The sequence below is a fragment of the Euphorbia lathyris genome, chromosome 1, assembly GCF_963576675.1.
Source record: "Euphorbia lathyris chromosome 1, ddEupLath1.1, whole genome shotgun sequence".
In the NCBI taxonomy this organism is placed as follows: Eukaryota; Viridiplantae; Streptophyta; class Magnoliopsida; order Malpighiales; family Euphorbiaceae; genus Euphorbia; species Euphorbia lathyris.
In genome coordinates, this window is record NC_088910.1 from 45,867,386 (window position 1) to 45,939,474 (window position 72,089).

A 72,089-nucleotide genomic window follows, 5' to 3' on the forward strand; every position below is an offset into this window, starting at 1 on the left:
CTGTCTGCAGGTCATCCTTGGGTTTAGGTAAGTCATATTTCTCCTCTGCTGCCCTGATGTAATTTGTATAGAATAAGGAGACTGTAGAGTCTCTTATTGGCATCTCTCTCAATTTCTACTTCATTTTGCTATTCATGAATTCCGGTATGTGTTTTTCCTTATTTCTCTTGCACTTATGCTATGACCTCTCTCTTGACATGCTGGCAGCATAAGATCTTGACATGCTAGAAGTTTGACTTCTTCAATTGAAAATCTGCATAACTTCACTGTGTTCTTTTTTGTTCTCTTCTATGCTCCCAGATCTCACAGAAGTTATATGAGCCATATATCAGTCAAGTTCCTCTCTTTAATGGGTCCTCTTGGGGATTCATTTGTGGAGAAGTGATTACAGAACAGGGCCAAGTAGTTGATGGTCCTTTTTTGACTTTTTCAATGGAAAGGTATTTCCTCATCCAATTCAATCACATGTTCTGTTCAATAAACTTCCATTTTTTAACTATTGACACAAGTTACTGTCCAGTTTGGTGTTCTTTGAGTTCGGTATAGATTATACATTAACTGACATTGAAATGTTTGTTACTAAGTTTGTTACATGTGATAAGGTAATTATGGTTCCTGTAAAGCTCTCTGGCTAAAGTTCTACAAGTCGAATCAGTATTCGTCTTGCTTACTTCCTTTGAAGTGTTATTGTTTGTTTGTGGGCTGTGGATAGTTGCAATTTCGTTTTTTTTGTCTCAAAACCATGTTATCTCGTATATATGTTCCATATGGTTATATATGATATAAATGCTATAAAAATGGTTTTGGTGTCAATAGTCAAGTTGTCTTTGTAAATCATGTATTCGTGTTAGAAATTGCCACCCCTACGGGTTACATTTTTTCCCCCGTCTTACTCCTGTCATTTCATTTTAGAGCTGAAGAGCATTTACCAAATACTCTAAGGCAATCACTGATATACAAGGTATGATCAAGTACACTCCTAAACGAGAAACAGATATCTACTCTACCTTTCAACCTTTATCGAGAACTCAACTTACTTTTCGATATATAATTTCGCACAGGCTCTTGGATTCTCTATGCCTTCCTTTGCACACGTTTCCTTAATTCTTGCTCCAGATGGGAGTAATTATCAAAACGACATGGTGCAACTTCAGTTGGTAATTCTCTGTTCTGTTGCTTATCTTTAGTATAGGTAATTTCTAAGTATAATTACTCGACTATTAGCAAACAATGTTGTTTCACTATTCAGTAATTATCCTTTAACAGTTCAGGGAGATGGGGTATTTGCCTCAGGGAACGGTGAACTATGTGGCACTTCTAGGTTGTGGCGATGGAAGTGACCCAAACCTTTTTGAGTGATTAACAGTTGAAAAGTTTTCTATCGATTGTTGAATTGTATTCTTATAATTAATAACCAGAATATTATTATATAATGTAAATATTTTTTTTATCATGATAAAATCTTTAATGAGGGGTTTTTGAATCATTATAAAAGATTTAATGAGAAGATTTTTAATCATTATATAAAATATTAATGAGAATATTTCTAATTATTATAAATAATTTAATGATAAGAGTTTTTATTATTATAAAAAACTCTAATGAAGACGATTAATCTCATTATATATGGTGATAATGAGAAGGTATTTTATTCTCATAATTACTTTTAGTAAGGGACCCTGTAATGAAGGGAGCCATGAGAGTAATAATTCTCATTAAAAACTCTTTCATGAGAATATTTGGACTTTTAATGATAATTTTTCTTCTCATTAAAAGCCTCTTTTTTTGTAGTGGAAAGAGATCCCTCATTCCTTGCTTGATTGGCATTTTCTCGTGGTCCAGGCGAACGTCTATGACGGGATCTCGATCGTTCTCGTGGCCCAGAATTGTTTGGCACCATATTGGCTTGTATAGCATTAGTGGCTTCTCCCTGAGGTTGTTGTTTTGTGAACACCCTTTTAGCTTGATCCATTACATCATTTCCATTAAAGATGTTTCGTGCTCATTCAGCTGATTCATTGCCTAACTCTCATCGGACCGATTCCACCATTTGGTCGAAAAATGACTCTGGAGACCACTCGTGCGAAGGTTGAACCGCGCCTTCAAGATGTGGCATAGTTTGCTCAGGAGGAATGACATTGTTGTCATCATTAGGCGGGGTACCTCCTATGTTTGCTGTAGTAGATATATTTCCAGTTGGAATATTGAGATTATTTGAAGACATGTTTGAATGTTCGTTGTGTAATCCTATTACTATTAGGATTCCACGCTCACCGCACCAACTGATATTATGTAGATTTATCAACACCGTATAACATCCCTGTGAGGCGCCGTTGTGTTCGGCCGGGGGCACTCCAATGCTAAAATCAGTAATGTTCTTGAAAGAATAAACTATAATCACAAGTAGGGTTTTTGGAAAGTGTGTAAGTGTACCTTTTGACATCGTACTATTGAGGTATTTATATAGGTTTGAGTGATAACCGTAATAACCCGCCTTTGATGCCTTTAATGCAAAGTAATACCTTTTTAATGTGTTTTAATTCTAACTATAACCTCTGAGCTTTTAAAGTCTTTAAGGTATCATTAATGTTTGTTTAATGATAGTGAGCTTCGCCGTATACCTGCTTAGGTTTCCATCCTGGCAGGTCGCCATGCGGGGCGGATCCCATATTTCTCTTCTTGGCGGATCTCGAGATGGACCTATGGTATGCCACCGTATTTCCAGCTATACGCCATATATGCCAAGGAGGTAGATCTTATCCTGTCCTTTCTCCTTGTCCTTCCCTTGGGAGAATATTCTCAGCCTGATCCTTCATGTTTTATGGCGGATGTTATCAAGAAGTAATCAAAGAAATGATGTGAGGCTAATGGACATTGAATGCGATGAAAGCTTTTTAGAAAGAGGACTTAGAGAGAGAAAGGAAAAAGGAAAGAGAGAGAAGTTGTAGAAAATGAGTGAATGAATGAATGAGACAATGACATTTTAGTAATTGTATAAGGGATAAGGGTATATTAGTAATTATATAAAGAGCGAATCCCACTTTTTTAATGGGTAGGATGAAAAATACTGATGTGGTGCATTGACGTCAGATTGACCGGTCACAATTACCAGCTGTACACTTTAGTGGATGTCACTAAAAAGGTTGTACAGTTTTGTATGCAAAATTGAAGGTTATACACCAGAGTGTGAAAATTGATAAATGTTGTACACCACATATGTATTTTACCCATATAAAAATGGAAAATGTTAAGCTATGCTTTTAATGATCTATTGTATAGCAAAAGTAATCACCTATATAACAACGAAGTTTGGTTACTTAAAAAGAGACTAATGAGGCTTAGTTCTCTAAAACTCTTACAGAAGTAGGAAATGTTCATGACAATCATGAACATAACCATGAGAACTAAAACCATGTTATATTGGTATTTGTGTGAGGTATATTATCGTTTACATAATGATGAGAGTCCGGTAGAGCGGTAATAATATGACGATAAGTGTGTGCTAGGGTTATGGATATGATCTTTCTAAACGCTCTAACTTTACTAGACGCTACTACGTAGGGGCAAGTGTACCCCATCGTATCAAGTAATAATCTGGTTAAGACCGGGTATCGAATCCACAGGATTTATAACTACAAGTATTAAATTACTCGGTTTTATACGTTATCTAAGCGGTGAATACTTTAGATTGGGTTTTGGTGACAACTATAAACTACTCCTAAACTACGGGTGAGACAATTTTCATGTGTTTTAAGCCCTCTTAGAATGATACGAGTGATGATAAGTTATAACCTATGATAAACGACACGAAATATACACGATTAATAGTTTTACTCTTGCAAAGATGACTATTAATAGACCGAACAACTCCGTGAGGTTCTAGAGTCGTGATTTCCCCTTAAGGCGACTCTAATTCTTAGGATCAGAAACTAGGGTCCGTAAGTTCCATGGCTCGTCAATTCCTACGGTTTTCGGTTTGTCAACTCCGGTGAGGCAACACCTATGTGATTCCTAATAGATTTCGGAGCTCGTGAACGACCTACACAATAATCAATTATAAGTATCAAAGCAAGCAATAAACATTAACACTTATAGTGAAAACGGAATCGTAAATCATGTATTATAAATATGGAATGCGGAAATACGGGATACAACCAAGCCTAGTACATAGAAAGAGTACAAACTAATTAACAAGTAGAAAGGGAAGAAGAATCGACCCTTAAGACTAGCTAACCGGACTCAAAGTCGTCTCTTAGGACTTGGAGATGAAACTCTTGAGCTTGATGAATGCGGATGGTACGGAACTTCGGCGGAGTAACGGGAGGATTAAACAAGCTCTCAAGGTGTGAGGAACTCTAATACATGGAAAATTGAATACTAAAATGAGTGCTAATCACTCTTACTTATGCATCAAGCTCGAGGGTAGAATCGTAAATACACAAGTTGCATTATTTCTGCATTTTTCCCAGGACACGCCCCGTGTGGACAGGTAGGCGCCCCGCGTGGACAGGCATGCGCCCCGCGTGTTTGCCCATTCCGTTGACAATTTCCTACATGAGGATCAGATTCAGGCCTGATGTCATGAACACGCCCCGCGTGGACAGACAAACGCCTCGCGTGTTTGCCCATTCCATTGATAATTGACTGTGTGTGGATCAGAATCAGATTGCTTGTCATAACCACACCCCGCGTAGGTTGGAGTACGCCCCGCGTGATTGAGCCTCTGGGGTTTAATCGCTTGAATCATGTCTTCGGCGCCCCGCGTGGCTTGGAACACGCCCCGCGTACTTGAGCTTCTGAAACTTAGATTGAAGAATTGCTCCTGTATGCCCCGCGCATTAATAGAGACGCCCCGTGTGTGTCGGTGGGTTTTTACTCCTTTGCTTGTACCTGCGAAATACAATTCTCGACAGCCGAGTTAGCTTGACGCTTATTTTTCCGAAATTAATTGAAAACAAAGGAAATTGATCAAAAGCATAAAATTTATTTTTATTTTGTTATTTTATTAAAAACACATTATTTTTGTAATTAAACTCACTTATTTAGTTCATAATTAAACCGTAATTCACGCTAAAAGATAGGGACAAAATGCCCCTATCAACCTCCTCGGACTTTAAAGTTTTACTTGTCCTCAAGTAAAAGAAATCGAAAGACAAGGGATTGAGACAATTAAGAAACAAACTTCCGGTTGGTTTTACCAAGTGCGTGATTTCGAAGCTAAAGTTTTACGAAAAAGTTTTCGGCAAGTACTTACGCAAGCGAATGAGTGACCAAAACTTATTTGGAATCTCCATGATCAAACTTAATAGGCAATATTAACGGGGATCGATTATCTTTTGAGAACCCGATTGTACCTCACCAAAGGATTTCACTCTTACGCTCAAACTTTGGTGGGTCGGTGTTTTTGCGCTCTTCTTTGTACTTACTCGAAGTCACTTTGAGTTTGCATTTTCATCCGGGTCTTTCCTCCTATGTTATAGTTTAGGCAATATTAAAAATGAACCCGGAGGGGGGTTGTAATGTGGGTGGCTTTTTTAGTGGTTAATCTTTAGAAACTCGAGTCCAAATACCATTTTGATGATCGCATCGCTTTTTCATTTTGGCCTTAGCAAGCTTGTAAAACTTGAAATTGCTCGGGTAGAGCTTGAGAATACCTTTTTGCTCTTTAATATATATATATATATATATATATATATATATTATTTTGAGAGCGGCACAAAAACGATTTTGAAGACTTATTGTGCTTACTCGTTACGGTCTTGGTTTGTTTTCGATATGCGGTTGATTTATTGGTATTTGAACAAGAGGAAAAAGGGTTAAATGTTAAAAGGGTTTTAGCAAAGAAGTCGGTTAATAGGCTCGAGGGGGCTTCCTAAAGGTTTATGAAAACGAGAAAAATAATTACGAAAGGAATTAGCCTAAGTGGGTTCGTTTTATCATCTATTACCCTTCTTACCAAAATAAGTGTACTTAACCCGGTATTAGATGCAAACTCTATGAGTTGAGTGAAGTCAAAGCTCTCGAAAAATTGTGAAATAAATAGAGTTCTTGTACGAACTCTTTTAGGCTAAAAAATACCTCACAAGAATTTCGGGTTAAATTGTGTACTTTCAAGTTCTCGTAAAATTTTCAAAAATCCCATTTTTATTGCCTTTTTAAATTTCATTATAGAGATAACTTGTGGGTTAAGACTCAATGCTTTTTATTTAATACGAACCTTGGCTTTGCATAAATTCCATAACTTCGAAATCAAGACTTAAATTTCTTAATTAAACCGATCCTTTATGTTTCGATGTATTCACCTTTGACGACAAATAACGAAACTTTTAGTTATTGTCCGTAGAAGGTAGTGTGTTGGGTAATTTATGAGCCAATAAATGAGTTTAATTGTTTTTGTTTATTTTGTTTTTATTTTTGTTTTTGTTAGTGCAAAACAAACTATAAGTGCGGGGTTGCACGACCCTCCGCGTGATTAAAATGACGTGTATTCCAAAGACGTCGCAAAAGATATGGGAACAAAAACAAAATGAAAAATAAAGATGGAATCGACGAAAAACAAGGACCTTAGAGATCTCTTCTTACGCGAGGCGTACCCAAGGGGGCGCTCCGCATAAGAGAGGTATTTTGTGTGAGTTTTGGGCAAAGACTCGGATACGCGGGCGTATATAGGTCTACACTCCACGTAAACCGAGTGGAAAGTCGATATTTAATGGAAAAGGTGGTTCACGCGGGGCGTAGATAGGGGTACGCTCTGCGTAAACCTTATTAATGCATGCAGGAACAGAAACAATAAACACGTAAACAACGAGTTAAGGCAAAATAATTTGAACAAAACACAACTAGAGACGGGAGGACAAAGAAAATTATATTAAGATAAACGAAACAAAATAAAATACAAGAAAACAAGAAAAACATAAAAACGGAAATGTGAAAACACGAGGACATAAAATAAAAACACAAAAATCGAAAACAAAAACAGAAATAGAAAGAAACTATTGTGGTGGCGGAGGAGGATGGCTATGGATGTTGAAGTGGGTGAAGAAGGTGTTGCTGAAGAGGGAAAGCTGCCATGGGGAGTTGCAGTCCGCAACTCCCCTAGGATATGCGGGGCGTGCCCTATGGCACGCTCCGTGTGCTTTAATTATGCCATTTATTGGCGAAGGCTCCTACAAGTCTAGGAACACGCGGGGCGTAATAGGGGGTACACCCCGCGTACCGTGCTTTGTAGCACCAGGAAAAGTTCAGAAGCTCATCTACGCGAGGCGCATCGGTGTGTACGCTCCGCGTAGATGTTTGGATTAAAAATGGAATTTGTTTTTTTTTTTGTATTTGTGGGTTTTATGATTTTTTTACGTTTTGGTGTGTATTTAAAAATGTACGAAATGAGACAACCACAAGAAAACGAAAACAATTGGAAAGAAGATGAAAATACACACGAAGAAAAATAAAATAATTTGAAAAACGTATATGATACATGTAGACAAAATGTTTGGAAAATGCAAACTGGGGCTACGTTTATAGTCGGAGTAGCTCGACTTTCTCGGCGGGTGTGTCTATTGTAAGATATCTGAACTGGAGCCCGATGGATCTGAGCTGTGACTGTTAAGAAGAGTTATTATTTTCTTGGATTCTCTATTCTTAGCCCGCGGGTTTTGCTCGGTATTGGTTGGGAGAGTTCCTAGCTGTCTCTCCTGTTGTTGTCGGTTTAAATGAGTCACTTGGTGACTTAAATCCCTGCAAAACACTTCATTGTCGGCAAGACGGGTTAGAATGTCCTTTAACAAGGAAGTTACAGATTGGCCTTGCACGTTGTTGGGAGGTTGGGCATTCCGACCGCCGGGGGCGTTTTGGGATTTCCCCAGCCCGTTCTCCCTATATTCTTGGTAGAACTCGGGTAGGGGCCTCAATACGTTATTGTTATTACCGTATGACAAATTATGATGCTAGTTACGAGGTCTCCACCCATTATCGTTATTATTGTGATGGTTAGGATATGAGTTTGAGTTAGAGTTGTACCTTTGGTTACCTCCTACGTAACTTACTTTCTCGGTATGACCGACAAAAGGGGTGCCGGTGTTGCAATTTCTTCCGTCGTGATCACCACCACAATGGTTGCACATCAGGACATGTGCATCTTTATTAAGGCTCAATTGTGCTATTAAAGCGTCTAGTTTCTTGTTCATCTCAAGCATGGGACCCTTTGAAGCCTCCTTTTCCATGGCGAACGCTTGATGTCTCGGGGGTCCGGCTAGCCGATCTTCTTGCCATTGAACGCTTTTTCTCGCGAGCTCATTGATGAGCTCATATGCTTCGCTTGCTGATTTTCTGAACAGGTCCCCACCTGCTGCGGAATCCACGGTAGCACGATTAGTAGGCGTTAAACCATGATAAAAAATACTTACAAGATCGTGCTTGGGGATGTCGTGGTGTGGGAAACTTCGAAGCAATTTTCGGAACCTCGCCCAAGCCGCATGAAGGGCTTGGTACTTGATGCGTGCGGCGCCTAGGTAGAGCTTATGAAATATATATTATGATAAGTTCGTTACGACTATGGATGTGATCTTCCTAAATGCTCTATCTCTACTAGACGCTACTACTTAGGGGCAAGTGTACCCCGTCATATCAAGTAATAATCCGGTTAAGACCGGGTATCGAATCCACGGGATTTATAACTACAAGTATTAAACGACTTGGTTTTATACATTATCTAAGCGGTGAATACTTTGAGTTGATTCGGGGAGCAACTACAAACTACTCCTAACTACGGGTGAGACAAATTTATATAACAAAAACTCTACGAAATGATACGGATGGTGATAAGTTATAAATATGATAAACAATGACTCCCAATATATATACGGTTAATGATTTACTTTTGCAATGACGACTACGTGTAGTGTGACCGACCCGTGAAGTACTTAGACTACGTGGTTCCTAGTCAAGGCGTGTCTAATGCTTGGGATTAGAAATTAGGGCTCGTAAGTTCCGTGGCTTGTCAATTCCTACGGTTTCCGAAGCGTCACTTCCGGTGAGGCAACACCTATATGAATCCCTAAAGATAGCCCGAATGGCGTCGGAAATCGCATTCGCCTACACAATAATCAATTACGAATATCAAAACAAGTAACAAACATCAACACATATATAGAAAAGAGATTATGAATCATAAATTATAAATATGGAAAGTGTAAATATGGAATACAACCAAGCCTAGTACATAGGAAGAGTACAAGCTAATTAGCAAGTGAAAAGGGAAGAATCCACCCTCGGAACTAGCTAACCGGACTCAAGGCCGTCTCTTAGGACTTGGAGGTGGAACTCTCGAGCTTGGTGAACGGAGATGGAACGGAACTTTGACGGAATGCCGAAATCAACGAACAAGCTCTCAAGGTGATAGAGTTTTGCTATGTAAAGTCTAAAAATAAATCTAAAACTATGTAGCAAGAGCTCAAATACAAGAAATTCTAGATTGTATCCTCTTGATTGTTTATTGTGAGTGCTAGTCACTCATATTTATACACATCAAGCTAGGGGTATAATTGTAAATTCACAAGATACAAGCATGGAGATACATTATTTCTGTAGAATTCCCATGATACGCCCCGCGTATGGTGGAGTATGCCTCGCGTATTGACCCATTCCATCAGAAATCTCCTGCATGTGGACCAAATTCAGATTTTGTTGTCTCAACCACGCCCCGCGTAGATTGGGGTACGCCCCGCGTGGTTGAGCTCCTGAGATTTAATGGCTCGAAATGTGTCTTTTACGCCTTGCGTGGCCTAGCGGACGCCTCGCGTATATGAGTCCCTGGAACTTTAGATTGAAGAACTTCCCATATACGCCCCGCGTGTAGGTTGGGACGCCCCGCGTGTAAGCAGTTGACTTGGAAGACCATGCAGTCTGACATTTATGATTGAGCTTATCATTGCTTATATGCCCCGCGTGTAAGGTAAGACGCCCCGCGTGACAGTGAGTAAATCCCACGTGGTGCCTGCGGATTGAGCAATCATTTCTGACTTGGTGTTCCACGCCCCGCGTGAAGGGTGATACACCCCGCGTATGTCGGTGGATCTTTGCTCCTTACTCGTACCTGAAATACAATTCTCGAGAGCCGAGTTAGCTTGACGTTTTATTTTCTAAATTAATCAAAAATAAGGAAAATTAACCGAAAGTACGGAATTTATTTTTATTTCGTTATTTTATTAAAACATTCTATTTTTACAATTAAACTTATTTATTTAATCCAAAATTAAACCGTAAATCACGCTAAAAGATAGGGACGAAACGCCCCTATCAAACCTCCTCGGACTTTAAAGTTTTACTTGTCCTCAAGTAAAAGAAATCGAAAGACAAGGGATTGAGATTATTAAGAAACAAACCGTCGGTTGGTTTTACCAAGTGCGTGCCAAAGCTAAAGTTTTATGCAAAGTTTTCGGCAAGTATCTACGCAAACAAATGAGTGACCAAAACTTGTTTGAAACCTCAATGATCAAATTTAATAGGCAATATTAACGGGGGTCGATTATCTTTTGAGAACCCGATAGTACCTCACCAAGGGATTTCACTCTTACGCTCGAATTTTGGTGGGTCGGTGTTTTTGGACTCTCCTTTGCACTTACTCGAAGTCACTTTGAGTTTGCATTTTTATCCGGGTTTTTCCTCCTATGTTATGGTCTAGGCAATATTAAAAATGAACCCAGAGGGGGTTGTAATGTGGGTGGCTTTTTAGTGGTTAATTTTTAGAAACTCGAGTTCAAACACCATTTTGATGATCGCACCGCGTTTTTATTTTGGCCTTGGCGAGTTCGTAAAATATAACTCGAAATTGCTCGGGTGGAGCTTGAGAATGCCTTTTGCTTTTTATTGTGTTTTTCTTTTTCTTTTTGTTTTGAGAGCGACACAAAAACGATTTCGAAAGCTTATGGTGCTTACTTATCAAGGCCTTGGCTTGTTTCGGGTAATTCATGTGCGATTTGATTTTGTTGGTATTTGAGCACGAGAAAAAAGGGTTAGATGTTGAAAAGGTATTTAACAACAAGAAGTCGGTTAATAGGCTCGAGGGGGTTTCCTAGAGGTTAATGAAAACGAAAAAAATAAGTTAAGAAAATAATTAGCCTAAGTGGGTTCGTTTTATCATCTATTGCCATTTTTACCAAAATAAGTGTACTTAACCCGGTATTAGGTGCAAACTCTATGAATCGAGTGAAGTCAAAGCTCTCGAAAAATTGTGAGAGAAATAGAGTTCTCGTACGAACTCTTTTAGGCTCAAAAATATCTCACAAAATTTCGGGTTAAATTGTGTACGTTCAAGTTCTCGTCAAATTTTCAACTATCCCGTTTTTATTGCCCTTTTAGATTTCATTATGGAGATGACCTGTGGGTTAGGACTCAATGCTTTTGTTTAGTACGAATCTAGGCTTTGCATAAATTCTACAACTTCAGAATTAAGACTAAAATTTCTTACTTGAACCGATCCTTTGTGTTAACGTCTTTTCATTTAAGAACAAATAACAGAATTTTTAATTGATTTCCGAGGGGGGTAGTGTGTCGAAAAATTTAAGAATCAATAAATTAGTTTAATTATTTTGTTGTTTATTTGATTTTTGATTTTTGTTTTTGTTAGTGCAAAACAAACGGTGAGTGCGGGGTTGCACGGCCCTTCACGTTATTAAAATGACGTCTATTCCAAGCACGTCGCAAAAGAGAAGAAAAAACAAAAACAAAAATAAAGATGGAATCGAAAAAAGGACCCTTGAAGGTCAGGTCCTACACGTGGCGTGCCCAGGCGGGCGCCCCGCGTAGGAGGTGCGTTTTAAGTTTATTTTAGCCAGAGACTCAGATACGCGGGGCGCGCTAAGAAGGGCGCCCCACGTGTTCCGAGCTCTGGGCCAGTTATACGGGTAAAACGGTGGGGCACGCGGGGCGTAGAATGGGGTACGCCCCGCGTGTTCGTTAGTAACTCAAATAAATATATAAAAGAAACAACACGAAAATGGAAAATAAACGAAACAACACAAGGAGAAAGCATACGAAAGGGAAATATATATTAAAGGAAAGTACAAGATAAACATAAAAACACGAACGAAAAAACATAAACACGAAAAGAAAAAACATAAAACAAAGGAAAACATAAAACAAAGAAAGGGAAACTAGGGCGGAGGCGGAGGAGGATTGCCGTGGATGTTGAAATAGGAGGAGAAGGTGTTGGTGAGGGCATCGAAGCGAGCATCGAGATGGGCCCGATCCTCACGCCGTTGGGCCTCAATGGAGTTGAAGCGGGTGATGAAGGTGGAATGGTTTATGAGGCGATTAGCCTCAAGGGTGTCAAAACGGGTGTTGAGGTTGGCGAATTGAGAATCAAAGTGGGCACGATCGGCACGTTGGTGGCCCTCCAAGGCATCCAACCGAGCATATATGGAGTTGAAGTCGTGGTTGGTTGGTGGGCTGAAGTTCAGGCCCATGTCCGAGTCCGATTCCTCGTCCTTTTGGGGTTGGGCTGCCCCCGAACTTTCACCCAGGCCGGAGGTGGGGCGCTTGAGTGATTTGAAGGCGTTTTTGTCCAAGGGCCGCGGCTCCAAGCTGGGAAGGCGGTCAAGGGCAGCTTCGCCAAGAGCGGAGGTGGCGAAGATGGTGATGAGATGGCCCAACCCGAGTTTGCCACGTTTTCGGGTGGGCATGTGGTGGAGTTGGACGGCCACGAGGTAGGAGAGGTCGTAAGTGAGTCCGTTTGCACAATAATAGAGGGCCAAAAGCTCATGGTTATTGACCTTGGTGGACTCGAACTTCCCCGAGAAGTAGAAGGAGATGAAGCAGTGGAGAAGTTGGAGGGTTGGATCACGGATACAGGCCGGGCGGAGGTTGGAGATGTCATAATCGTCGGACTCGGTGATGGAGGTCCAAAAATCATGAGGGGAGACACCCTCGGGCCAATGAGCTATACCGTCCTCCACTTGACGGGTGAAATGGTTGCGGAGCCATTGTGTGTCGATGGAGAAAGGGTGGTTGTGAAGGCGGAAGTTGAAGAGGGCGGCTCCGGGAACCCCATTAGATTCAAGGGTGGTGTAGAACTCCACAACCAACGAAGGATAAATGTGTTGGCGTGCACGATAGTGATCGAGGCAATTAAGAGTGCGGAGGCAGTCTTCGAAAGCACCTCCGAGGTTGTAGCGATCGAGAGTGCTACGGTTGATGTATGGGAGTTCCATGATGTGGGCAGCAGAGAGTGTTTGGTAGGATTGGGCTTCTTCTTCGGTGAGAAGATGGAAAAGAGCCCGATATTGGCGGGTGAGTGGCGGTGTTTCTTCTCGTTCGGGGGGTGGTGGTGATTGGTGTTGTTGGGAACGAGAGGAGCGGGCCCGAGTGGACCGCGGGGGGCACATGTCAGCTACATGCTTTCGTCTTGTCATGGTGGGTAGGGAAGGAGGAAGGAAGAGTTGTGAATGAGTGTGGGGGGTTTAGAGTGAGTGTGACGGAAGAATTTGGGGAAAAAGGATAAGAATTTATAGGAGAGGGGTGGAATTCCAAAGGATTCTCGGAATTCCAGGAGGGGTACACGGGGCGTGATGGGGCCACGCCACGCGTATCCCACCTCCTGAGTTTATTTAACGCGAAAAATGCCACCGAACGCGGGGCGTGCCTTGGGACATGCCTCGCGTAACGCGTCTCCTGGCCAAAAATAGGTGGAAGAAAGGCGAGAACGCGGGGCGTACATGGGGGTACGCCCCGCGTGGAAAAAACAATTTTTGGTTTTAAGGATTTTTTGAATTTTTATGGGTTTTGATTGCTTATTTAATGTTTTTATTATTTTTTAAAGAGTAATTAAGAGGTGGTCAAATCAAAATTGATGATGGAGGGAGGTTGAAGGAGTTTTGAATTTGAAAAGATGGGATGTGATTGGAGGGTAGAAGAGCTGGAGTGGGGAGATGGGAAAGACTTTTGGGGAAGAGGGAAGAGTGATGGGAGAGGTGGAAGAGGAAAAGCTGCCATGGGGAGTTGCAATTCGCAACTCCCCTATGATACACGGGACGTGCCTTATGGGGTGCCCCGCGTGTCCCAATACGTGGCGTTTATTTGGGAGAGAGCTACCTGCCGAAGGTTACACGGGGTGTGATAGGAGGGACGCCCCGCGTAACTCGTCTTTTATTTCGGAAATGGGATAGACACGCAACTGCGCGGGGCGTACTGGTGTGTACGCTCCACGTGGCTTATTTTTGGATTAAAAATGAGATTTGTTTTTCTTTTGATTTATGAGACGGGAGAGAATAAAAATAACTAAAAATAAAAATAAAAAAAATAACATAGTAGCTCGACTTTCTCATGCGGCGGCTTACTGCAGGCTGTCCGAGTTGGAACTCGATGGGTCCGAACTTCTACCATTAAGAAGAGTTATTGCTTGTCCGGACTCTCTATTTTTGCCCCGCGGGTTTTGCTCGATGTTTGCCGGGAGAGTTCCTAATGGCCTCTCCTGTTGCTGACGATTCAAGTGGGCTACCTGGCAGCTAAGGTCCCTGCAAAACACCTCACTATCGGCAAGACGGGTTAAAATATCCTTTAACAAGGATGTTACCGACTAGCCATGCACGTTGTTGGGAGGCTGAGTGTTCCGACCACCGGGCATGGTTTGTGATTGCCCTAGCCCGTTTTCCCGATATTTTTGATGAAAGTCGGGTGGGGGCCTCAATACATTATTATTATTGTCGTACGACAAGTTAGGGTGTTGGTACCGAGGCCTCCATCCGCTGTCATTATTATTGTGGTGGTGTGAGTAGGAGTTCGGGTTAGGGTTGTACCTTTGATTGCCTCCTATGTAACTTACATTTTCGGTGTCACCGGCGAAAGGGCTACCGGCTTGGCAATTAAGTCCGTCATGATCTCCACCACAATGATTGCACATCAGGACCTGTGCAACTTTGTTGAGGCACAACTGGGCTATCAAAGCGTCAAGTTTTTTATTCATTTCCGACATGGAACTTTTCGGAACCTCTTTCTCCACGGCGAATGTTTGATGTCGCGAGGGTCCGGCAAGCCGATCTTCTTGCCACTGTACGCTTTTCCTTGCGAGCTCGTGAATGAGCTCATATGCTTCACTGGCCGACTTCCTAAACAGGTCCCCACCTGCTGCGGAATCCACGGTGGCACGATTAGTAGGTGTTAATCCGTGATAAAAAGTACTTACCAAATCGTGCTTGGGGATATCGTGGTGCGGGAAGCTTCGAAGTAACTTTCGGAATCTCGCCCAAGCCGCATGAAGGGCTTCGTGCTCGAGCTGCCGAAAGGTAGTGATGTCGTTCCTCAACTTAACCGTTTTGGAAGGCGGGAAGTAGTAAGAAAGGAACTCCTTCTCAAGCTCCTCCCATGACGTAATCGATCCCGCCTCCAACGAGTGCAACCACTCTAACGCTTGTCCTGTCAAAGAGAAAGGAAACAACTTTAGTCGGACGGCCTCAACCGGAACACCGTTTTGCCGAGAGGTTTCGGCACACATAAAAAATTTATCGAGATGTTCGTTAGGGTTTTTATGGGGTTCCCCTCCGAATTGACCAAGTTGTTGGATGAGTTGGATCATGCTAGTCTTTATTTCATATGTGTTGGCCGGGATGGTGGCGGGCAACGATTCCGTTGCGGTTTTGAGGGCGATGCGGAGCAAGAATCTCCATCATCGAGCGCATGTCATTGCCTCCACCATTGCGGTTGTTATTCACGGGTTGCACCGGCAGCCTTTGGTTGACCTCGGGTTGGTTAGCTTCATTATTGAGGTTTGCCATTTTCTCTCTCCGAATCCTACAAAGAGTACGTTCAATTTCAATCAATAGGAACGAGAGTATCACTCCGAGATCGGGTGTGCATAAATAAATAAATGGAACAAATTATAGGCAAGAAAGAATGTTGTTAGTAAAAAGTATATATAAACAATTTATACAAAGATAATGCCTAGACTAACAATAAAACGTTTTGGTCTAATATTGCAAGAACATATAAATCCCCGGCAACGGCGCCAAAAACTTGATGAGAGTCCGGTAGAGCGGTAATAATATGACGATAAGTGTGTGCTAGGGTTATGGATATGATCTTTCTAAACGCTCTAACTCTACTAGACGCTACTACGTAGGGGCACGTGTACCCCGTCGTATCAAGTAATAATCCGGTTAAGACCGGGTATTGAATCCACGAGATTTATAACTACAAGTATTAAACTACTCGATTTTATACGTTATCTAAGCGGTGAATACTTTAGATTGAGTTTTGGTGACAACTCTAAACTACTCCTAAACTATGGGTGAGACAATTTTCATGTGTTTCAAGCCCTCTTAGAATGATACGGGTGACGATAAGTTATAACCTATGATAAACAACACGAAATATACACGATTAATAGTTTTACTCTTGCAAAGACGACTATTAATAGACCGAACAACTCCGTGAGGTTCTAGAGTCGTGATTTCCCCTTAAGGCGACTCTAATTCTTAGGATCAGAAACTAGGGCCCGTAAGTTCCGTGGCTCGTCAATTCCTACGGTTTCCGGTTTGTCAACTCCGGTGAGGTAACACCTATGTGATTCCTAATAGATTTCGAAGCTCGTGAACGACCTACACAATAATCAATTATAAGTATCAAAGCAAGCAATAAACATTAACACGTATAGTGAAAACGGAATCATAAATCATGTATTATAAATATGGAATACGGCAATACGGGATACAACCAAGCCTAGTACATAGAAAGAGTACAAACTAATTAACAAGTAGAAAGGGAAGAAGAATCGGCCCTTAAGACTAGCTAACAAAACTGTAACACCCTGGTCCAATACCATGTAGATATTGTCCGCTCTGGTCCAATTCCAACACATTGGGCCTCACGGCTTTAAAACGCGTCTGCATGTATTGGATTCACATCCTACTAATAAGCCCCAATCACTCCCTCTCCATTTCCGATGTGGGATTCAGTTCATTCCTGCCCCCATCGCCATCCCTTAGGGCCGCTCCTTGCTCAGGTCTTCCTACCCCAGCGCCACCCACTCCGGACCGGGTCGTTACAGGCCCACCAGCTTCCGCCTGGTTTGTCCCCGAACCACACATCGTACGTGGAGAGTCGGCTCTGATACCAATAAATGTGACACCCATTTCAATTAAAATAAATTAAAATGAATAAACCATAATTACAAAGTATCATGAATAAATATGTTGTAATTATAGTTGTCATATACACATATATATATGTAGATATAATAGTCAAGGACTTAGTTACATAATATAATATATACAAAGCAGAAAAACAAAATTTTATTTACTGAACTCAAGAAGATAAATCATCTTTTTCTAGAATACATACCTGTAGGGAATTAATAGGAAATTAAAAATAGTCCTAACTATCTTAACCATAAACTTAATAATTAAATATATTTAAATAAATAAGAAAAAAAACAATTGTAACATTTCAATTAAAGAAAAATAATAGTGAACTAAAACTATCAATTTCGGATCACAATTCATATGAGTTTGCATCTGCAAACTTAACACCTCATAAGAGACATAGTCTCGATGCCGATTGAACTAATAATATATAAATTAATATACAAGTTCTTAGTAATTAATCAAGGTAGCAAAATTTAAAATCCTAATGACGACGACTTCACATACTGACCAATCGGAACCAACGTCTCTAATCTTTTATTCCTGAAAAGTGGTGGTGGCAAGGGGTGAGCTGCCGACTCAATAAGATAGTTAATTAAATACACAGTTCAACCACATACGCATACAATAGTTTCATACATTTAATTTATAGGTTATCAAGCACCATGTACAACGAATTGCAAATTAATAGTCATTTAATTTAAGGGCCCTGCTTATTCTAGTATGGTAATACTCAATGGTTGCATGGCCATAATATCTATATCATGTCCATTCGATCACTAATAAGTCTCGGTCTAAAATCCATTCATGTCCTCACAACCATCGATGTCAAATTCAATTTATTCACGTCACCGAAGTCACAATAAATATATCAAGTATACATGTCAAACATATGAATCGAATCAGTAAGCAATTAATACACTCAGTCAAGTATAGCACTCAAACATACAAACACACATACTATATATTTAATTAACCACTTACCTCTATTAGCAAAATGTAAGTTTAACTAATCAGATAGCTTCTCTGGTATATCCTCCGCTTGTTCTTCGTGTCCTATATAATAATTATAATATCACCTATTAATTTTATATTAAGAACACCACAATAAATAAATATATATATATATATATATATATATATATATATATATAATACTTTAATTATTTTCATTAACTGTAAAGGCGTAATATAATTATAATAAAAGTGTATGTACATAATAAACTAAATCTTAAAACTTAATATATTAGCTATTAGCATATAGGATAAATTAGGTGGTTCTGGAACTTTAAAAAAAACAAAATTGTTAACCAATCTTATAAGAATGTATGAAATATGAAAAAAAAACTAAATCATTAAAATAAATAATAATTAAAAATAAAAGTAAACCTATATGTGGATGGGATATTACCACCACTCCCTATCTATGAACAAGTATATGTAGAGTCCTATATTGTGGATAAAATAGTATATATATATATATATATATATATATATATATAATATTTTGAAACCATAAAAAGTTGTAGTCTGATAAATCTTAGCTATAGGCTGAACTCTCACAAAGTTTATGTATAAAAATATAAATTTCATGGTGTGTTGTCTAATTAAAACAAACAATATAAAAGAAAAATCTAAAAACCCCTACAAATAACTTCTAGAGAGATTGATATATATAAATGGATGAGAAATAAAACTAACATGACTTACAAGTTTTTGCAGATTCGCACCAAAGAAAACCATCATAAAAATTCTATTAATCTGTTCACCCAACTGACGGCTCCAAAAGAAAAGAATAGGCTAGGTTTTCTTTTTGGGTATTGTTAAATACCGCCCTTAATTTCTGTTTCACCGCACTGTTTTGACCATTTTACCCTTGCCACTTTTTTTCCCCCTAAAACCTTAAAAACTCTGTCTAGTTTTCTCTCCCGAGCACAAATCCCGGATTTGAAAAAAATGGATCAAAACATTCCCGAAGACAATGAGTTAGAACATGAGGTAATATTACGAGAATTAAAAACGTTATTAATCATTTTTTTTATTTTTTTTTATTCGAATTTTGCCTGGGCGGGTGGCGATTACCACCCGTTCCTTAGGCCGATCGGATGAACTACCCGATCGGCCTAAGGAACGGGTGGTAATCGCCACCCGCTCCACCCATGGAACGGGTGGTAATCGCCACCCGCTCCACCCATGGAACGGGTGGTACGCGCCACCCGTTCCACCTTTGGAACGGGCAGTACGCGCTGCCCGTTTCCACCTATGGTGGAACGGGTAGCCTGCCCGTTCAGGCAAAAGTGGGCAGAAATTGCCCCGAACTAATTTCGAACGGGAGAAATAGGCCCGAAGTATTTTTTTTGTAATTTTAATGTAAATTTTTCGTATATTCAGGTACCGATAGAAGATTGGAACCCCGATAACATTGATTATAGTTCGCGTTTTATAACGGATACCGTTTTCCCCTCCAGTCAGGATGCTATTGATTGGGCAAAAAAGATAGCTATTCAGAATGGGTTTGAGCTTGTAATATCTTCGCACAAAAATGGGGGTAAACAGAAGTTGTTGCGCTGTTCACGGGGTGAACGATATAGAGGTGTTGTGAAAAATGATGAAGATCCTGCAATTAGGAAAAGTAAAACTAAAGCGTGCCGATGTAAATTTCAGATTAAAGCCTATCAACATGCAGACCTTTCGGGATGGGGGATAAAGGCTAAGGCTGGGTTAACTGGAATGCATAACCATACAATGCGTATGTATCCAGAGGGAAGTCGGCAAATGAGCGGACTCAGTATCGCATCTAAACAAATTGTGCGTGATATGTCTTCAGCTCAAGCAAAGCCTTGTGCTATTTTAGCAGCAGTTAAAGAAAAACACCCAGAGGACAACTCAGTAATTAAACACATATATAATTACAGGGACAAAATGAGGAGGGACGCGTTTGAAGGTAGAGACCTGGCTAGTCAATTCTACCATATTGCTGTGGAGAACAAATATGTCAATTACACACAGGCTGATTCAGGTGTGATAACGCATGTGTTCATGGCACATCCAGAGTCAGTTGATATGTTCAGGACTTACCACTGGTACATCGGCATTGATTCAACGTACAAAACAAACAAGTACAAAATGCCGTTTGTTGAGATTGTTGGGATGACGCCATGCAATAATAACTTCAAGATAGCGTATGCTATTGTTAAAGACGAGACCGAAGGGAGCTATCGTTGGATTTTGCAAAGGCTGAAGATTTTGCTTGGGGATGATCTTAACCCGACCGTTGTTGTTAGTGACAGGGAGCTTGGGTTATTAAAGCCGATACAAGAAGTTTTTCCACAAGCAGCGCACTTGCTATGCACTTGGCATATTAATAAGGATGTGGAAGATCGTGTGTATAGAATCATTGGAGATAAAGGCCTTGCCTCTAAATTCAAGAATGGCAAATGGAGAACAATATTAGAATCATTAACCATTGAGGAGTACGAGACCAATCTTATGATGATGAAGGAAAAGATGAGCAGGTTCAAAGGAGTTATCTCGTATGTTGAGGAGACGTGGTTGGTGCATAAGGAGAAGTTTGTTGTTGCTTGGACAAAGGAGTTCCTACATTTTGGTAACACAACTACTTGTCGAGTGGAGAGCGAACATGCTAGTCTAAAGCAATGGCTCAATACGGCAACTGGGTCCCTTGACACGGTATGGCAGAAGGTTCACAAGCAGATTGAATCACAAGCAACCAATATAAGGTATTTGCAATTTCTTCTACTGCGATTTTGGAATTTGCATTTAGGGTTGTATCATTTCACTAACTAATAATAATTTTGTCTTCGTATCAGGTACATGCTTGAACAGTCGCGGCTTCGTCAATCAGTCACTTTCACCGGATGCCCATTAAGCCAACTTGTATTCAAAGTCTCTCATTATTGTCTGCAGTTGTTGAATCAAGAGTTAGAGCGTATGAGAGGGTTGAGCCATGAAGTGTACGTGCGTTGCGATTGTGTATTGAGAACATCGCATAAGATACCATGTGCATGTGAACTGAAACGAGCTTGTGATCTGGAACAAATGATCAGTTCTGAGAGTGTTCACGTGTTTTGGAGAACACTTTTAATTAATCATGGTCACACTGATGAAAATGACGGGCGTAATGATCTGAACGAGGAGCAGCGATATTTTAAGTCCTTAGTGGACCAAGTCTCTAAAGCCGACCCATCCGTAATGCGTAATATTTCAATGTTTATCCATGATCAACTACACCCTGATCAAGCTCAGTACACCGAACCCGATGTCAAAATTAACGTGCGGGGGCGACCTAAGGTGAGCAAATCCACAAAACGTATGCCGAGTTCTTGGGAATATAATGAAACTCGTCGTGGACGGGCTCGTTCTACTAGTTCATCTAGGAGTCGTGGTAGAAGTGGCAGAATTAGCTCGTCATCCTCGGTACATAATGCTGCCTCATCAGGTAAATTATATCTGATAAACCTAACTTTTTTTTATAACTGTTTTGCAATATAGAGTTGTTTTACACTAATATACATGAATGCAGATGGAAAAATGTATCATGGTTCTGAATTCGTACATTCCGATAAAATAGTTGGCATAAAATGGTTCATGACTTGTGGCCGGTTCCTACCATGTACAATTCTGCTATCATGTTATTTGGCTTCTCAGGTGGGGACACATTAGCGTTGTGTGGTACTATCTTACCATTGTATGCCGCATCGACTGCTACAAGACCATCACGTGAGATTTGTATAGCTCATTTAGGGAATCACTGCCAGCACTACATACGTTTAAATTTATCGCCTAACTTTCCGGTGCCCCCTATAGTACACTGGTGGTTTGTGCACCGAGGCCAAAGCGTTGTAGGATGGGAGCGCTTCTATCAGGATAGGGTGACACAGTGGACCAGATTGGCCCAACTTAGGGGATATTAGTGGTTGATATTCTGTAATGTTACAGGTGAATTCTGATGAATTATGTGTGGTTCTGTAATGTTACAGGTGAATTGTGATGAATTATGTGTGGTTCTGTAATGTTACAGGTGAATATTGATGAATTTTGCTACTTCAGTTATCCACATTCCAACGTCTATATTCCAACGTCTATATTCCAACGGCTATATTCCAACGTCTATATTCCAACGTCTATATTCCAACGGCTATATTCTCCATCTATAAAATTAAACAATGTTGCTACTTCAGTTATCCACATTTACTCTTTACATTACGATCAACGAAAACTCTCAAACATAAATGGCTTCATCTGATTTTACCAACGAGTTCCCTAATTTTCCTCTCGAGAAAAGCATAGTTTCAACTTTGAATAAGTCTGATTGCACGACGAAGATGCTTGATTATCAATACTACGCAATCCGTGTATATGGAGAGACATTTGTGAGTCCAACAATGTTCCATCCTGAATTTCCATTTATGTTTTGCTTCAAGCTTCCGTCTGCTGGTGAGTTTCCAATATACTCACTACACATGCTGTGGTTCTTATGTTATATGTATTACATGCCTTTTGAATTTGCTCTAGAGGAATGGTTGAACAATTTGAATGAAGGAAATATTCCTAGTCATATTCAAACATTTCTGAAGTGGTTTATGCCTATTGATGACTGGAAAGCTATGTTCGCCAGACTATTGCGTGATAATCAGAGGGGAATCATCCCTAAAAAAAATTTCAAATCCATCATCTTTTTAAGATGGACAGAGTCTGAAATTTCTCATGAGGTTCATCGAACTTATCCTTACTCGATCGTGAAAAATTGGGATCGCTATAAATTAGAGGTTCGAGTACTACAGAGTATCAGCGCTTCAAAGAACGATTACCTGCCAGGACGAGCTTGGCCAAGAAATAGAGGAAATGCTCAATGGAACATTTTTCCTGTGGAATATGAGACGAATATTGCAGAGGAGAAAGAGATATACCTTGCAATACAGTCAGGTGTACCAGCGACATCTTCACCAAACATTCAGGTGTACGAAGAAGATAGTGACTAATGTCTTTTTTTTCCGGTTTATGTCGTTGTAATGTCTTTTTTCAGTTTATGTCGTTCTAATGTATTTTTACAGTTTATGCAGTTTATGTCGTTCTAATGTATTCTTAAATTTGCAATAATAACAAAACATACCACAAAAAAGTACTAAAATATCAATCCACCAAATTCTGTCAAAATAGTACTAAAATACTACAAAATACAGTCATAACTCACTTGGCCAAATGCCAAGCATCCATAATCTCCTCTAACGACTGCCTATATACAATCGCAGCATCCTCGTCCAGATGACTCATGTGATCCAGCACAGTTTCACCCCAGCCAGATAATCGACTAACCCACTGTAAAAAAGTAAGGAACAAAAAACAAGGTTAATATCATTTCACATTTCAGTAAATATCATTTCACATTACTAGACCAGTCAAGAAAACCAAAAATAACTTACAATCTCACTGTTCGAGCGAGTATAAACAGCCGGTCCGGGTGCAACAATCTCCGGAAGTAGACGAGGGTGTGAGTGACGGGTGTACCAATGCATGTACTGATCCTCACAATCTGATGGAGTATGTGCTGGAGTGAATACAGACAGTATAAGGACGGGCGACTGGGGAAAAGAGTCCCAAATACCCTGCACCATCACAGCTGGCACCTCTACACGATACTTCAAACTGGTCCACGGGCGAACAGCCTTAGAAGGCTGCAATATCGGTCTAGGAATGGTCTGCACATGTCCAAGCTGTCGAAGGCATCGCCCCGGCATGTACGGCTCGATCACATCCCGATACCGTATCCATCCAGAATATAGAGTCCTCGGGGTCTCAGTAATGGCATCAGGGCCATACGGCATCCACATGACCTACAGATGTATAAAATTACATTAACACATACAAGTAATACACAAATTTGTTTTAATTGAATAGTATTTATAATTATAAAGCAAATATACCTCATCTGCTGTCAACACATCAAGCCGGGCACGAAATGCTCTCAGCCGCTCATCGCTCTTCTCCATCGATATAGATGGCCACAACGAAGCCCTAGGAAGATCCGGGTCAACTGTAACTGCCTCTCGATGTGGCCTGAAGCAAGGAAAATACTCGTAAATCCAGGACTGGAGCAATGTCATACAACCCGTCATCTGCCTGCAATCTCCTCTGGTAGCAATACCAAGATGACGGTATAGATATGCTAGTGCAGCTGATCCCCAAGAAAGTCCAACGGCTCCAGCCGCCGAGTCCTGCACCTCTAACAGACAAGAAGGTCGGATGCGGTCACCACTCTTGTCTACGAATAAGGTGGAACCGAGCATCAGCCACGTCCAAGCTATAGCCTGGGTCTCAGGAATCCGATCACCTCCACAACGCTCCATGACGGAAGCGGCTCGTATACTACTAGAAGCATAATGACGGGCATCTAACTCAACCCGAGTCACCCCAAACAAATCCATCACGCACTCCTTAAGCTCATCAACAGTCGCATCAGCAGTCACCATGGCACCATCTACGGGGATGCGCAATATCTCCCACGCATCATGCATCAAAATGGTCATCTCGCCAAATGGCATGTGAAATGATGACGTGTCTGGCTGCCACCGCTCAACAAATGCCGTGATCAGTGCAGCATCTATGTGACTGTGCATAATACCAGGTAAATGGAACAAGCCAGATGACTCGATACGCGACTGAATCGTCCGGGAAGAACCACTGTACCATAATCTCAGCTTCGTGCAATACCCTGATCTGGTATGACACCTAAGGACGCCCCTGTCCTGACCGGCCCATATAGCACATGCAATATGTCCCAAAAAGCTCGGGATCACAGCACCATCAAATGGACCCCCGGGGACGGGGTCCTTCACAACCCAGTCATCCTCTACACTCCTCGATCGCTTGCTGCTACCTGAAATTACAGCAAACGGTAGACATTAATTTTTTAGTATATTTTTCAATAATCACGATTAACACAAATACAAATAAACACATTTTTTAATTTCTCTTACCAGAAGAAGATGCTGCGGTAGAAGAAAATCGTCCGTCTCGACCCCTCGTCACAACGCCACGATCTATGGGGATAGTATCAGCACTAGGACGATGCATAGAAGCATCCCCGTCCATGTCTATACCAGCCGCCTCATCCCGTCCCTCAGCACGCTCCGCCTGTGCAGCATGTGCCCTCCGGGCGTCCGCCATAAACCGCTGCTGCTCCTCCCGGTCCCGCCGAGCAGATGCAGTAACAGGACGTGAAGACGTGCGTCTTGGGTCAGCTCCCTCCTTATCCTGTAATATTATTTATTTATAAGGTATATTCAATTTAACATAATTTTTTTTTCTATACGTTCGGGTTTGCCTACGCCCGGTCCGTGCAATTTTTTTTAAAAAAAATTCAAAATTTGCCCCTTTTTGGCCTGAGCGGGTGGTTTACACCACCTGCCCTAAGGGCCAAACGGGTGCGGCGCACCAGTCGGCCTTAGGGCCGACCAGTGCGCCGCAAATGTTTGGCCCTTAGGCCAAACGGGTGGCGCATGCGCCCCACCATAAGGTGGAGCGCATGCGTTGTACGCGTTCCACCTTAAGTGGAACGCGTACGTCGAGCGATCCACCCTAAGGTGGATCGCATGCGCCGCGCGCTCCGCCTTACGGTGGAGCACGTGCGCCGTGCGATCCACCTTAGGGTGGATCGCTCGACACGCTGCATCTCCACCTACGGTGGAACGCATAGTTCATGCGTTCCACCGTAGGTGGAGATGGATTCCGGCGCCCGCCTAGGCGAAATTCTGGGATTTTAATCCCGAATTTCGGCCCGATTACTCACGATTTTGATAATTTTTTTTATGGAAATACTTACCGTAATACCCATGTATCCTTTGCCGATGCCTCCTCTTCGTGCCATCTCGTTTTTGGTCGGTTTTTAGAATGGAAAAGATGTTGAGAGGATTTGGAATTTCAAAACTTATGTTTGAAATAATGAGAAGGGAAAAAAGGTCAATACAGGGCGGTGAACCAGAATTTTAGTGCGGTATATAGTCGCCCACTTCTTTTTTCTACTCAAACTCCTCTAAAACCCTATATATTTATATAGGACTGTAATTTATTATATAAGGAAGGGTAAAAGTAATAATAAGAGTAAGGTTAGGTAAACTAGAGTCTTATCTACTTTCCACCAACGTGTACTTCATTTAATTGGAAAATTTATAATTATTTTAAATGTTAAAATGCTAACTAATTAGCACAAACATAAATATTTCCATATCATAAGGCTTTCTTCTGTTATTTTTTTTTCTTTTCATTCTAGCTAATTTATTATCCTAAGCCCCAAATTTTGCGGATGTTACACAGACTCAAAGTCGTCTCTTAGGACTTGGAGATGGAACTCTCGACATCGGTGAATGCGGATGGAGCGAAACTTCGGCGGAGTAACGGGAGGATTAAACAAGCTCTCAAGGTGTGAGGAACTCTAATACATGGAAAATTGAATACTGAAATGAGTGCTAATCACTCTTACTTATACATCAAGCTCGGGGGTAGAATCATAAATACACAAGTTGCATTATTTCTGCATTTTTCCCAGGACACGCCCCGCGTGGACAGGCAGGCGCCCCGCGTGTTTGCCCATTTCGTTGACAATTTCCTACATGAGGATCAGATTCAGGCCTGATGTCATGAACACGCCCTGCGTGGACAGACAGACGCCCCTCGTGTTTGCCCATTCCGTTGATAATTGACTGTGTGTGGATCGGAATCAGACTGGTTGTTGTTGAGCGATTTCCGCAAGTGCACGATATACGCTTGTAGTAATAAAAGATATCGATCCCACAGGGAACGTTTTTTAACAAAACTTATTTACAATCGGTTAAATTTACTTTAAGGTTTATAATATGGAAAAATCGTTTAATCGGTTTTGGTTTTGAAATTGCTAGAATGAGAATTAGATTAGAGTATGAAAACGTTAGAAAATATTCTGATTTAAGAATGAATTTGCAAGATAGGAACGTTTAGTACTTTTTAGAAAAGTAAACGAATGTATTTGTTTGCATTAAGCAAAGAAAACAACTTTAAACTTTGTACGAATTATAAAGATGAAATAAATGACGGAACCTCTAATTAATTGGCTTTGAACATGACAAAACCCTTTCGGGATAGTTGCCCTTAATCAAATTAAAACTCTTTCGAGATAATAATTTGCCTAAGTGTTCAACAAAGTTTCCTTGTAAAGATTTTAGATTAAATACGTTTTAATGAAAACACCAGCAGTCACTTTAGTGGATTGGTTACCATAAGTGCTGCATAAAAATCTATCGAATAGAACGGACTTTATTAGATGAAATATAAATTGATACAAGTTTACAGAGAACATGGAGCATGGAAACATTCGACGACTTGCAAGTGAACGGGTTGATCAATCCTTTCCTTGGATTTCGTTAGAGTTTGTCAGGCTCAGGGGCGGATCCTCTACTCAATCTTCTCGTTGAATCTTCGTAATAGAGACTGGGTCGGTCTACTACCAAAATGAAAACTAAACTGGAACAATGTCTAAATGCTACTAAACTTGTTATTATTGAATAAACAATGTGTGTACATCATATTGCTTTGAACAGAAATGAAATCTAATCTCTGATCTCTGACTCATTTCTGAGTCAGAGTTTCTGCATAACTCTTGCACTAATCTTAAAATCTAACTCTCTCCTATTTTTTCAACTCTCAAATCAATACTTTATTTATAGATGTTGAAGAGTCTTGATTGAAGTGTCGTGTCCGTTGTGGAGAGTCGTGAATGAAGTGTCGTGTCCGTTGTGAAGAGTCATCTTTATCCACCCGAACGAACGCGTTTCTTGGATTTTAACATGTGTTCATTGTACTTGGCAGAATTTCTGCTCTTACCGAGAATGGAAATTCTCTGCCGAGAATGAGGAACTGATTTTTCAGCCTTCGGATGAAAGAGCGTGTCGCGACCGAGAATTTGAGATTCCCTGTCGCGGCCCCAAATTCTCTACCGAGAATTTTGGATTCTCTGGTGAGAATTTGCGTTTTTCTCTGTTTCTGACTTCGTCTTTGTCCTTGTTTTGGTGTAATTGATCTTTGTTGTTTTTGACTCCTTTTGTAAGGGTTTTCTTCTGTTTTTGAGCTCTTTTCGTTCCTATTTGGATTTTACTAAATATTTAGGTACCTTACAAGAAAGAAACATATTCGAGAGTAAAAGCTTTCCAAACAGTTATAAATAGCATAAATTTGTAGCAATATTGATGTAATTATTGATGATATTTTAGGTATATTTTGGGCTTAACAAATCTCCACACTTAATCTTTTGCTAGTGCCGAGCAAAATTTCTCTGAATTTATTCTTTAACTAATCCCTTTATGAAAATAAAACATATATCTCGGTATTACCTTTTGAATTAGTTAAGCCGAAAAGACTAACTTCGCATGGCAAATTTATACGCAAAATATCAAACTAACTTAGTATAATATACGATATATCATTTGTCTTGTATTTTCAATTTTGAATTGAAGCATTCGGGACGATATAAGCACGCATATTCAGTCTTTCGTCTCAAGGCATTTCAAAGCACAAAATTTCCTTTCCCAAACCTAAATTAATATATGAGATATATTAAATGAATAAGTACTTAGGATTAATTATTGCTTAGTTACGCCCGAGATAAGGGTGGTCTCAATCGTAACTTTATACGTATTTTGTTGCTTGGTGTTTGCTTAAGAGGTACCGACCATGCCATAGGTGGACGCAATCGTTACTTTAAACTTATACACGCTTATTTTTTTTGTTTTAAACGTTCCTTCCATACCTCGATTGTGATAAGGGTGGTCTCAATCGTGGCCAAAAGTAAACGGTACTTAATTTTCTTCTCTTTCATATCTCGATTGTGATAAGGTTGGTCTCAATCATGGCCAAAAGTTAAGAATTCAACTAATTGATTAATTAATATGAAATATAATATTGAAATTGGGAAAAAGAAAGATAGCACATTCATCCTATATCGACTTAAAATTCAACATGTATTATGGCTAAAGTTTCCTTAAAAACTTTAATTTGTGTTAATGTAAGACGAAATCAAACCGAGCTAAAATTGTTAGTTCAATTTAATGCCTATAAACCTAATTGAAAAATTAAAAATAAGATTTATTGTATCATGAATTGCATGATATAAAATAGAGATTGAAAATAAAGAATTTATTTAATTAAAGGGTAAATTCCAAAAAAAAAACCCCTTGTGGTTTGATGTTGTTCCAAAAAAACCCATGTGGTTTGTTTTTACAAAAAAAAGGACTGTGGTTTCGCCGTTACCCGAAAAACGAAAAAGAACTTAACACCGTTAAAAGTGCTGTGGCAAGGGGTAGAGTTGGAAATTTTTTTTTTTTAATTTTTTTTAATTTTTCTTTTTTCTTTTTCTTCTTCTTCCTCTCCTCCTCCTCTTCTTCTTCTTCTTCTTCTTCTTCCTCTCTCTCTCTCTTCTCTTCTTCTTCCTCCTCTCCTCTTGTTCTTCTATTTTTTTTAAATTTCTGAAATCCAGACGTTACGTCTGAAATTCAGACGTTCAACGTCTGGATTTTAGATGTGTTGAACGTCTGAAATCCAGACGTCCAGAATTCTGGAAAAACCAATTCTTCTTCTTCTTCTTCTTCTTCTTCGAATCGATCATGGAAGAAACCTATAATAATGAGGTAAAGCTTCAAACAGATCTAGCAAATTCTAAAAACAGAATCTCTATGTTGAATATGGTAATCAATTCTGAAATCGCAACTCAATGCTTTCAATTCTGAAATCGCAACCAAATCGGAGGAAGAAGCGAAGATCAAGCAAATTACCGATGAAACAAACAAAAAACACAGAGAATTAAAATTACTCAATCTGAGCACAGAGAAAGAGCGAAAAGCAAAATCGAAACTGAAACAAAACCTGAGCATGAAAAGACAGACTCTGAGAACTTTCCTTCTCACGCTTCAAGCGATTAAGATGGAAACGGAAGCTTACAAAGCATCTATGGAAAACAGTGTTGTTCGGATCGGTCAATGGGAGTTTTATGCATTGAAACAAAGAGGAGATCGAAGGAAATTAGGAGGAAAGAAAAAATGGTAATTAATGAAGAATTGATAATCTCTGAAGAGGTTAAAGAAGAAGAAGAGGAGGTTGTGAAGAAGCTGAGCAGGTTACGTCGATGGCCGCCGTTAGGGAAGAAGCTGAGCAGGTTACGTAACAGAGAAGAAGAAGAAGAAGTTGGGTTTTTTTTTATTATTTTAATTTTCTTTTTAATTTTTGTTTTTTTTTATTTATTTTTTTAATTCTGACCGTTTTACCCCTTGCCACGTCATTCAAATTAACGGTGTTAGGTCATTTTCCGTCTTTCGGGTAACGGCGAAACCACGGTCCTTTTTTTTTTTGTAAAAACAAACCACAGGGGTTTTTTTGGAACAACATCAAACCACAGGGGTTTTTTTTGGAATTTACCCTTAATTAAAATACATTTACTCGAGACAATTCTTACTTAAAATCATATCGGAGATTTATGATAAATTTGAAAAATAATATTGCCCGTATAGAAATATTATTTCTAACGATAATGATAACCTAAAAATAATCATATTAACTTATGATTAATTTATAAACATATGAAAATGTTAAGTTAATAAAAATAGTGTTAAATAAATTGTGTTGCAATATATGTTGCACTTGCATAAAACAAGTGTTGCATTTATAAATATTGCTTAAAAATTATTCGTTGCATTTATTCGTACTAAAAACAAAATGATATATGCAATATCTCCTCCCACACTTAAATTGGACCATGTCCTCATTGGTGCAAAAATTGATAAAACACGAAAAATTTGTACGAAAATAAAGCAAAATTGTATGAAAACGGATAAATATGAAATGGATTGTTGCCAACATAAATAGAAATTGAAATTGTACCAAACTTAATCAAAAATAACATAAAAATAAATGAGTTGAGAAAAGATAAGATAAAACCTATTCTTGTGAAGGTGAACCCGGTGGAGATGGTGCGGTCACTACGCCTCGACGACGGAAAAATGATAACAATCGGCGTCGGGTGACGTATGATCTCTCCTCAAAGTATGTATATTTGCATCCACCGCGTAAATTCTCGAATCCATCACTTGATTGTTTGCAATAATATCATCTAACCGCAAATTCATTTGCCGATTCTGTGGAGGCATATGGTTCAAAATTGTTGCAAATTAACTTGATCAACATTGTGCTCATTGCCAACATGCCTTTGTGCTTGTGTGTAGGCATCAACATGCTCCGGCTCCGCACCTTCTTCTTACATCATCATAAGGCATATCGTCATCCGCACTAAAATTTGTCAGCGCATTACCATCCTTCTGAATAACATTACCATGTGAACTTGGAATTCCAACATCGAAAAATAAGTAGGAGTAACTGACGGAAAACCAGGCCAAAATACTCGTAGCATCCAAAACAAGACCCGTAATCAAAGTACACATAGTAACGTGCTTATTGGTTGAAACGGAAACATGGACTCAATTGTCAAAAGGGTATCCAATTTAATCTACCACGAAAACCAACGATCTTTAATGAGTGTGCTAGTAGCATTCTTGGGATTAAATCCATCCAAACTAGTCAAAGTATGTCCAAACCGGATTGGTTGGAAAATGAATGGCTTAACAATAAATTATTTTTGTATGATATCCAAACCAAATACGCATCTCGTCATCCCCAACTTTATAAAATCAACCGAAATCCTAAATGTAATCCGCTCATTCTTTTTAAAGTAGGAAAGAGTAACCAATACAATAATGTCTGATTCACTATGCACGATGTCCATAATAGTGCTTGTACCATGTGCCCAACCCCATCTGAAATAATGCTGAATGGATCCACATTCAACATGCAAACAATTATTAGACATAGAGGAAACCTGGTTAGTAACCTGCTGATGTTTAGGCATTGTGTGTAAAAAGGGTTAGGTTATGGATGTGGTGTTTGGGAAAGATGTATTTTGGAGAAGTAAAAATTGGTAAAAAGTAAAGGTGATATGGTGTGGAATTGAGTTGTGAAAAAGAAAATGTGTTTGAAATAGAGTTTATGGAATGTGTGTATAAGGGATAGGTATATATAGGTTTGAATATAAGTATGAGGAAGTAGTGTAGGAAGAGGAAAAGTGGAATTTATGTCAAAAATCGGACTCAAATCCCCCCTACAGGTCGTGGGTCGCGACCGAGAATTGCCTAGCCGCGGTCGCGGCACGCGAAATTCAGAGAATTTTGCACTCTGATTTCGGCCTATTTTCGCTGGACTTACCGAGAATTTTTAATTCTCGGTAGAGAATTGGTCAAAAGTGCCTGATTTTGTGCATTTGGACTTGGTTTGTGCAATTTTGTTGATTAATTGTGTCCTGAACGTAATATAAACTGTACATGCACTCAAAAACTAAAATAAATAACATTAAATCCAAGGGAAATCAAAGGTTTATCCTTATGAAATTTTGAGTAATGAAACATTAAATGTTGAATTAGAGTTAATGTAGAACCAATGTTCATTAATTCACATAAGTTGAATGAACAAGCATTTGAATGGAAATTAATCTTTAAAAAGGGAATAAATAAAAGTGAATGTATATCAACTCTTAAATACGAGTAATCTTTTAATCATAGTAAAGTTTAGGTATTGGCAATGTATGTGAAATAATCAAATTAACACAAAAGTATTTAAACATGATAAACAAATTCATTGAAAAGATATACTGTTTCATTTTGATAAGTGCATACAGATATATGTTAAATAATTATCATGATTAACATAAATGAATCAACAAATAAAAAGTAAACTTGATGATTTAATTTAAAATGAAAATTCATTATTATGTTCAATAGTTAATAATGATTATAACTTATTAGCTTTTAAGATATATGGATAGATTGATTTGCTAATAGTCTATAAATTGTAACAGACATAAACCAGAATAGAAGATTAAAGTATGGAATGAAATGAATTCTTATTGCAGGAACTCATATGTACATAAATCAAACAAGAACATATATACAAGAAAGAAGAGAAAAGAAAAAAAAAATAAAAAAACGATCCTATATACAAAAACAAACAAATGAACAATTAAACAAATCAAATTTATTAATCACTTATGCATATTAATTCTGAAGCATTGAAACTGATACAGAGTAAAATTATTGGCAGATTCATGTTATTATTATAGACAAAATCATGGTGAATGTTATATTGTTCCATATCAACATATATATAGATTTAGTCAAATAATTTGCATAGTTAACATATACTAATAAAAATAACCAAAGAATCAAAAGTGGATATGTTTATCAAAATTGAAAAACATATGTGCAGAACAAGACTCAGATTTATCATATAAAATGAATGTTCATGAACTTGTTCAATAGTTATGAATGATTATACCGTATTAGTATGTAAAATATATGAAAAGTCAGATGTTCAGAAACATTTCAGAAATGAATACAGATTTATGAAAAATAATTACAGATTCTTGGACAAGGTTCAATTGTTTTAAGCAAAAAGAATTAAAGAATCAAACTTGACAGTTTTATTAAAATTAGAAGAACATATATACAAAGAACAGAAAGAACAAACACATATAAAAATGAAAACAAACCGTTGTACAAACTATACACAACAAACATTTTTATTATATTTTCGTTCTTCATTAAATGGGAAATGGTGCACTGTAGCATTCTGATATATCAGGACGCTTGCTGCGTGCAGCAGTAATCTTCATGGAAGATTTATGCTTGGAAATCATGCGTTTGAGAAAAGGAAAAAGTCTCTGAAACTTTTTGAAAGGTTTGAATAATTGGAGAAGAATATCAGATTTTGTCTGAAAGAGATGAAAAAGTATGGAAATCTGATCTTCTCTAATTATTTAATGATGTTAGGATGACTTAAAATGTATGTTGGTGGTTTCGAAAGTAAGAAAACAATTTCTGTAACTTTGTGTGTTTTTTTTTTAAATGTGTGATAACTGAGAAGAAATCAGATTTTGTCTGATAGAGATAAATAGAAAGTGTAAGTAACAAAAATCTGATCTTTTCCAATTATTTATAATCAATCCAGGACAAATCAAGGTGTCTGTTGGGATTAAAAAGGTGTAAATTCACACCATTTGAACATGAACAAACTTAATTTTTCGAAATGTATAGCAAAGGTTCATGAATTTAAAGAAGAAAGAAGGATACAGGTAAAAAAAAAAGACCCGTGTCGCGACCGTGAATGACGATCCGCGGTCGCGAATTTTTTTTTTTTTTCGCTTCGCTGAAGTTACCGAGAATTTTTTTCTCTTCCTTTCCCTTGAAATTTTGAAAATCCTGAATTCTCTACTGAGAATTCACATTCTCAGTAAGTTCAGAAATTTTCAAAACATCAAACAAAAGTCACAGTAGAGATTTTAATTATGAAACTTAAATTTTGTGTAACTTTTAATTCAATATCGTTCAATGATCAGAAAAATTTTATTTCTAATCTCACCATTATTACTAAACTAAAAACTAATGTATAAACTGAACTAAAATGACATGTAAGAATTTAAAATATGAAAAACTAAAAACTAAAAAAAATGTGATACCCCTTAAGAATTCTCAAGGAGAATCAAAATCATGGACATAATCAATTACTTAGACCGGTTTTAAATAATGGTCATGTCCATTTAACTTATCAGGAACAATATGTTTTTTTTTTGCATTTTTTTTAAGCGCTTTCTTTTTAGCGTTTTCTCAATTTAAGGATCTAATGATTTCGGTGAATGCCCAAACTTCTAGTTTTGTGCACGAACTGGAACTACGCACATGAACTGAAACTTTCAAAACTATATTAAAAGCATACAATTCATTCCTGGCAGATAAGGTAATTTCATCCTACTTCTGATATATCTTTCTTTGATTAGCTATTTCTTAGAGAGATAAATGTAGGTGTTTGTAAGGAAATGATAAAAAGGGAAATTATTTGGGTTTAGTGTAGGAATTGAATAAATTTCTTAACAAAGAGATATGATGTTTTGGTGAAGGACTAAGTGTATAGAAAAGAGGTAAAGGTTTCTGGGAAGATTTTTTTTCTGGGAAAAATTATCTGTCTTGTTCCTGATACTGCAGTTGCGGAACCCGATATGCAATTTGAAAAATTTCCATTCCCTTCTGATGTACTTGCTAGCCGAATTTCTTTTCTGTAGACTCCTTTTGTGAATTTCATTGATAATCAAATCTCCAGTCTATCTTTGAAAAAACTTGAATTTTTATCTGCAAACATCTAATTGCAAACGTTAAATAACAACGAGGATTTAGTCCTAGTGACCATCCTCAATAAATAATAAAAACTATAAAATAAATAAATACATATATTATAAACCAAGGTGCGAAATAAAACACGAAAAACATAAATTTTTGTTAAAAATTTGGCGTTCCCCAGCAACGGCGCCAAAAACTTGTTGAGCGATTTCCGCAAGTGCACGGTATACGCTTGTAGTAATAAAAGATATCGATCCCACAGGGAACGTTTTTAGACAAAACTTATTTACAATCGGTTAAATTTACTTTAAGGTTTATAATATGGAAAAATCGTTTAATCGGTTTTGGTTTTGAAATTGCTAGAATGAGAATTAGATTAGAGTATGAAAACGTTAGAAAATATTCTGATTTAAGAATGAATTTGCAAGATAGGAACGTTTAGTACTTTTTAGAAAAGTAAACGAATGTATTTGTTTGCATTAAGCAAAGAAAACAACTTTAAACTTTGTACGAATTATAAAGATGAAATAAATGACGGAACCTCTAATTAATTGGCTTTGAACATGACAAAACCCTTTCGGGATAGTTGCCCTTAATCAAATTAAAACTCTTTCGAGATAATAATTTGCCTAAGTGTTCAACAAAGTTTCCTTGTAAAGATTTTGGATTAAATACGTTTTAATGAAAACACCAGCAGTCACTTTAGTGGATTGGTTACCATAAGTGCTGCATAAAAATCTATCGAATAGAACGGACTTTATTAGATGAAATATAAATTGATACAAGTTTACAGAGAACATGGAGCATGGAAACATTCGACGACTTGCAAGTGAACGGGTTGATCAATCCTTTCCTTGGGTTTTGTTAGAGTTTGTCAGGCTCAGGGGCGGATCCTCTACTTAATCTTCTCGTTGAATCTTCGTAATAGAGACTGGGTCGGTCTACTACCAAAATGAAAACTAAACTGGAACAATGTCTAAACGCTACTAAACTTGTTATTATTGAATAAACAATGTGTGTACATCATATTGCTTTGAACAGAAATGAAATCTAATCTCTGATCTCTGACTCATTTCTGAGTCAGAGTTTCTGCATAACTCTTGCACTAATCTTAAAATCTAACTCTCTCCTATTTTTTCAACTCTCAAATCAATACTTTATTTATAGATGTTGAAGAGTCTTGATTGAAGTGTCGTGTCCGTTGTGGAGAGTCGTGTCCGTTGTGAAGAGTCGTCTTTATCCACCCGAACGAACGCGTTTCTTGGATTTTAACATGTGTTCATTGTACTTGGTAGAATTTCTGCTCTTACCGAGAATGAGGAACTGATTTTTCAGCCTTCGGACGAAAGAGCGTGTCGCGACCGAGAATTTGAGATTCCCTGTCGCGGCCCCAAATTCTCTACCGAGAATTTTGGATTCTCTACTGAGAATTTGCATGTTTCTCTGTTTCTGACTTCGTCTTTGTCCTCGTTTTGGGCTTAACAGTTGTCATAACCACGCCCCGCGTAGGTTGGAGTACGCCCCGCGTGATTGGGCCTCTGGGATTTAATCGCTTGAATCATGTCTTCGGCGCCCCGCGTGGCTTGGAACACGCCCCGCGTACTTGAGCTTCTGAAACTTAGATTGAAGAATTGCTCCTGTACGCCCCGCGCATTAATAGAGACACCCCGCGTGTGTCGGTGGGTTTTTACTCCTTTGCTTGTACCTGCGAAATACAATTCTCGACAGCCGAGTTAGCTTGACGCTTATTTTTTCGAAATTAATTGAAAACAAAGGAAATTGATCAAAAACATAAAATTTATTTTTATTTTGTTATTTTATTAAAAACACATTATTTTTGTAATTGAACTCACTTATTTAGTTCATAATTAAATCGTAATTCACGCTAAAAGATAGGGACAAAATGCCCCTATCACATAAACAACATAATGGTTCAAGGATATCACGTCGACTAGTCAGCTAGTAAAGTAAATGTACTTTCACGAGGAAAGATTCAAGGGTTTACCCATTATATGCAAATATCGACTGTAGAGTGTTATCACTACATCAATTTTTCGATTATCAATTTCATTCACGTGGGTTTTGTTGGAAAATTTGGCATATATTTGTGATTATTCATCAACTTGAGGCTCAAATATATAATGGATAGATGAATTTTGAATAATAGGAAAAATATCATTGTGTTCTATTCCATGAGATCTTTCCAACGATACATTATAAGCTCAAAACGGATAAATAATCAATGAGAAATTGATTCTCAAAATATGCCATATGCAATGGTTTTATTGAGGAAAATGAAATTAAAATTTCTTATATCACATCCCTTTTTATTAGGAGTTCAAAGGTTCTTATATTAAGCCATTTTCCAAGGTTTCAAATATTAACTAATTAAAAGGCTCTCTCACACGCAAGAATGCAACCCAAACTGAATGGGTTGAGAAGCACACCCGCACGTCCGTGAACGAGGTGAATGTCGGACCGAATTAGATCCTCAAAATTGCCTCATTTTGCCTCAATCCGTTTATTTGTTTTTTTCTCATTCGTCAGAATCCTTTAGAATTTTAAAATATGGTGGTTATAAATAGCTTAAATTATATCATTAAGGAACATGAGTTAATTTTTGTTTGCAAAAACCTATTTTAATCAATTTTTTCTTCATTTTATCGTCTGACACTGTCTGGAACTCTATGGTGGAGTTGCAGATTTTGGAGACACTCAATATATTGCCTCGTCGTACATCAGCTCCTCGGATTCTTCCTATTCGTTGGTCTACGCCTCCGCATGGTTGGATTAAGGCCAATACTGATGCATCAGTTACCCTGGTGAATTCTGGCTGCGGGGGTGTTTTCAGAAATCATTCTGGCCACGCGGTTGGTTCTTTTGCTTTGCCTTCGTCCTGTCGTTTGGTGCACGTTGCGGAGCTTTATGCTGCCCTTTACGCGATCCGCACGGCTTTCAACCTAGGTTGGCGGCGCCTCTGGTTGGAGAGTGATTCCAGGTATGTAGTTGCTCTTCTTCATGACATGGGTATCACAATTCCTTGGGAATTACTTCAGGATTGGATCGAGTGTCGACGTATGATTTCTGGAATGCATTTTGTTGTTTCGCACGTCTACCGTGAAGGGAATTAGGTTGGTGACGCACTGGCAAACTTTGTTAGGACTTGCTCTGACGCTATGTGGTGGGACACTTTTCCGATTTTTTGTTCTAGCTTTCTCTGGGACAATTTTAACGGCCGAGCCTTGTATCGGTTCGCTTAGTTTGTGGGTTATTTTTTTCACTCTATTGACTTTTTATGACTTGTTCTACATTTTTTAATATATTCGGGTTTAGGTTTGGAGGCTTAAGTGATGCCAATCTTATTGGGATTCCTAGGTCTTCTTCCTTTGTCCCCCACTTTCAATCAAAAAAATGAATTAACGATTGTTCAATAACAGACAAATCATGGCTTAAGAAAATCGTTTCATGCAATTAGTACAAGGTTTACAAGTATTTAATAATTTCTAAAAAAAAAAACTTAATAATTTCTTAAAAAAAAGTACTTAATAATTTTTGTTTTCTCATATTCTTGTACGTTTTTATTTTATTTCTTCACATGCTTTTTATAACTATCATTATTTTTAATTAGTTGTTCAATTTTTGTGGTTACTTATTATATGAGATTAAAATGCACGGTACGACGAAAAATAGATGCGTTTCATACATGCAAATAGCAAATACAATAAATTATTACGAGGATGACAAGTCACCTTAATTTAGTTCGGGGGGACCATTTTTAAAGGAATGAAGGAAATATAAAGAATCCATTTTTGTTTTTATTCTTTGAATTCATACATATATTCTCAATGCCCATTCAAATACTTTGATTCAATATCTATAGCTTTCGTTTTTAAACCAAAAGAGTCAATTACTTTGAATTCTATACTTTTTGTTGCGTCTTTCATTTTTTTGGGTCAATGATCCTTACATATACACGTTTTGTGTTCATGAGACCAGTGAGGGAAACATATTCAAAATCCTTTGTCTCTTGTCTATAGCTAAAGCGAATAAGTGTCTGTTTCGCTTTTCAAATTATTAGACAGATTCGGTTTAATTTAAATTGAAGTTTAGGTATAGTTTAGTTTTGAAATTGTTAATATTTAATAAATTAATTTAAATTTGATAAATTTTTAAATATTAAAGGTTTAATATATTATTTGTTCTCTGAATTTATCCAAAAAATTTGATTGGTCCTTTGAACTTTCAAAGTGTCCAGATAGCCCCCTGAACTTACATAAAATGTTCAGTTAGCCCCTGAACTTGCGTAAAATGTAATTAATTGATCAATCGGTTGCAAAAAAATAAGTTAAATGCAGAAAATGTATTGCACGCGTCTTAAAAAAAAGTAAAACAATCAAGATCGGGGTATTGCGGTTGTAATATTAGAGAATACAATGTTTATAGTTGAGAAAATAATAACTTCATTTTTACTCTATTCTTGAATTATGTAATAACATTCTAAGACACGTGGAATACACCTTCCGCGTTTAACTTATTTTTTTGCAACCGATACATTTTACGCAAGTTCAGGGGGGCTAACTGGATATTTTGTGCAAGTTCAGGGAGCTAACGGGACACTTTGAAAGTTCAGGAGGCCAATCAAGTTTTTTGGACAAGTTCAGGGGACAAATGATGTATTAAGCCCATTTCAAAATTAATTGTATTTGGATTAATTTATCAAATATAAACACACTTTGATTTGAGTGTAGCCAAATTAACCCTTAATTCATAACTAAACTTATGAAGCATATATACTAACACATGTAGTAAATATTACCCGACTGCAGGCAAGGTTGGAACAATAGCGGAGGGGCTCGGCTAAAGCAGACGCAATATCATATGAGGATACGCGAATAAAGCTGGTCAACCTCTTACTTAAAGAGAAAGACCATTGGAGACAGCGGTCAAAAATATTATGGCTTTAGAAAGGGGATAGGAATACCAGGTTCTATCATTCATTTGCGAATGGTCGGTGAAAGAAAAACCATATCAGTAGACTACGAAATACAGAAGGGGACTAGGTGTCTGATAAGGTTGGACTAGGCCAGATAACACATACGTACTTTTTTGAGGTATTATCTGATAGTAGCAGTGACTGCGGGAGGTGGTGGATCGAGTTCAGCCTCATGTCTTCATAAGTGATAATGAGCATTACTAGTTCCTTTTACTAAGCACAAGTTTCAGAAGGCGTTATTCGAGATGCATCCAGATAAGGCCCCAGGGCCTGATGGGTTCAACTCGGGGTTCTACCAACATTTCTGAGACCTTCTGGATGATGACATTTTCAAAGCCGAGACGACATGGATCGAATAGATATTTTCCCAAATGGTTTAAACAATACTATTATTACCTTAATCCCCAAGTGTGAGAATCTATATGATATGAAGGACCTTCGATCTATTGCGTTGTGTAATGTCCTGCTCAAAATTGTCTCCAAAGCATTGGCCAATAGGTTAAAAGTTATTTTGCCTTCTATTATCTCTGAAACCCAGTCTGCATTCATTAAAGGTCGGTTTATTCATGATAATGTCCTGATTGCATTTGAGCATATACATAGTATCAATCGTAATATAGCATTGAAAATGGATATGAGTAAGGCCTATGATAAGGTTGACTGATATTATCTGAGGGAGATAATGCTTAAATTGGGTTTTATGGATAAGTGGATCGGTCTGATAATGCTATGTGTTTCCTCTGTCCAATATATGGTTAAAATCAATGAGCAGTTAGTGGGACAAATTTTTCGTAAATGGGGCCTGAGGCAAGGGTATCCTTTGTACCCGTATCTCTTATTGATTTGTGTGGCGGGGCTATAAATCAGGATTTATTGCATGGGTGTCGGGTAAGTAGGGGTGCTCTGTCTGTGTCCCACCTTTTGTTTGCAGATGATTTGTTTCTCTTTTGTCAGGCTAGCATAGTAAAAGCTCGGGTTGTCAAGGAATTACTACATACGTACAAAAAGGCATCTAGACAGGTGGTCAACTTTGCCAAATCTAGTATTATGTGTAGTAGGAATGTCGCATCGGAACTGACGCTCAGAACTTCTAGCATTTTGGGTGTGTTTAATCCTTTCAATACTGGTAGGTGCCTAGGGCTCCCTTCACTAGTGGGTAGAATGAAGACGACCATTTTTGCACATTTTAGGGACCGGTTATGGCAACGACTCCAAAGGTGGTGTGGTAAAAAAATATCCAAAGCTGGAAAGGCTACTCTTATTCGGGCTACATGACATGCTATATCTATCTATTTTATGAGTGTATTCCTACTTCTTATCTCCACGGCTGACAAAATCCAGAAGATACTGAATTCCTTCTGGTGGGGCAATAAGAAGTCTGGAGAAAAATGACTAAATTGGATGTCCTGGGACAGATTGTGTGCTCCTAAGCTATTCGGGGGTCTCAACTTCAGAAATTTTACGGCCTTCAATATTGCTATCTTGGGAAAACAAGAGTGGCGACTTTTCTTGGATCCCATTTCTCTCGTCAGTCAAGTGTACAAAGCTAAATATGATCCCGGAGGAGATTTTTTAGGAGCCTCCTTGGGACACTCACCCAGTTTTATATGGCGGAGTATTTGGAGTTCTCAACTGGTCATTAGGGAAGGCATAAGGTGGAAGGTTGGAGATTGGCATTCGATAAAATTTTGGAAGGAAAAATAGCTAAGGGATGATTCTAATTTCTATATTCAGACATTGATGATTGAGGAGTTAGAGCAGTTAAAAGTCTGTGACCTATTTATACCAAATTCGAGGGAGTGAGATATCGAATTGTTGGAGGAATTGTTTGAGGAAAGAGGATATCCGTGAAATGGAAAAATTGCATGCTTGACTGGTTGATACAACATATCAGATTATATGCTAGGCTCACCCATCGGGGAGGTATTCAGTTAAGAGTGCTTATCGTCTTGTGGTGTCACTTGAAGAAGGAGAACGACACCATGTACTTGGAGCCTAGGACAAAATGTGGACTACGAGAGTTCCGCATAAGATCCGATATTTTGGGTGGCAACTAGCTCGGAACTGTCTGCCAACTAAAGTAAATCTGCATCACCGGGGAATACAGGTCAACAGCTGCCGTATCTATTGCAATAGACCTTAGGACGATGTGTGGGCATGTCTTCATCGAATGCAACTGTGCAGCTCAAGTATTGCAGACTAGTGGAATGACTAATCTGATGCGCAACAAGGCTAAAGTAGCAGCAAACTTCGAATATTAGTTCTGCTCAATTCTAGCAACTTCGAATTATTTTCAAAATTATTTTTATATTTTATTTTTGGTCAATTTATTTAGATTGAAGGGAACTCATATTAATGTGTTTTATAAGTGTAATTATATTAAATTTTTTGCTTTGTTTAAACAATTATTATCTTTTAATATCCATCCACATTGATTTCTAAAAGTGCTGAAAAACCCCTAAGTTAAGACCATCAAGACGATGGGACTTATCCTGATGTATTTGGAACACATCTCCTTTAAATTCATCATAGAAAAAAGGCTCAACAAGCATGTTGTTCAAAAAATTTGATTAAGGTCTTGTTCTTTTTTACTTAATTTTAGCCTAAATAAGTTCAGTTCAGTTAAGTTCAGCAACATTCAGTTCAGTTCAGTCCAGTTAATTTATTTTCAGTAATTATCATTATTTATTATAATTATAATTATTTATATATAATTTACAATTTACAATTTATAATTTAGTATTATTTATATATAATTCATCATTATTTATTATAATTATAACTATTTATATATAATTTATTATAATTTATATTATTTATGTTCATCATTATTTGTTATAATTATAAGTATTTATATATAATTTATAATTTATTATTATTTATATATAGTTCATCATTATTTATAAATAATGTATTTTTTTTTTTGGTAGGAACAGGAAAGAAAAACAAAGACAAAGATTAACCCGGGATTAGCCTAGGGAAGCTAACCCCCACTACATCTTCCAAAAGAAGAGGAGATAAATAATCAGGAGGAGAAGATAAGGTTGTAATGCCCAACATCCTCTCGTGCCCAGCTGTCGCCAAACGATCTGCTACCCGGTTTTGTTCTCTGAAGACATGGCTAAAACTGATGAGGTCAAAGGAAGAGCAAAGTCTGCTAATACCTTTGATTAAATTTTGGCTATTTAAACAAATAGCATTTTCCTCGAAGATCATTTTAATCGCCTCGAGGTTATCCGATTCAACAAGCAACTTTTTCAACCCCAGACTCTTGGCCAGTCTAAGGCCAAAAAAAATCCCCCAAAGCTCAGCTGAAAAGGACGAGCCCAAGCCCAGATTCTAAACAAACCCAGACAGCCAAACACCATCATCCCTTAGAGCACCTCCTGTAGAAATTCTACCATCTTGAAGGCAAGAACCATCCGTATTTAATTTTACCACTCCTTCCCTCGACCTACACCAACCAAGAAGGTGAATACTCTTCTTTTGGATAGATCTAGTAAGAGCATCTCCTTTGAAACTATCAACAATATTAGATAATTTTTCCGAGAAGAACTCTCTCAAATTAGGAAGAAAAACAGTCTTCTTATCAAAAATCTCCTCGTTCCTCCAATTCCAAACCTGATGACAAACAAAGCAAAGAAAATATCACCATGCTCAAGGTTAGCCAACAACTTCCCCCTAACTCCATCTACAAACCAGTCAGTATCAGAATGTTTCAAGAAAGTCGAAATCAAATGGTGGGGGAGAACTTTCATCCACACCTCTTTACTCTTAGTGCAATCCCTGAGAGCATGGCAAATTGTTTCCACATGCCCTCTCCATCTGCTACAAGCACCAGAATCCACCAAATGCCGTCTATTTCTATCAGAATTAGTCAGCAATCTATCCTTCACACCAAGCCAAAGAAAGCTTCTGATACGGTAGGGGATTTTTAAAGCCCAAATAAGCTTCTAGACTTCAGAAGGGAACCTGCCTCATTTTGATTGAAGGCCTCAAAGGCAGACTTACAGGTATAAGCCCCGTTTTTAGACAATGCCCAACAATGACTATCCTTATCTTCCTCCTTATTACTTATCTTAACCCCTCTAATCCTTAGGAGAGTATCCAGGTTGAGAAAAGAGTCAAATTTAGACCAAATCCACTCCCCCTCAGAGTCCACCACATCAGCAATCCTCCAATTACGGATGTTCTCAGGCAGCAGGGAATTGCACACTTCTAATAAGGATTTATCACCAATCCAGACGTCATTCCAGAAACTGATAGACTTCCCATTTCCCACCTCCCAACCAATCCCAGAGCAAAATTCTGGAAAAACAGAACTGAGGCCTTTCCAAAGAAAAGAACATTTAACAACTCTCTCCTTAGGACCCCCAAAAATCCTATCTTTCCTATATTTCCCACAAAGAAAACGAACCCAAAGAGCAGAGGGAAGTTGCCACATTCTCCACAACAGCTTCATTAATAACACTTTGTTATTGTCCTTGGCTTGTCTAATCCCCAGGCCTCCCATGTTTTTAGGTTGACAAACCTCCTTCCAAGGAACCAGGTGGATCTTTTTCCCCTCCGTGGAGTCCCCCCAAAGGAAGCGACGATTAATTTTATCAATATCATTAAGAACAGGCTCAGGCAGCCTACACGCTTGCATAATATGATTCGGAACCGCACCATTGACAGACTGAATCAAAGTAAGACGACCCACCAGAGAGAGAGATCTAGCTTTCCAACTGGCACAATTCGCACTAGTTTTGTCGATAGTCTCTTTAAAGGATGCTTTGGAGACTCTGTCACTATGAAGAGGAACCCCCAAATACTTACCCAAAGAATTAGTCAAAGGAATACCAGAGATTTCACTTAGTCTTTTGCAGAGACTCTTACTCATGTTTTTAGAACACAACATCCTGGATTTTAGGATATTGAGCTTTTGGCCAGAAGCAGTTAAGGATGTCCATAACCACACCAATTTGCTCCTCATTCCCGTCCACAAAAATCATAACATCATCTGGAAAAAACAAATGGGTAATCGAAGGACAGAATCTGTTAATGGAAACCGGGTGGAAATTTCCATTACCCACAGCTTCTTAGATAAGATGAGACAACCTTTCCATAGCAATAACAAATAAAAAAGGACTCATAGGATCCCCTTGACGGATACCCTGGGAAGGAGTAAACTCCTCAGACATATCACCATTGACCAGAACCTGAAAACAAGGAGAAGAAATGACGGATACCCCGGGTGGAAATAATGTATTATTATTTATTATAATTGATATATAATTTATAATTTAATATTATTTATATATAATTCATCATTATTTATTATAATTATAATTATTTATATATAATGTATTATTATTTATTATAATTTTTATAAAATTCATCATTATTTATTATAATTATAATTACTTATATATAATTTATAATTTATTATATATATAATTTCTTATTTTTTTATTATAATTATAATTATAATAAATTATATATATAATGATATATATAATAGGTTATGTTCTTCCTTTGGTTCCATCAACTTTGAGCATGTCTTTAGGGAGCAGAACATGGTTGCTGATTGCATTGCTGCTGAGGGACATGTGAGGATGCTGGGAGTCACTACCTTCTCGTCACCTACAGATTTCCTTTTTTCCTTGCTTTCTGAGGATCGGGTTGGGTTAGCTTTCCCAGGCTAATCCCGGGTTAATGTTTTGTTTTTTTTCTTTCCTTTGTCTACCAAAAAAAAAATTATAATTATAATTATTTGGTGCAGTTAAATTAAGTTAAGTTAAGTTCAGTTCAATAGCATTTAGTTCAGTCCAGTTCAGTTAATTTAATTTTAGTTAAGTTAATTTAGTTTAATTTCAGTCAGAAACAACATGGCCTAACTCTTTTAACTTTCAAAGTGTCTAAATAACCCTATCAATTTATATAAAATGTAATTAATTAATGGGAAAAAGCATCATTAGGCCCAGGATCTTTTATTTTTTGGTTCATTAAGTCATTAATCTATTATTTGGACACATTGAGCCTCTGATCATTTATTTTTGGTCTCATCAAGCCTTTGACGATAAAAAAAATAATTTTGAACATAAAATTCGGTTAATAGGTTGTTATTCATTGCATTTCCATTCGAAATTTGTATTTTTTTTCACTATTTGAATGCAGTTTTGGATGTGTAATGTGACTGTAGGAAAACTGTAAAAACCTTAATTCAAATTTTAAAAAATATTTTTTTAATAATTTCAAATGCAAATGAAGTTAATAGCGTATTTTTAACAGAATTAGATGTTTATAACTTACTAATTTGGTCATGAAGGGTTTAATGAGATAAAAAATAGACCAGGGGCTTAATATACCCAAATAAAAGATCAATGACTTAATGAACCAAAAAATAAAAGACCAGAAGCCTAATGATGTTTTTTGCCTTAATTAATCACTTAGTTGCAAAAAAAAAAAAGTAAATGCAGAAAATGTAGTGTACGCGTCTTAAAAAGAGAGTAAAACAATCACATTTATTTAAGACTTTTTCAACCCCATATCCGCTGGAAGCAACGTTTGAAGGAAGAGTGCTTTCGCATCTTTTACATGCAGCTTATTTTTTTACAATTGAGTAGTTAATTAATTATATTTTACATAAGTTTAGAGATCTAACATTAGAGAACTGTAAAAACACTTTAAAAAAAATTTAGAAGCCTAGTTACATGTTTTTTTATATATAATAATGATGTATTAAGCCGAAAAACCAAGTATATCCTTAAACATCAGTATTACATTGAGAAAATCCGATGGATCTGTTCGATTCGTACAAGGAATGAAAAATTGTGATGACCGTTGATACAGGTGAAAATGTTTGTTTTTAGTAATCTGAGAAAGATAGACGGTGATTGCGCGGTTTCACTTTGACCGAGTGATTTTTGACAAAATATAGTCAAGGGTCAAGGTCTTCTCTCTCTTTGCACTCTCCTCTCCATAATTTTTTTTGTTTATTTATTTATTTATTTATAAACATAATAGTTTTGTTTAACCTCAAAGAAATTCCTCCTTTTTCTTATCTAGTATTGGTACCTCGAATTCTTATATTAAACCTATGGTATTTCGTATTATTTGAAGGACTTCCAATTTATATTTTGACACATATATTATAATCCCATTTAATAATTAACATAGTAAAACCTTTTACAATGTATGTGATTCCATGTCACATAATAAAAGATGTATGTAAGGTCATTCATCTGACATGGAGAACCGGGTGCTTCTAATAATTTCCCTTGTATCTCCTCCATTATTAGACATGAACATGAGCCCGTTAATCTGTTCAATCTATGGGTTATACTTGAAAATGTATATTTAAAAATTGGCCCAGCCTAGGAATGGCAATAGGTACTGTACCCGCGAGTAACCAACACTACTTGTATCCTGTATAAAAAGATATAGGACGGATATGGGAATATCCCCTAAGGTACCCGATAACTGTCATAAATCTTTTATATATTAAAAAATATTATCGTTTTTAAAAGTAAAACGTGAGATTCAAACCCAAACCTTTAGTTCTTCAAAAAAAATATTTTTAACTCTAAAATCAAAAAAAAAATCTCTAGAAATAGAAATGTTATAGAATGGAGGAAGTATTTTTTTTATCTATTTTATTGTAAATTTAACCATAAATCAATTATTTTCTTAATATGTGTAATTTAATATAATGTGATAATTATTTTGAAATTGAGAAAGTATAATATTGTAGCATTAATTGTAATATAGCATAACAATAATGTTAAAATGTACTACTCTCTTTATTTTCATTCTCTTATATAAGTCATCTTATGATGAAAATTTATTGTACCAATTTTCAGTATCTCTTATCATGTCCATTTCATAAAAAGTGGTCACTTTTTATTGAGTGGATCCCCTAGGTTCAAAAAATTGATTATTTTAATTAAGCGGGAACCACTTTTTGTGAGAAAGACATGGAAGGAGACACTAAATTTAGATTGGTTAACTAAAAAAAATTTCTCTCATGTTAGGATTGGGGAATAATTCTTGGAATATTAAAAAACACGTCGATCAAGGTAAAAACTTAATGACTGGACCAAAAATTAAACTAATTTAAAAAAAAACTAGAATAATTTATATTTAGAGAAAAAAAACTAATTTGCTAGAATTACTTGTATAAGGAAATTGAAGGAGTATCCGGTGTTAATAATATATAAGAGTTGTTTGTTTTCTCATTTTCATGCTTATGTTTACATTCTCATTTTAGAATGGAGAGTTTTAACATTTTACAACTGAAAAGTAGTTTTTTCATAAAAGCAGAAAACATCTGCTTTTCGGAAAATCAACTTTTTCCCACAGCAAACCGTAATAATAAACAGTAGATAAAACAAATTGTAGGTACATGCACATACACATATTGATGGTGAGTTAATTGAGTCGTTGTTTAATAAGCCTCTTTTCCTATATATGTTCCCCCTCTTCGCTTCCATTTCTGTTATATGTTCTCCCTCTTATTGTATTGTCTTCCTCCTCTTCTTCTCCGTACCGTACCGTACGTAGCTTCTTTTGTTTTTGTCATTTATTTGTAAGTAAGAATAAGATGAAGAAAATAGAGCGGAAAACAATAGAGAGGAATCGGAGATTCCAAATGAAGGGTTTATGCTTGAACCTTGCTTCTCTCCTTCCTCCCAGCTCCAAACATTCCATGGTACCCTATTCTCTCTCTCTCTCTGTCTTTCATTTCCTTACAATTTCACAGTTGTATCTCAATTTAAATATGCAATTGCAGCTAGATCAAATAGATGAAGCCGCAGCCTACATCAACCACTTGAAAGAAAGAATTGAGAAATTAAAGAAGAAGAAGGAACAAGCATTAAGATCTAATAGTACGACGGAGTTAAGATATCCAGTGGTTCAAGTTACAGAAAAGGATTCCAACATAGAACTTGTTCTCATAACTGGATCCAACAATAAGTTGATGCTCAATCAAGTTATTTCAATTCTTCAACAAGAAGGTGCTGATGTTCTTACTGCCACTTTTTCTACTGTTGCTCTCAACATTTTCTACTCCATCCATGCTCAGGTAATTCTTTTTTAAGGCATGTAGGATCTAAATTTTACCTTAACATTTTTGTTGGGGGAAGGGCAAATGTATAATGTATAATCACCATGTTTCGCAAATAGCAGTTAGTTTCCTTTGTTTTTTACAAAGCAAGCATTACTTTGTATGTTTTCACCATTAGATTAATTTTATGCTCCATCATCTAATAGTGAAAACACACCAAGTAATGGTACTTTGTCAAAAACAAAGTAACCATAGAAGGCACCTATAAACTTGTTTGATAAAACTTGAGTGATTGCTAATAGCTATTTATATAAAATGATAAATATTAACGTGGTAAAACTTTTATTCGAAGTTAAAAGATAGTAATTAGAGGTAAAGTTATCCTTAAAATAAAAGAGATAGAGCAGTAAATTAATTGAAAAGGTTATTATACTATTTTTTTCAAAATTAACTTTCTGGATCCAATAAACTTTTTTCATCCAATACCACTACGAGGGATATGCCTTCTCAAACCTTTAATTTTATCCAAAAAGTTCTTTAACAAACAGTATAAATATGAGAAATGATAAAATATAATAAAATTTAGAATTTAGAGCAATTTTGAACATTTTTCTACGGTACATATAGCAATTTTGGATCTAAATAGTAAATAACTGAACTGATATCTATCTATTGCACCCACCAAATGGAGAGCTGTGCAATTTTTTTTTGCTTAGGCAAAAATGGTATCGTTTTGAGTTGGGTATATACAACAAAAAAATATATGAATTGATATACTACAATTTTATTCATTATTGTCTAGACTCAAATTACTCCACGTCCACGTTTAGAACATTCAGAAGTATCTGATGCTCTTGAAACATTTAAAAGTATATCGTATTTCAATTAAAGTTTTTTATATGTATTAGAATTTGAATACAAGATTTTTAATTTAACGATTTTGAGGTTTTAAGCATTCAAACAAGTTTTAATTGATGATATTTTTTGTCAATTAAATTAAATGTATTGTCAAATATTAATTTTGTTTTTATTAACTAACCCAAAGAAGTATTTGATAAAATTTCATGGAACTGAACTATTTAAGTTATTGAAAAAAATGTCTCTATCTGATAGTGTATATATTATTGGTATTGATGATATAGTTAAAAATTTCAGGTAAAAATATCAAGAGTCGGAGTGGAAATATCAAGAGTTCGGCAGAGATTGGAGGAATTAGTACACGTGAATTCATTTTCATAAAACTATTTGTGGACAGCATCATTTTAGTTTTTCACTTCTATTTATTATCTCTACCTTTCGATGAGATTGGCTTCTCAACTACCAATTTTGCCGGAATAGGATTTTTACCTTGAATTGGTTGATCAAGTTGGGGTTTAAATTTTATTTTATTTTGATAAAATTATCGATTATAATGCGATTATAACCACCTTTAAAAAAAATGTTTGTTGACTCTATTCTTTTCTCATTTTTATCTTTTCATGTTTAAAAAAAAATTCTAAATATTCAAATAGAAAACTAATGTTTGTTTGTATATATAAAAAAATAGTTTTTTTTTTCTAAAAGCAGAAAATCTCTGTTTTTTTCAACAGTAACATCAAACATCAAACAACAACTAAACCAAACAAACACTTATATATAGATTAATCTATATGGAGATTATATATAGTATTAATATAATGAAGAACTTAGAATGAGAAAAGTTAATAATAAGAACATAAAATGTCTTAATTTTGGTGTGTATTACAAATAGGGAGTTAAACCTTATTTATACTGGTAGACTAAGGTCCTGTTTTTTTTTACTGAAATTAAATTAAATTAAATTAACTTAACTTAACTTAACTTAACTGAACTGAACTGAATGCTACTGAACTGAACTTAACTTAACTTAACTACACCAAATAAGGCTCTGTTCTTTATTACTGAAAAAAACTGAACTGAACTGAACTGAACTGAATGCTACTGAACTGAACTGAACTGAATGATACTGAATACTGAACTGAACTGAATTTAACTGAATGCTACTGAACTTAACTGAATGATACCGAACTTAACCGAATTTAATCGAACGTAACAATAATGATGATATTAGACTTTAAAATAATTTAATGATAATATTGGACATTAATAAGCTTATAATAATAATAATAATAATAATAATAATATTTCTACCAAAAAAAATAATATCAATAATAAATAAACATATTATTAAAGATTAAACTAAATTAAATATCAAATAAAATCTAAGCTCGATAAAATCCTATGACATTAAATAAAAATGAGTCTAATTTAAATTAAAAATATAAATTACATACAAACACAAATTTATATATAATTTAAAGCCTATGAAATTAAATACAAATTTTTATATGAATACACACTCTTAACTTTTTATTACAATTAAGTATTAAGGTACAAAAATACCTTTAACGTTTTGGGTCGGGGTTATTTTACTCCTAACGTCTAAATATGAATTTTCATATGAATACAAAATCTTGACTCAATTTATCAATGTTAAGGGTAAAATTGCTATTGGCTTCTAATATTAGGGATAAAATTGCACTATTTGAGATATTAAGGTAGTTGAGCCAGTTAATTTTTTAGAGCATTGTAATGTAAACGTATTAATATAATATTTATTTACTTTTCGCAAAATTTGCAAATAAGTTGCACCAAATAATTATAATTATAATAAATAATAATAATATATATAATGACAAAGCATAAATTATATATAAATATAATTATAATGAAAATAGATAAATTAATATATAATAAATTATAATAATTATAATAAATTGCTGAAATTATAAATAAATAATGATAATAATAATAAATTATATATAAATAATAATAATATATAATAATTATAATAAATAATGATAAATTATTGAATACTGAAACTGAATACTGAAACTGAACTGAACTGAACTGAACTGAACTGATTACTACTGAACTGAACTGATTACTACTGAACTGAACTGATTGTTACTGAAATTAAGCAATAAAGAACATGGCCTGATTGTTACTGAAATTAAGTAATAAAGAACAGGGCCTAATTCATTGAACTGAACTGAACTGAACTGAACTGAATGATGCTGAACTGAACTTACTTATTCTGAAATTAAGTCAAAAAGAACAGGGCCTAAGGCCCTGTTCTTTTTGACTTAATTTCAGCATAAGTAAGTTCAATTCAGTTCAGTTCAGCAGCATTCAGTTCAGTTAAGTTCAATTAATTATTTGGTGTAGTTAAGTTAAGTTCAGTTCAGTTAAGTTAAGTTAAGTTAATTTAATTTAATTTAATTTAATTTAATTTAATTTCAGTTAAAAAGAACAGGACCTAACTATCACATGTGTATAATTAATACATGTTTAGTTGTTGGTGGATATTCATTTAATGTGGACATCAATTAAATAATTATTAACTTAATTATTTCATAACAATTTTCTTTTTATCTATAAATGTAGAATTTATCGGCCATATATACATCTTTATATTAGTTCTGATATTTTGTTATTGTTATCCTCTAAGAGTCGATTTTATAATTATAAAGAATTTCAAACCAATTGATTTATTTTTTAATTTTATTTTTTGAAAATATGAAGTTTTTTAGTTGTGGGATTAAGTTGCAGGAAAATATGAACAATTATAAGTAGTAGTAGGAGATTCCTTAGGATGTGACATATTGGCTAGCGATTCTCTAGCATCCGGCTAAAGGAATCCGCATAAATGAGCTACAGGTAATCTATTTCAGTTTTTTTTTTTTTTTTTTTAATGAGGCTGGCCTTCTTTATGATATGGAACTTTGGTCGTTCCACAATAAGATGCTTGTTCTCCATCGAGAAATTACAGTGTATGCCTGGCACACCACACCAAATTCTGATGTGGTGTGCCATAACCAATCAAATCAAGACAGGTGGCTTTTAGTTTTCGATAGACACATGACTTTTAATTTAGTTTCTCCAGAAATATTTCAGGTCTCAGAAAAGACATGAACTCAGAAGTCCACTGGTCACACCGCCGGCTAAATCCACACACAGATCTTGCTAGTGGGAATCGCCGCCGAACATGAAGAAGATTAAAACCTTGCTTAATCTCCAATTCAATTGCTAATCTCTTCACTTCTTCTACCGTAAAAGCAATTGTAGTCTTTAAGAATATATATACAATTGATTTTGCCTTCATCCTTAATGGAGAAAGGAGCCAATAAGATTTATAGGTTTCTCGCTCAGCTTTTCGGAAATTTCAGACCACTCTGATCAAATTCCGGCGAGCTTCCCATCGGATTTTTCAATTGATAACCAGACCGAATCGAGTCCGTTTCTCGAAAAAAAAAATTAGGCAATACTTTATATTGGATTCAAGTGGAACCGAACCGGCAACAAGGGTGAAGTCCTTGGCGGTCGAGCGAGGTCTCCATCTTTAAGAGACCAGAGAACAATTGTTTCATCTCTTCTTGGTGTGGATCTTGCCGCCAGTTGTTTCCGGGAAGAGAATTTTTTTTTTTTTAGAAATCTGAAATATATATTCTTTTATCATTATTGGAGAAACTAAATTAAAAATAACATGTATTGATTCTATTGGTTATGGCATACCACATCGGAATCTGATGTGGTATGCCAGGCGTATACTATAATTTCTCTTCTCCATCGGTTTTTCAAAGCTGCAATTCCTACCTTGGTATCTCTCTTCAACGTTCTCTTATAGGTCAAAATCTATAATATCCCGGTGGAGTTATGATAGAAACGGTAGGAAAACAACTAGGGAATTTTGTGGGAGAGTTTATGGAATATGATTTTACCAATAACTTGGGTCTCTAGAACTCGAATATGCATATTCAATTTAAGGTTGACGTTAGAATAAGAGATGACAATGGGTAGGGTACATACGTGTAGTGCCAATCTCAAATTCTTACCCGTTTATTTTTTAATTATCCATACCCGTCCCCAGTGGCGGAACCAGGATTCGGAATGATCCGGGGCTCAAAAAAATCAACAACAAAATTTTCGTAATGTAAAACACGAGCTTGGATAAATTACATTCATAGCCACTGAACTTTGATTTTTTAACAGTACGACCACTAAACTTCAAAACTTAATATAAAAGCCGCTTAATTTTCACTTTTTAAGACATGTGACCACTCAACGCCTCAAAACGACCGTTGACGGCTTCAAATTGAAAAAATTCCAAGAGTTAATGATATTTAAAAAAACTTTAATTCTTAAATTTTTTCATTTTGAGGTCATTTATGTGTTGTTTGGTTATGAGAGAGTGAATTTTTAAAGAGAGAAAACTCCAAAAATGGTAATTTTGAAAAATAAATAATGTGGTTTCATGGTAAATATCGTTCCGAACAACTTTAATTCTTGAATATTTTCATTTTGAAGTCGTTAATGATTATTTTGATGAATTAGTTAAAAATTGAGTAGACACGGCTAAAAAAAAGTGGAAAGTTCAATCAACTTTATGTTAAATTTTGAAGTTCAATAGACATGCTATTAAAAAAACAAAGTTCAGTGGTCATAGATATAATTTACCATTTAAAACCTTGAAAGACTAAAACCGGATGTGAAAGATTAGAAATACAAAGGGATCTGAGTTGTTTTTATTATTTCAAACATCCCCACTTAGTTTCATTAAACTAAAACCACGCGTTTTGTTTAGGTTTTTAGAAAACAAAATTAGGAAGGGACCTTCTTCAACCATAACCTAATAATAGTGTACAGCACAGGTTCCTTGCTCCCACGCTGCCGCCGGAATAAAATACAGGGGCTCATAATTTTTTTATCACCATTTTCTGGCGGCCATCCGGGGCTCCAGCCCCGGCCTGGTTCCGTCACTGCCCCATTACCTTAACGGGTATACTTTATGCATCTCATATCCGTTCCATTTAATTTACGGGTACCCTTACCTTTTAAGAATCAATAAATAAAACAAAAAATATTAAATTTTTTAATAAAGTATAAATTTAATAAATCATCCATCTAAAAATTGAACAAATTGAACCTTAATCAATAAAAATAAAGTAGCATAGTAGAATCATGCAATGGTTGAAGACAAAAGGTTAGGATTCAAATCTCACATCTTAAATCTAAAAAACAATAATATTTTTTAATATATAAAAGAGTTAAGATAGGTAACGAATACTGAGTACCCGTGGGTATTCTCATACCCGTCCCATTACTTTAACGAGTAATGATTTTGATCACATACTCATCTCATATCCTTTTATACAGGGTACAGATAGTCTCATTAGGATTAGGTAGTGTCGAGTACCCGTTGTCATCCCTAGTTAGAATGGCCCTCAAATTTGGAACAAAATAAAGACTAAGAATGGTGGTACCAACATCATGCAATTTAAGTACGAAAGAGAGATTAGATTATTATAGTTTACGAAAACTAATCTATTAACTTGAACTTATTCTAGAAGTACAATTTGGATGTGGTTGTCTTAGAAGGATTCTCTTATAGGCCAAGTGATAATACAGCTCGAAAAAGGACTGACAAGATAAGTGAATTCTGTTGGGGTTTAGTGTCCTATAGACAATTGTTCTAGGATATGAACTAAATATAAATGAAGTGTTCTTTATGTCATTTGTTTTAATAAGATATGGTTTCATAACTGTATAAAGGCAACCTCTTTTAAAGAACTAAATAAGTCTGATAAAAGGAAATCCCTAAGTTTGTTTAAAGTGATTATAAAGTGTTCATACAAGCATGAAGTGAGACGAAACTTTATAATAAACTAATAAACTTAAAACCACCCCAAGTCAAGTAATATGTTTAGGATTGACATATCACTGTTGAGACTTGCATGTAACAATGTCTTCTGTCAAGACAGAGAGTTGATCTCACAAGCTTCAGATATACAGATAATCTGGACAGTTGCATGGATCCAATGAAAGGGAGTTCATTAGGATTGGGGACCCGACTTGAGATAACAGGATGGGTAGATTCATCCTTGTCACATGTTCATCTCATTGGTATTAATAGGTATAAGTAATCCTAAGACTCAAAAGAATGTTGATTAGTGATTCTGGATTAGGGAATGTGATGCTTTGATCTTATTGTAACACGATCCATAACAGAGATGACTCTGGGGTGTGAACGGCAGACGTTGGGTGTCACAGGAAGTAATTGCAGGATAGTTATACATTGGATTGAGCATTTGTCACTCCCGATAAATGGGAGATACGTCCAAGGATCGCTTGTGGAAGACTTGACTCTAAATCCTTGCAAGGTGATAGCTTAAGACTTGAAATACAGATTTCACTTAACCTATCTAATTGGAGTTGACTCGGCCTGTACAAGTAAAACGAACGTCTCGCTATATGTGACTTGACATTATCCATAGTCATAAGATTCAGTTCAAGGATGTAGTTGATAAAGGATCGAATTATACTGTAACTAATACGGAAAGGTCAACGACAGAATCAACATGTCTTTTTATAGCTCTGGGGGAATGTTTCGGATTTGCTAATCAAATTTCGCGCACTCATTCCGTTATGCAAAGATTAAATATAATTCTGAGAAAATTAATTTAATAGTTGCATACGGCTAGAAGCAATAAGAACCTAATGGGTCACACATAAGACTTGGAGCCCAAAAGAGAAACAGATGTTAATTAATTAATGGAAGCCCAACTGAGTCCACTAAGGCCCAGTAAATGGGGGGGGGGGCGAATTTCATGTATGAAATTACATGAATAATTAATTTGATTCTTAAACAATTTTAATTAGATTATAATTTTGAATTAAATTAATTATAGGATAATTCAATTAGGAGGTTTATTTTGATTATATTACTTCTAATTATTATCCTACTAAATAAGTTATTATTATCTTTATATTTAGATATAATTATAGATAATAATAAGAAGAGTATTATTCCGAATATAACTCTTATTAAGTAACCTAAATCTATCTAACTAGGTTTTAGATACAAGAGGTTATTTATACCCCCTACTAAGTGAATTTCGGCCAACCCTTGTGCAACCGAAGAGAGAGAATTTCGAACCCCTTAGTCGAGGACGAAATAATCCACCGCTTCCTACCGATTCAATTGATTTCATCTCTTTCTCTTTATCCTTGATCTTGTGTTGATTAATTAGAGACAATCTACTTTGGTTGTTTCATACGGTTGAGTTCTAATTTGATTTTGAATTGTGTTTTGTTTTGTGCTCGGGAACTCGGAGTAAGAGTTGTGGGCACTTCGATTGCAACGGTAGATAGAACTCCAAAAGGTATTTCCTTCTATCCCTTTTTATATAAAATAACGATTAACGGATCTTGGGTTAATGGAAATAGGTTAAAAATTTTATATTTCCGCTGCCAAACGTTTGCCTATTTTCCTTCAAATTCAAATTATGATGAAAGTAAAGAAGTTGAAGGGAACGATTATCATTTACATACACATTCCAAGATTTTATGTTTCACAGTTCAGACACTTATACTAAGATGTATAATTGTGAAAATAGAACTATGTAGAGATCTAAGTAAAGTTACAAGGAATGTGAAGTGAAATCTGAGTTAATGACATACAATTTTTTCGATACTTTTGCAGCAGTATGTATATCCTTAACATGTGTACAATTCTCCGTTATCGAGGCGCTATATATCTCTAACAATTATGTAGCAATGATGCTCTCAATGGTATTCTGGTCACACGATCTATTTGCGAACATGAAAAGAGAATGGAAGCGCAAATTTATTACCTGCAAGTGAGATGAATTATCCGCCCGTAGGAATTCAGATGCGATGGATTAGGAATTCGAGTTTTATCTAATTGTGTTATTAGATAATTAGGAATACTAATTGAATTAATCATATCTAATCAAGTGATTGTTTAATGGAAATACTAGTTTAACAATGAAGTGAGAATACTAGTTGACATAGGATTAATATTGTCTAATCCTAATGGAACAAGGAAACCTTAGCCTATATAAAGTGGCCTAGGTTAGACATAATATAACATAAGAATTAAGAGAACAAATTCTTCTCTCCCTTTCTCTCTCTAAGGAATCAGCATCCGCCTCTCTCTCTACAAGCAGACTTCGTTTTTAGATCATAGATAATCATTCTTCCTTCCGAATAACTTTAACGTAGGAACAGCGTGAACGGTAATACAAGTTCGCGGTTTGAGTTCTTTACTGCCAACTCAATGCTAATATGCGCTTCAAGAGGTAACCCGATAATACGTGTTTAAACTTGTATGATTAATAGAGTAGAAATCCTTCAATCACTTAATTTGATAAGTCAAACTATTTAACTTAAAGTTTTAAGTTCAACATTATCAACTAAATTTTTATACTTATTACTTAAATTTAACATTTATTAAATAATTATATGATTTTATACTTTCAACATTTATAATATTCAACATTTATTTTTTCAGTACTTAATTTTCTGTTTTATTAAATAGGAAACTCATTTAAATTTTTAATATAATAATTTTAAATGAAATTACAAAAATAATAATAAAAATAATAATAATTATTTTTAATAAATACTTGCAAATATACACTAACTTTTTTGTCCTTTCATTTTCAAGTTATTTTTTTCATTTTTAGACTATTCATTTTTCTTCTGTTCTTCCTTCTTTATATTGACAGTTATTTAGGGAAAAATGAATTTATATACTTTATGTTTTAATCTTCCAATTAAGAACTTAGTTTTAATATTTTAAATTTCATGATGAATATTTATAAATATTTTATGTTTTTGAACTAGTTGCCTAAGAAATCCTAATTTAAAACTACGGCTTTTTACTTAAATATCACAATTGATTATAAAATTACAATTAAGTCATTTTATCAAAATTAATTTTCAATATGTCATTATTTTATGATTTTATACTCTAATTTAAAAAATTAAACCTAAATTTATAAATTTTAGTAAATTCTAAACTTTAGTAAATATATTTTAGACTTTTAATTTATAAATTTTAATCTTTAAAATATATTAAAAATAATGATTTTATTAGTTTGATATAATTTAAATTATCATTTTATATAATAATTGTAAACAAATTTTTAAAAGTGAATTTCTATGCAAATTTCCTTAAAACTATGACGAATACGTCTTAATGAAAAATCCAGTGGTGCACAAGACCAAGCCCAGGCCACTATACATATCTAACTTTTATCTTATTTAAAAATGGCATTAAATCATATTAGCAATGTTCTAAAAATCGGATAAGGGTACCGCCTAGGCGGCATCTATTCGAATGAATCATCCTTTTTACGGAGGTAAATCTTTGCCTGCTAGGCAAAAGGATAGCAAGTTACAAATTCTATCTCGGTAGGATATACATGTATTTTATTTCTATTATTATGAAATTCATAAATGAAGTAGTTAATAAATGAAATAGTTAATGGTGGGGTTACTATCATCCTTTTTGTAGTGACGAATCTTGTATGTGTTCCTAATAAAACACCGTTCCGATTTTCACTAGTCGGGTAGTATAAATCGGTTGACCGATTTTTTGCCTCCTAGGCGGGCTCAAACGGTCCAAGACGGGTCTAGGCGGCTCCTAGACAGTCCGAGATGACTCCCATACGACCCTTTTGAGAAAAATTGTCACTTAAATTTTATGTCAATTTTTTTAATTTTAAATAAAATATTAAATAACAAAAAACTAAAAAAAAAAACTTAAACTATCAAATGTATTTTTAAGAATATTAATTTTATTTTATTTTGACATATTTTGTTATAAATGTTATTTTATTGATCTATTTGTTATTTTTTAAGGACATTAATGTAAATAATATTAAAATATGTATATTTTTCTATCCTAAATATTTTATATTATTATTTTTACATAGTATAATTCATATATTAATTGTATTTATATAATACTTTATTTAATAAAAAATAAATAAATATAAAAAATACAAAGCCGGTAAATCAATAAGGGCCATGTCCGCCCGACTAGTATCTAGCGTTTGTTACAACCTTGCATATTAGTCGTAAAAATTGCAATTAAATTATATTATAAAAATTAATTTTAAATAAATTGTATTTTTATATATCACGAATCAAATTTATTTATATCTCCTAATTTATAAATTTTAGACCACAATTCATAAATTTTAACTCTAAAAAATAAATTCTAAACCTCTAATTTATATATTTTAATCCTTAAAATATATTAAAAATAATGATTTTCTTGATTTGTTATAATTCAAATTACTATCTAACATAATTGTAAATAATTTCTAAAAACAAACCAAATCAATAAGTTTTCCCTATCTATCTTAAGGAATTAACACAATTAAACAACAAATAAAAATTAGTGATAACAAACCAATCCTAAAAAATTAAAGACAATGAAAGGAAATTTAACCTTACACTTTTGAATAATTAAATTGGAATCTGAGTATTTGGTGATTCACAAGTACCTTAAAAAAATACTTGTTCACGATCAAGATAATATTGTAAGAGTGATGACCCATTTCATATAAGTTTCCCTTTCAAAATAGAGTTGTTTTTGGACCCGTTAACTCACTGGATCCATTTACATCTTTTATGGATTTTAATTTGGACATGCATATTTGACATTTGAGTCAATTTGATTAAGGCCCGCCCATATATACACATAAACTGATTTGGGTTTTGGATTTGTTTCAAAATGTCTAATTGGTCCATATATATATATATATATATATATATATATATATATTATTTTGTTAAATGTTTTTTATATTTAAAAGTGTATTCATTGAGTTTTATTCGATTAATTAATTAAATTTTAGTTTGATGCATTTTTTTATTGATCATAATTATGGTTTAATTTTAATTTATCGTTTAATACAAAAATATTAGTTAAGCGGGCCGAGTTAGATTCAGCTTGTGACTTAGTTACCTTAGCTTGGGCCATACCGGAGTGAGTCTAATATGCAAATACTGAGCTAGACTTGAACAAAATATTTATATGTGATGTCCAGATACACCCCATCCAAACCCGAACTATAAACAATTGCATTCGTAAAGGCAAAGTTTTGAACAAACTTGTGGAATATTTTAATTTAATGTTCAAATGAACTAGAAATGAAATATAATTGAACACAACTTCATTTGGTTGCTTGTCGTGCAATCAGAAATGCCATTCATTTACTATTAATTATCCCTTAAATCCATAACTAAATCATTTTATAAATATAAGAAAAGATTAGTTTGATTTGAGTTGCTAATTAAGAATAGAGAATACAAATTTGTAAGAATCACAGGTTGATTAGATTAATTGACTGAATTTTTAAAAGGTTGGAATACTAACAGTGATTGGATAAGCAAGCAAGCATATATATATATATATATATATATATATATATATATATATATATCCGCAATCCTTAGGTATTTATTTATTTTTGGGCTTAACGTGTTATTGAGCTCTGACCTATTCAAAGTTTTGTTATTTGGCCCCTAATCTATTATTCGGTTACATTTGGCCTCTGAACTATTCCAATTGGTAAAATTTCACTCAATTTAAATGGAGATTTGACAAAACTGTTATCTCCCTCATATGTAATGATATTTGGACATATAAACTTGACATGTCACACGTCTTGAAGTTTATTTGTCATATAAACTCTATTATGTAACAATAATTAATTAGATTAAAAAAACAAAAACAAATAAAAAAAATTCCTAAACTAAAATGTATCATATTTAAGTGTCAAATTTCGTCACGTGCTAATAGAATAATAATTATGTCAAATCTGTCTTTAAATTGAATGAAATTACACCAATTGGGATAGATCAGAAACTAAATGTGATAAAATAATAAAATTTTGGATAGGTAGATCGCGAAATAATGGTTTAAAGATTTTTGTTTTCTATGCCATCCATGCTTACACTTTTTTTTATTACTATGTTACTTCCTTCTCAATTAATCATAAAATAAAATAAAAACCATAACAATGGTATTATTATTTTTGAAACACTATTATAGTTTTATTTTTTTGGTAAAAAAGGAAAGAAAAAAAAAACAAACAAATAAAACAACTCAATCCGGGATCAGCCTAAGAAAACTGACCTCACCACATCTTCCAAGACTATTATAGTTTTATTAATTAATGCAAAATTACTATTAATTGAAAAAAAAACGAGTTTTGTAGTTTTATTGAACTTCCAATCTACAAAATGGGAAAGTTGAAATTATGTTATCCATTGCATATCTTTTTAGAGTTGAATTTTATTGGGAAAATTACATAGAAATTCATCTTTTAAAAACTATTTACAACTATATCAAGTCATAATTTTGGATTATGTCAAACTAGTAAAATTAGCACTTTTAATATATTTTAAGAATTAAAATTTATGAATTAGAAGTCTAGAATATATTTTCTAGAGTTTATAATTTATGAATTGAAGTCTAGATTTTTTAAATTATGGTGTAAAATCATAATATATAAAGAATAATGACATATTAAGAATTAAGTTTGGTGATATGACTAAGTTGTAATTTTGTACTTAATTATGATATTCATGTATTTGACCCAATTTTATTTGACACGTTTTTCTTTTTCTTTTTAAGTTTCTAAGGGTACGTTTGGTAAGACGTAATGGACTTCGTAATGGAATCCCATTACATCAAAAGCCCATTACTATGTTTGGATCCAATTTCTAATTTTATTGAAATGTAATGAGAAAACCATAGGTTATATATTGTTCAATAAAGCTTGTAATCCCCATTACATAGAAAAAGGAGTTGAATTCTCATTACATCTAAAACATGTTGTCGCAACCTGGCTTCCGGTTTTTACACAGGTCGGAGTGCGTGGCCGGCTCGATCCGCCTTTCTCGTGTTTTAAGGTTTCGAGTCGCCACCAATCATCACTTGGAAATACGTATGCGGGCGTGATTGGTCGCCCTATCTGTTTGGATTGACTCTGTGCGGTTTAGGTTTGGTAAAGATGGTCTCTGGGGAGATTTAAGGTTCGTTTTTCCGGTTACGTGTAGGGAAGAGATGTGATCTCACCCTACCCCGCCCGACGTATCGATACTATTGTGATATCATGTGTTTGCTATTTGTTTTTCTTTGAATTGTCGATATAAACTAGGTACTTGCGCGCGTCTTGGGATTATCGGGTTTAGTACAAAACTCTAATGACGTTTTCACATCTATTAGAATTAGTTTGGTTATTAAATTCAAATGACGTTTTCACATCAACCCAAATTAATTTAGTTACGAATTCGGATGACGTTTGCACATCAATCCGAATTGATATGGTTATAAATTTGAATGACGTTTTCACATCGATTCGAATTAATTTGATTTTGAATTTGAATGACGTTTTCACATCGATCCGAATTCATTTGGTTTATAAATTCGAATGACGTTTTCACATCGATCCAAATTAATCTAGTTATGAGTTCGGATGACGTTTTCACATCGATCCGAACTAATTTGGTTATAGATTCGGATGACGTTTTCACATCGATCCGAATTAATTTTAGTTATGAATTCGGACGACGTTTTCACATTGATCCGAATTAATTTGATTAATTGTATTGATTCGAGATAACATCTCGAAATTTAACTTATTACTTCACTGGGCATAGTGTATATGACGCGTGTATATTCATATTAAGCGAGCATAAGTCCGAACTTTTACTATATATATATATATATATATATATATATATATATATATATATAATAAGGTATGAATTTTCCAATAAAGAATATTTTCATACGTATTATCGAGTTTAAATGATATTTTCGTATTGATTTAAACTAATCTCGATTTTATTGATTCAAAACCGTACCTTAAATTGTTTAGTTTTTCTTATCCCGTGTCTAATCTCGATTTTTTACTAGTTAATCATCACGGGTCACCGATATACGAAACCGTGCAATTAGACTAAACTAGTGTGATTAAACCAAGCTTAATCTAATGTAATTAGATCTTATCTAATAAATCATAGTGGGCTTTCATTTACAATTTTGTCCCATAAAAAACAAAACAAAAAAAAAAAACAAATCAAAAGACCCAATTACTAATTAATCTACTTCTAATCCCTAAACCCCCCAATTACTAATCTATTTCCCAACTCTTCTCACTTCTCTCATTTTCGTGATTCTTCTTCTCTCTACCCCCTCTCCTGTTCCGATCACTCACCTCCCTTCCCTTTTATCGTGATCGTTTTCCTTCGCCGGTCCCATGGATTCCGGCCAGATTTCTTGCCGGTCTCACTCTTATCCACTCTCTCTCGGGTTCTCCTAGACGGATTCCATGGCATTGTTTCGTTCTAATCAGACCTCCATGAGTTCGGTCGAATGATCTCGGGCTTCGAGCGACGGCCGGTTTACTCTGATGATGTCCTTGGTTGCCTGAGGGGTTCTAATCGGCCTCTGTTCCTACATGCAAGGTAAGATCACGGTTTGCTCTCTCTCTCCGATCTCGGCTTCTATTCTAGTGTATTGCGATTTCTATTCTATTCCCCCTGATTTGAGATACTTGTTGCGTTGGCTTGGATAGAGATGGGTTTTCGTTGAGTTTGCTCGGTTTGAATAACTATGGGGGTGTTTACTTTGTTGGTTTGATTTTTGCGATAATCTATCCCCTGTTTCTAATCTCCATCATTACTTAAATGAGTTTGATTTCTTTGTGTGAGAGGGTCTTTTAGGACTCTCAAACTGGTTTTAGGAATGCAATCAGAGCCATTACAGGCTCTGGAGGGTATTCCGAACCTTCGAACCGATTCGCTCGGGGATGAAACCTAAGTCTCTGTTCTTGTTTTAATGATATTATGTGATGGAAAGTGATAGAAATGATGAAGAAACAATGATCTAGAGACAGTTCATATAGATATACACATGTATGAATAAACTGGAAACGTGTTAACCTTGCACTTTTGATTGATTGTTTGCTGTTACAATATTGAAGATGAACTTGTTCTTTTGCCTTCCAGCCCTGTTACAATGAAGCTCTTCTCCTATTACAGTGAGGAAATTTTGCCCCAATTTCTATCCCCTTTACATTGAGATTACAGATCTTTTCTCCCCCTCATTACTCCCCTTACATTGTGTTTTTGGCTCTCAATTCCCTTCCCCTTACAGTGAAGAACAAACTCCCAATTACAGTGTTATTTTTTGCTCCCCCTTTACATTGAGATTACCGATCTTTTCCCCCCTCCTTACAGTGATAGACTTTCTCTATTTATAGTAAGAGATTTGTCTGTGAATTATTGCTCATCATTTTTCTTTATTTCCTTCTGTACCCTTGAGGGTTGTTTCGTCAATCTGCTTGCCCATTTTCTCTGGTCTCGATACCTGCTGAATGAGATCATCTTTGTTGAATTATTGATCTTTTTGGCAAAAATGCTGTTTGGTCCCTGTAGTTGTGTTTTTTTGCAGACTCACGCCGTTGGACTGAATTCTGACCCGAATTTGATGTGGATCCGGATTGAATTTGAACTATTTCTGACCCGAGCAGACTCCGTTGGACTTGTACGGACACAATCCCGAGCTTTGGAACTTCTTAGGCTTGAACTGGTAGTTACTCGTGCTTTGGGAATATATCGGACTTGAACTGACAATTACCCGTGCTTTGGAATCGGACTTGAACTAACAATTACCCGTGCTTTGGATTTTGTTGGACTCGTACGGATATTCTTTGAACTTCCGATTTGTTGGGACTTGTACCGCAATGAGATAACTCAGTCACTTGAATAAGATTTGATCGCTTCTTGAATTGAGCGTGCATTTTGATCTTGCTTTTTGGGATATAAAAATTGTCTCCAATTTTAAAGTGAGCATTTTCGGGTATCTCAGACATTGACGAGCGAGTCTTTGGATCCGTCAAAATTACTGTAAAAACAAAGATAAACATTTATATTAATAATACAATATTTATTTCTTACCAAAAAAAAAAATAATGCAATATTTATTAGCAAAAATTCCATTTTTTAAACGTTCAATTGTCGTTAACTTGTTAACTTATTAACTTTTCAATTTGTCATAATTCGTTATTTAGAAATCAACTATATTCTAAACGTTTAATTATAATATAAATCGTAATCAAAGTCAATATTAACTTTAACTTTAATATACGATATTACATCATAATTTGCAATTCAGACTATAGACATTTCTAGATATAGTTTACGACAAATAAATAAGCATTGAAATGTTAATTCGATTGATTGACATCTGAACCTTAATTAATAAATTATAACTCGGATTCAAACAAATTCAATTTTATTCAAAATACGAGGAACATATCTCGAATAAAATTTATAATAGGTTAGATTGTACTTTAATTCTATTAAGTCATATTTTGGATACACTTCGGAATTTTTATCGACATATGACAAATTAGCCTTAATAGCACAATTTTCCCTAATTAATTATTTTCGAGATAATACCATATATTCTGGATAATTCATGAATTGTTCAAATTCTGAGTGAAATTTACTAAAAACTTAAAAATTGGCCCGGACAAAAATGGGTATCTACACATGTAATCCTAATTATTACTCTCAAAGCTTCTCTAACCTCTCATTTATCAAATCTCACACCTCAATCTAACCTCTTATCATTCCCAAAAACGCAAAAAGTAGAAAAACACGAAAATTTAAAAACGAGAAAAAAGTAATTTTTTTTATATATATGCACTAATTAAATTGTTTCAGCTAATCTAATTTTGTATTTGATTTTGATTTTGATTCAATTTTTTGTTTTTTGTTTTTTTTTTTTTTGCATTTTTCGTGTTTTTCGTTTTTCGCTTCATCTCATTTTTTATGTTATCATGTTTTTCGTTAATTTTAACTGTGCAAATAAAATTTTATGATTATATTTATTTAGGTAAACATAAATATTGTAATGGTAATTACATTTCTTCATTTTCTTTTTATTTAACAATCAAACATAGTAATGGAATCACCATTCCATTCCATTACATTACAAGTTTGATTACATTATATTGCATTACGGCATACCAGACAGACCATAAATGTCTTTGTCTTAATGGTGATTATAACTTATAATTAGGAGTAATATAAAACGAAGCAAAACTGATTCATCTTATTAAAATTAATGGAGGATACAATATAAGTGACGTGAAATTAACTAGATTCATAACAATCTAACAAAAAAAATCCCGCTTATTTCCTCCATTTTACACGTGTCAATAACTTCGTACTAAACATAGTTGTATCTATCCTTACCGAATACATTATTTGATGTTGTCTTTCACATACTTTCATGTTCTTTCACTTTAATGCTTTCACATCTTTTCACTTCATTTTGATAGCCATCATTTTTCAACAACGTTCTACTTATTTCTATTTCATTTTCTTTCGTACAAGTAAAAGAATTATTTCTTACCTTTATATTATATATATTATCATACATCGTGTGTATAATTTTCTTTTAATGAAACATGAAATATATTAAACAAAACTTATCAAAGTTTTATCATGGATAACAATAGATCTAACAAAATCAGGAGTTGAGTCCTAATAGAAAGGCCTAAGAAAGATACAAAACTTCTTAGCTAGCCCATCTGCAACAGTATTAGTAATACGTGGAACAAAGGATAAATCAAACCCTGAACATTTCCTAGCAATAACTCTACATGTCTTTAAAACACACCTCAACTCAGAAAAATCCTTAGCCTTAGAAAAATAATTGTCTACCACTCCTTTGACATCTAATACGGATTAATATTGAACTTGTTGATTTTGATCTTAAATCAACTAAAGAGTTTCTTCTCAAGCTAAAACATGAAGGAGTTAATCCCAAAGAAAGATTTCAACATTGCTCTAATAGAGGCTTTTGATAATTGATTTCATAATCCTTACAAATAAGGAGGCTTAAATAGCTCTCCCAATTAATAATGTAAAAGACTCAAATAACCTAGCTAGGGTTAACAATCATAAAGTAAATGATAGGCGTAGGATGGGTAAGGGTGCCAAAATGACATTTAGGGAATTAAGTCTAAATGGCAAGCCAATAAATAAGGAGTGGTATAAACAGTAATTAAAAGAAAATCAGAATTCTGACAACTGTGACAGCTCTTATCCCCTAGCCCAACCTTGTCGAGTAAGTCACTCCCCTAGCCGAACTTGATGACACTTCAAAATGCCCTCCCTTCATGAGTTCACACAGTGTATGCACTAGTTCACACGTCGTGTGAATTAAAATATTTGGACCCCAAGTCTATCATAGGACAAGAAATAACAAGTTCCCTAACATGTGTTCTCCGCTCCGTACGCCCAAAAACTCACATGGTCTACTTAAGCTTAATAGGACCACTCCCGATTACAAACAACTTGTCAAGGCCCAATGTGATTGCCGAATACACTATCTCATAGATTCGAGTCACGAAAACCTCATATTCATTTCTCCACCTAGGCTCTACGTCATCATTCAAGGGTGGTGCCATACGCATATAGAGGGTGTACTCTACTTTGAAATCCTTTATAGTCCCACCAGCCTAGCATTGCATAGTAAGTCACTTTCACACACTGTGTGGCCGTGTGACACGACGTGTGGGCCTTGAAGATCCAGCAGCCCAACTTGATGACGCTTTAAAATGCCATCCCTTCATGAGTTCACACGACATGTGCTCTAGTTCACACATCGTGTGAATTAGAGTTTTTCCAATAAGGGGCTCAACAGCTCCTCCACACGGTGTTTGCCCCTGGTGATATGGCGTGTGGGTTAGTTTCCTCACACTTCATCCTTCGCCTCATATCTCACATGACGTGTGACTGAGGGCACACGTTGTGTGAGGTCTCCCTTCGCATTGACTCGATTGCATGAAGGAGATGCCCATATCAACATCCATCTCAATGTGCACAAATAATAAACCCAACGATGGAATCCATTTAAGAGCCTCCCTAAGACCTACTACCTCTATCGTTCAAGCAGAAAAAATCCGATGCAAGCTCTTCATTTGGCATGCAATAACCCGCCTTAATGAATCTGAGAAACATTGCCAAAACCCACTCTCCTACCTTCAAGGTCGATCAATGCATCAATATTCACTTTAACCCATCCTACATTCGGGAATGGCCAACATGTCAAATTTGGAGACAGCTTGCTACGCCTAGGATCAAAATGAACCGCTTGAGCAACATGAAAATTGCACAACAAGACGAAGCTTTGTGTGACATGTGTTTGTGGAGGAATAATGTTGCCATGCCAGACTGAGTTATTTCTTTGAGTCCAAATACACCACAGTGCCATGCAAACCTTCTCCCACGTATTCTCTTTGCCATGCAATGTAAATAAATTGGATAGTCAAGTGCTAAAAACTTTAACATCCATGAGACTATGGCTTAAATTTAGAAATTTCCAACAGTCCCTCGCATACTTACGGTCCAAGAATATCACAAGTATTCCTAATATTAATACCCTTTAGATTTTTTTCCCTATTGTGCAAAAAAAAAAAAATATTACAAGCCCTTTAAATAAAACTTTTGACCTTAGGAGGGGAGATTCATGTGCCAGATGCTCGTGCAATCTCCAACCAGCATAGTTGCACTCGCCCTAAAAATCTGCTTAAAAGAGACTCTATACTGTGACCTCACCAAGTAAGAACCTTTTTTTTCACAATGCCAACTTATCTTGTCTTCCTCATCGATCTCTCCTACAAGAATAGTAAGAATGTTTTTAACAGCATGCTCATCGAAAACCTCTTCTAACATTGAAACATTCTATTCTGCATTGCTAGTCGCGCAAAGGTTAGAACCCACCAAATCTTCTCCACCCTCCTTAGACATGGTAAACAGCTTAAAGTGGTTATTTTTTTTAATCCAAGGACTTTGGGACATATTGATTGAAGCACCCGCTCCTAATCTCCAGATACACCCTTCCGCAAGGATATCTCTAGTCTCGAATATGCTCCTCCAAATTAGGCTAGGGTTATTACCCAAAGTAGCTATAAAAAAAGCTCATCTCGTAAATATTTAGCTTTGAGTACTTTACAAGCAAGAGAATTACTACCAGATAACATATTTCAAGTTTGCTTACCAAGAAAGGCAAGATTAAAAGCTTCTAACTGTCGAAATCCTAAGCCACCATACTCCTTTCGAAGGCGATGTCTCTCTCATAGGACCCAGTGAATACATTGTTTGTCACCCTTCGAACCCCACTAGAATGAAATCATCATCTTCTATAGCTCATCATAAAAAGAGATCGACAATAAAAAATACTCATGCAAAACAAAGGAATCGTTTGAGCCGCATCTTTAAGAAACACTTAGCATTATAATTATAAATCAAACTTCAATATATCAAGAAAAATCAAATATCATAACATAATTATAAATTTCAAATCTTCACAATTCATAAGAAGGTTAAACTTTATTGGCAGGTTACATCTCCGTTAAAAATATGTAAATAAAATCTCTAATCAAACAATTTATTTTTAAGATCAATTAATATAATGCCATAGAGATGAATATTTGATGTGGATGGCTAATCTAAGGCAAAATTAATTATCTAACTCTCGTTGAATCCAATTTTAATTTAAAAGTTTAACGTTAGGACTAAATTTGGTCTTTATACATTTTAATTTTTTTTATTTATCATAATTGGTATTGTAAGTTCACATAATAATGTGGATATAATAAGAATATTTTAAAAATAATAAAATATTGATAAGTTTTTTAATTTTGGTGATGTATTAGTTTTGTTTTTCATACTCTTATAATTCGTTTTATAATTTTGTTCTTGCTTTAAATAATAGTCTTATAACTTTGTTTTTATTTGAATCCATGATTTGTGATAGTGAAATTTAAGATGGTTTTTGATTGAATTTGAAAAACCTTCCTTATTGAAGCATCCTTGAAGGTTAAGGAGATTAAAATCTGCCTAAAAAGTCTCCAAAACATTCCTTATCCAAATTAAGGCATGATAAGGGAATGAAAATTATACCAAATAATTAACATAACCTAAGAATGGCGTCTAATGTGCCGCCTTCTTTGGATTACCTGGATAATTATTTTGGGATTGAGGTTCTTTTCAATCCCAAAGCTCCTTTCTCTGGCCAGATTGCGTGTTCTTCTTCGATTCCTAGGATTTCGGTGGGTAAGGCTTATGTTGCTCCTCCTGCTGGTCAGAATTTTTCTTATACGTAGGTTGTTTCGGCTAAGGCTGATACGGTTCCGAGTTCTACCGCTGTGGTTACTGAAATTGGAGGGTTGAAATCAATTAGAATTTCTCAACAGGCATATGATAAAAGGGCTGAACTTTGTTCATATTCTCTAATTGGGCGTTTGATTCTCAGTAAAGGGGATTCCCCTTGAAAAGTTGCAGCTCTTAAGGATGCTTTGTCAAAAATTTGGGGATTTCAGGATAATTGGAGACTTATATCTATTGGGTGCGGGTTCTTTCATGTGGTGCTTAACTCTCAGGAGGCTAGAAATTATGTTTTCTCAAAGGGAATTGTGAATGTTAAGCCAGGTATGTTTCGTTTACAATCATGGGTTCCTGATTTTGATCCGTATGCTGAGAAGTCTACTAATGTAAAAGTTTGGGTTAGACTATATTCGCTTCCGTGGGAATATTGGGATCCACAAATTCTGTCAGACATTGCAGCTGGTGTTGGAGGTCTGATTAGGCTTGATAAGGCTACTATTGAAGGTGATTATGGGCATTATGCTCGAATGATGGTTGATGTTGATTTGAGTTCCGATCTTCCAAGTAAACTT

General features: G+C 35.6%; 3 protein-coding genes and 1 long non-coding RNA gene across 4 annotated transcripts; 2 read left to right on the forward strand and 2 right to left on the reverse strand.

The window, feature by feature from the left end:
- Nucleotides 1–16,689: 16,689 nt before the first annotated feature.
- On the reverse strand, nt 16,690–18,940 carry LOC136204281 (uncharacterized). The gene is made up of 3 exons (XR_010675178.1): nt 18,840–18,940; nt 18,114–18,185; nt 16,690–17,094 (listed from the first exon to the last, which is right to left on the reverse strand). It is a non-coding gene; the product is annotated as an uncharacterized lncRNA (long non-coding RNA).
- A 145-nt stretch (nt 18,941–19,085) lies between these two features.
- LOC136217952 (PKS-NRPS hybrid synthetase cheA-like) lies at nt 19,086–22,140 on the forward strand. The gene is made up of 5 exons (XM_066004664.1): nt 19,086–19,127; nt 19,521–20,869; nt 20,960–21,103; nt 21,721–21,821; nt 22,130–22,140. Exons 1-5 carry the CDS (start codon nt 19,086–19,088, stop codon nt 22,138–22,140), a joined length of 1,647 nt encoding a protein of 548 aa, XP_065860736.1.
- A 1,086-nt stretch (nt 22,141–23,226) lies between these two features.
- Nucleotides 23,227–26,016, reverse strand: LOC136217956 (protein MAINTENANCE OF MERISTEMS-like). The gene is made up of 6 exons (XM_066004677.1): nt 25,972–26,016; nt 25,127–25,403; nt 24,682–25,026; nt 24,074–24,627; nt 23,573–23,983; nt 23,227–23,468 (listed from the first exon to the last, which is right to left on the reverse strand). The coding sequence occupies exons 1-6, from the start codon at nt 26,014–26,016 to the stop codon at nt 23,340–23,342; spliced, it is 1,761 nt and encodes a 586-aa protein (XP_065860749.1). The 3' UTR covers nt 23,227–23,339.
- Nucleotides 26,017–48,874: 22,858 nt separating this feature from the next.
- On the forward strand, nt 48,875–50,752 carry LOC136235347 (transcription factor bHLH167-like). Its single transcript, XM_066025013.1, has 3 exons — nt 48,875–49,068; nt 49,150–49,443; nt 50,581–50,752. The coding sequence occupies exons 1-3, from the start codon at nt 48,961–48,963 to the stop codon at nt 50,662–50,664; spliced, it is 486 nt and encodes a 161-aa protein (XP_065881085.1). The 5' UTR covers nt 48,875–48,960; the 3' UTR covers nt 50,665–50,752.
- The last annotated feature ends 21,337 nt before the right edge of the window (nt 50,753–72,089 follow it).

Excerpts from the sequence above, each read along its gene's own strand:
- LOC136217956 (XM_066004677.1), bottom strand. The coding sequence starts at position 26,016 with ATGGCACGAAGAGGAGGCATCGGCAAAGGATACATGGGTATTACG. Across the intron at positions 23,984-24,073 it reads ATGTGTTGACAGCAGATGAG|GTCATGTGGATGCCGTATGG; the intron begins GTATATTTGCTT and ends ATACATCTGTAG. Across the intron at positions 23,469-23,572 it reads CTCGCTCGAACAGTGAGATT|TGGGTTAGTCGATTATCTGG; the intron begins GTAAGTTATTTT and ends ACTTTTTTACAG.
- LOC136217952 (XM_066004664.1), top strand. The coding sequence starts at position 19,086 with ATGGATCAAAACATTCCCGAAGACAATGAGTTAGAACATGAG. Across the intron at positions 19,128-19,520 it reads ACAATGAGTTAGAACATGAG|GTACCGATAGAAGATTGGAA; the intron begins GTAATATTACGA and ends TCGTATATTCAG. Across the intron at positions 21,104-21,720 it reads AGAGGGTTGAGCCATGAAGT|TTGGCATAAAATGGTTCATG; the intron begins GTACGTGCGTTG and ends CCGATAAAATAG.
- LOC136235347 (XM_066025013.1), top strand. The coding sequence starts at position 48,961 with ATGAAGAAAATAGAGCGGAAAACAATAGAGAGGAATCGGAGATTCCAA. Across the intron at positions 49,069-49,149 it reads CCAGCTCCAAACATTCCATG|CTAGATCAAATAGATGAAGC; the intron begins GTACCCTATTCT and ends ATGCAATTGCAG. Across the intron at positions 49,444-50,580 it reads TCTACTCCATCCATGCTCAG|GTAAAAATATCAAGAGTCGG; the intron begins GTAATTCTTTTT and ends TAAAAATTTCAG.